The following is a 68,609-nucleotide window of genomic DNA, read 5'->3' on the forward strand; positions in this document are numbered from 1 at the left end:
TTGTTTTTATAATTGCATCGTGTATAAGGTGACGTCATTATTGCAACCAAATAGCAATTACACCAAAACGTTTTTTATATATTTAATGTTCCTCAAATGTTTCAGAACGAAAAAGCGTGTAGTGTATAAATCTTAGGGCAAGGAAACCGAATCAACAAAAAAACTGCATTTTGGTCGTTGCTGCTCCTACGTCAACAATGCAACCAGAGACAGTATAGGTTTTAATAGATCGTTGGATTCAGAAAGCTTCCAGTTAACTGTTGCCCTTAACATTCCTTTGTCGGGTTCATTTCTATAAAAAAAAAGACACAAATGTATCTCGTTTATGAGCAAAACATTAACCTTAATTGTACTGCCCTCTCGTCATGGTACATTGTGCCAAGTGGCTCTGGCTAGTGTACATCTACATTTAGCAGATCATTTCACGTTGAGTTAATCCAGCTTCTAGGAAAGGTGAATCTTCTCGCGAAAAGTGTTCACTGAACGATGATTCCATTTCAATGGTTAGGCTTCCTGCTGTTGGCTTCAAGTGTGAAATGGTCTCTTTGCGTGAGGAACGAATCCAAGTCTGCTATAATCCCTCCGTTATTTCGGTACGACAATTACAACAAATGCGGGTCAACGTTCTGCAGTGTTGCAATACATTTGACAGCAAAGGGTGATGAACTAACGGTATGTTTGGCGTTTACATCAAACGGGTTAATTGTTAATTCCGATTCTAGCAGGAATCAAACAGGATGATAGCCGGCTATCGCCGAAATAACCTGGCATGGGGTGTTTGCATTGCAGATTGCGAGGCTGAACTGGCTACTGCAAGCCTAGCGGACCAGCAACAATTGATTCAACCTAAGTTCAATATTGGAGATTCGGTGAGTAATATAAACGAATTCGTTCATCTACCCAGCTTTATTTTTTACCATCATCCTAAGGATATTCTCACTTGAATTGTTTTTGCCATTTCGAAATTTCTGGTAATATCGAGGAATAATATTTAACGTCCAATCCATTCAAATCATTGCTTATTTTACCTTGTGTTTTAACCACCAGTGCACTCTGTAAACCATGTAATTTTGTTTTTATGCTCGTCAAATTATATTAGTACATGTTGCAAGTTTGGAACGATCAATCGAATAAGTTCAATATGAAATATGCCACGTTATTGAATGCCTGTGTCAACAATCGTTTGAAGCGTGCTTACAACCTGACTCAGCGTGGCTTCCCGAACATCCAGTACTGCGTAACGAATGATCCTGCCGAGCATCAGTTGGAAAGAGGTATTGCGGCTTTTATGCCAGATGAGCTTCTCCTGTGATATGATTATATTTATTTCAGACTTTTGGACGATTGCATTTATTGTTTTAGTACTAGTTTTAACTTGTACTATTCTAATTACTAACGGAATTGAACTTTTTGTATCAAACGCTGTTTTGAAAGGTAATTCTTTTTCCTCTATAAAAATTATTATCATTAAAGCTAATGTATTCTATCCATATAGATAACCTGATCGTAAACTGTTTCGCAATCCGCCGAAATTGGGCTCGTCTTTTGGAGCAGCCAAACTCTGAGCTATATCGGGATTTCGGCTACATTGATGGATTACGAATTTTCATTAACATATTCACTCTGATGATTCACTCTCTAGTGGTGAGTGCGGTTCTTCCTCAAAACAATCCTGAACAAGTAGAGAAAGTACGTAAGGATCGTTTACAAGTAAAAAAGAGTAATTTCTTAAAATTCCATCTGATTCCAGAATATTCATAATCCAGTTATAATGACCTTTGTCGCTTTAACTCCCATAAGTGTTCAAAGTTTCTTAGTCATAACTGGCATGCTGCAGATGATAAACTTTTTAAAGAACATTCAGACAAACACCAAATTCGATGCTAGCTATTTCCGATCAAAAATCATAAATCGGATGATTCGACTACTTCCAGTCTATTACTTCTTTCTGCTGTTTACAATCGTCTGTGACAACCTTCCCGGAGTAAACTTAAGTATTGCTGGATATCTAACCATGACTACCGAACGGCTGGTTTGTCGGCAGCACGGTTGGAAGAATCTTCTTTTTATAAACAACTTTCCCGATGTGAAAAATGAATCTTGTTTTCTTCACGGTTGGTATCTGGCTGCCGATCAGCAACTGTTTCTTTGTTCATTAGCTTTATTAGCGCTGATTTGGAAGTTCCCTAGAAAAACCAAAACCGTACTCTGGATAGTAGGCGTGGCTTCGATAATCGTTCCCACGAGCATCGTTCACTATATGGGATTACATTCTTTGCCTCCATTGAATCTCCAGTAAGTTCATCGGAAATAATCATTTGAATCTGATTGAATCGCTGTTAATTTTTTTTTAGGGAAACACGTTTTCTGTTATACTATCAGCCTTGGTTCAACTATATCTATCAACCAGGTTATTCCAACATGAACGCAACAGTGGCTGGATTAGTGGTTGGATATTTGTACCATCAAACGAAAACCGGAAAAAGCAAACCAGGGGTGAGATTCTAATGTACCCATTCTCTGTTCAGTATTATAAATAGATCACTTTCAGTTTTCCAAGCAGATGATACCAGTAATGTTGCTGATTGTTGGAACCGTATTTGGAACAATTCCTCTGCTATACATATACGCTTTACCATTTCCTTCAATACTTAACACACTTCACTTTGTACTATATCGAAACTTCGGAATATTTGGTGCCTGTGTCTGCTTCATATACTGCTTCCTAAATCCTCCAGGTGAGTATGTTTTTATGTGGTAAAAAGTTCTTTCATTATTATACTCTTCCTTTATGATTGCAGGCATAATTCGACGTATTTTGAGCACTCGCTTATTTACCAGTCTAGGAAAGTTGTCATACAGCGTCTATGTTCTTCACATTCCCTTGCTGCGGATAGCTTTCAATTACGTTCCGGTACCGGTTGAAGTTTCCCATTCGAATACAGCTGTATTATGCACTGCATTAGTCGTAGCATCTTACGCACTAGGTTTAGTGACGTATCTTGCGATAGAACAGCCCAGCAGTCTTCTACTCAAACATTGGTTCTTTGTTAGCAGAAAGACAAAGAAAACCTAGAACTTTGTTTGAAGTGAAACACCCAAGGCTGAACAATTTTTGCCTTTATATACGATTATTCGACAGTTTGAACTTGGCATCCGGTTATACGGTGAGCTTAACGAAACAATACTTTTCAAGCACAATAAATATTGTTTCTTCAACGGATTGACTCTAAAACTTGTTATTTAGGGTTATATAATAATTCCGACCCGTATTGTTTCAAATTTAACGTCCATGCTTCATGGCCGTAGAGGGGCACGGGAAGGATTAGTGTTTTGTAGAGTGCAAGTTTAGTACGGGTTTGCAGCAACATCCGTCGGAGCCCTATTCTCACAGCTTCCCTCCTGAGAGATCCGAGGGTAATTCTTCATCGGACCACACTCTCCGCATGATCCTGTGTAAAGCACGATACAGCTGTTCACTCCCGACTTCAAAGAGTTCGGCTGGAATGCCGTCCTTACCAGCTGCTCCTTTATCAGTTCTTCAGCTCTTTCACTGCTTTCTTCACCTCGTCCAGGGATGGTGGGTCCACAGCTTTGTCATCATCCTCAATCACCATCCTGCTCCTTTCGACTGCGCTGTTCTCTTCACCATTCAACAGCACACTAATGTGTTCTTTCCAACGCCTGGCCACCTCCGTTCTATCGTTAATCAGGTTCCCCTCCCTATCGTTGCACATGACAGCACTTGCACTTGCACTGACACGTTTCGGTTCATGATTCTATTAATTTTCTTGTAGAAGCTTCTCGCATTGTGCCCGGAGAAGCAACCTTCCGCCTCCGCAAGAATCCCCTCCCAATGCTGACGTTTCTTCCAGCGATGGAGTCTTTTTTCAACAGCGCTAGCTTTCCGGTATCTTCCTACGCTCTGACGAGTCACAACCGTGGCTAACATGTGAATTCTGGCGCGGTTCTTTCCATCCGTCGCTCGCTGGTACTCAGCGTCAAACCACTCACTGAATGTGCTTGTCTCAGATGTACCCAACACTTCTCCCGCTGTGGTGGTGATTGTACTGTGGATATGCCTCCACTGTTCATTTAGGCTACCTCCAACTAGACCTCGATCCACTCATCAACCTTCTGCTGGTACTCTGTAGCCACTTTTCCAGTTGATAGCCGCAGGATGTTTAACTGTGTCCTCCTTGTCGTCAAGAATTTTAACACGTTGGACAACCGGGCGCGAATGTTGGATAGCACGAGATAATGATCCGAGTCAACGTTTGGTCCTCTGAACGACCACACGTCTATAACGTCTGAAAAGAGCCGTAGACTGTTAGTTTCAGTAAATTCGTAGCGTCCTGTACGTTGAACAATTGGTTGCGAAATCGGCGCAAAATAAGCAGAAGGTCAAGTTCCTTATCGAAATGTAGCACCAAGAAGGTTTTGCTTTAAACATCCATGGAAGGTAATTATATTAGCTTACTTGCAAAAAATATAGCGGCAGGCCCTAGTGCGTTAACCGGAACATTCATCATGGCGGACGAAAACATGCGTGTAAGCATTTTTCCGATTCTTTCTTCGCTTTATTTATCAATTCTCCCTCAGTTTTTGCGATAGAATTGTTGGAGTAGATCTTACGCTTTATGTTTGCCGTGAAACTGTAGATGGACGTAACTGGAGGATGTTGGGCGTTGGCTTCGAGTAATGGACCGATGCCAGATCCAGCCAGAAAACCGCGTCTTAGCTTTTATGGCATTCCTTGATGAACGACGCAACTTTCGGCAGGCATTTTGTACTATTAATTTTCTCTTCCCCGGCCAATCCGGGGCCGAAAGAAGAGCGGCTTCGACATCCCCTTCTCGCTGATTGTCAGCCACAGCAACACCTTCTTGAGGAACCTCATGTACGAAATGAAAGTCACCTCGGAGCTCAATTCCTTCGGGAGGCCCCTGCCCTGCCCTGCCTGTTCTTGCCACCCAGGGTGAGATAGGTCTCGTCGTCCATCACCACCGCCACGTAGCGATTTGCCACGAAAATAAACTTGACCATCTTATTCAGCCGCTGCTGCTGAATCATTGCCTGCAGCTCCGAAACCAGTTGACGGGACTGCCGCTTCCTGAACAGGTATGTCCATGTTCGCTAGGTACTTTTTCACTGTTTGGCCGTTTGCATCGACTTCTCGGACAAGCGCACGCAGCAATGTAGTCGCTTTTCCCTCGGTGTTCCTCTTCAGCATACTTTGTAGCTTCTTGTCGCTCAGGGTCGTCGGCCGTCCGGAACCGAGTTTTCTTGGGGTCGTTCCCAAGCCACGTGGTCATGTTTTGATCACTGTTCATACCATCCGTACTCCCCTCCCCCACCCCGTGGTCTTAAGTGGTCTTTTGGCCAACCTCCTCCTCCTCCTTGCGACTTCAACCGCGTGGTCTTTTCATTTGTCAAGTACCAAAAATCCATTAATTTTTGTACATTTTTATTATAAAACTTTCAGTACATTCTATATTTCTGGAATACAAAAGCTTCATTCTTGACTTAGTGGCAACAATAAATTATAATACAAGAAAAAAGACCACGTGGTTATTTCGTTAACCCCTCAACCCCGTGCTTGGTCTTCCGTGGTCTTTCGATATACCCCCCGTCCCTCTCTTTATGACCACATGGTTTAGGAACGGCCTCCATTTTATGCTCTGATTGTTGTCCAACAGTACCGAGATGTTGTAGATGCCGAAACAGGCGTATCCGGCGTCCACAGTGTCCGTTTTCAACGCGGTGGGGTACCACCTTTTGAACGCGCAACATCTGAACGAAGTAGCTTCATTGTTTTCGCCATCACGGTTGGACTGACTGGTAGTGTTGTCAATTTTTTTCTACTGACTCATGGGTTACTATAATTGATAGTGCATGGGTAGTTTCGTCAGTGTGCGTGAAGGTAAACCCATGGAAATTTATCCATTATCTATAGGAGATTAAAAATATTTTACAACTAAAAAGGTTTGTTTGACTGGCATAGTGTCTTTGATAAAGTTGTAGATAATAATTAAGGCCTTCCAAGAAAATAATATGCCCTGTGAAAAAATGATTAAAAATAAGTATTTTTCCAAAAAAAAACAATAACTTTTTTTCCTGATTTCTCCCTTATTGGACAGTCCTTAATGTTTAGGTAATCTTTTGTAGTTTTTATATAAAAATTAAATTTTTCAAAGATAAGCTTATTTAGAAAATTTTTTTTTATTTGACGTAGGACTACGTCTTTGTTTTCTATACTAGATTACATTTTATGAATTTGAAAATGAAACTTGCAAATGTTGCATCAGATTTCAAACGACTTAATGCATCTTAGTCATTTATATGTCGGTGGATAGATAAGATGTGTAACAATTGTTTGATATAATGTTTAACATTGTTGCTTTACTGCTTAATGGGGAAAAAAGGTGAAAAGTTCCAAGGTCAAGCTTTCCCATACATTTCCCTCGCTATTGGCTTGCTTCCTGAGCACGGATAACAATAACATGGGCGGAATAAATTCCACTGCCTACATATTTTGACTCAACAAAGTGTTTTGTTCCGTTTGTCTTTCTCGAAACTGCATGGCCACGCCCTAATGGCAAAAATCTACGTTGAACTCGATACAAAAGACTGCGTGTAGAAAATTCAGCTTCAGTCTAGTTTGTCACACAATATCGAGTGGAGTATAGCTGTTAGAGGTACGCGACATTGAGAAACGAGAGCTGCATACGAGTCAACTTCCAGGCACTGCGGAGCATGTTATCTTTATTTTGCATACGGCAGCAACAGTTACCATCGTACGCTGAAGGATATTTTGCTGTGACTACTACTGGAGGGCACAGCGGAGAGCAAATTTTATGCGCGGCCAAAAAAATATTCAATGCTACCGGTGGTGGTGCGATCATCAGCGTTCTGTAGCACACATTTCGAGCCGAAGATTATGAAATCAGTTCTTTTCAGAACTATAAATGTTTGAAGATAAGAGTTATGAGAATTTTCACCAAGGTTGCATATTTAATTTTAGGGTGCTTCTTCGCTGCGTACCGATAGCACGCTCCACAAGTGTAATTTTGGGAAACAATGTATGACAAACTTGTAGTCCCTAAGTAGTACTACAAGTTTGTTAAATAGTGCAATGCTCTAACTCTTATACCTGAAGTGTAAAAGCCCATATTCAGTACAATATTCAGCCAATATTCGCAGTGAATATTATGATATTCACCGCGAATATTGGCTGAACATCCCGCTGAATATGGGCTCCTACACTTTAGGTACAATAGTTAGAGCACTGTTTTCTTTGACAATGTTGTAGCATTACTTTAGGACTGAAAGTTTGTCGTACATCTTTTTTCAAAATTGTACTTGTGGGGCGAATTATCGGCACGCGACCAATTGAATGGAATTGACACCCCAACATTGAATATACAACCTTGATTTTCACAACTACTACTAGTATAAAATTTCCATGCATTCATGCATCGTTAGTTTTACAATAACGACCATCAAATATAAACGGTAGTGAGCAAGATCGCGCCAAATGACCTATGGTCGTATATCGTCCATTTTTGATTTGAATGAAACTTTGCACACGTATTTGGCTTAGCAAACTGAGCATTTTTCACAGGTGGAGAGATTTTTTACACCCATGAGTTACATTCTAAAAGGGCGTATGCCTTTTGGCATAGGTTTTATTGGAAGCATTGTAGCCCAGAAACCGTTGGTTGTATAGAAAAACTGTCTGAGAATGAGTTGTAGGGAATTAAAAATGCACCATAAAAAAATATACACTGTACATAAAAAATTTTATTTGACCAAAAAAATTAAAAATAAACATTAAATTTCAATTTTATAAAAAGAGTTGAATTTTTTTTTATTTTTTTTAAGAAACTTGACGTTAATACGCAACTTCAAAAAAAAAGTCCAGGATGGAGAAATGAAAAATAATTTTGAAGTAGAATACTTCTCTCAGGAAGTTCGGCTACATAGGGATGTGAAATGAAAATCTAAAACCGAAAAAAGTGACAAATATGTCCAATTTCAAATGCTAATAAATCGGTTAGTATTCGATGGATTTCCTTCGTTCTTGCAGCAATAGATTGGAAAATCTTCTAAGATTCTTCCCAAAATAAGATAATTGTAATTTTATTATTCACACTATTGTACTATTGAAAATAGTCAAGCCTTGTCAAAACGAAAAATTCGACCTCTGATTGGTCGTTATATGCTTGCTTCCCAAGCACGGTCGACAGGATCATATACCTTGCAATTGAAAACATGCTATTTGGCCTATATAAGAGCCTGTTTCAGCCGGAGCCGCTCATAATAGTTCTAGACAGCGACAACAGCAGTCGTCCTTCCTTAGCAGCAGCACTAGCCCTGTGGTTGGTCACCACGTCTCAGGAGCAGCGCGGTTTTTCTCAGCGTGTGTCGCCAGACAGCCATTATTCCCCCCGTGTTGGGGCAGCATGAAGATTGCCATCAGGAAATCCAATTTTGAAAATCAAAATGCCTTTTTGAAGGCAAATAAACAAGTCATTGAAAGTTAATAATTTTTGTCAACGCAAGCAAGCATTCTGTGTTGCATCCTAACAATTTAAATTTGTCGCACCCGTCTAATTTACTGAATGTGAAATAGCTTCCACAGTGCATGTTGTCCGTGTATCTTAATTCCCCCAATGTTAGGGCAGCTCAAAGGTTGTAATTAGCAACCAATTTTGAACCGCAACATGCTTTTTTCAAGGCAAATAAAAAAATAATTGAAGGTTAATTATTTTCTGGCATCAACACAAGCAGACATTCTGTGCGGGATGCAATCAAATTCTGTTGTAGTTGTCTAGTCTTGTAGTTGTAGTTGTTGTAGTTGTTGCAGCGCAAAGGCTGCGATCAGCATAATCGACATTGAATAATTAACTGCCCTGTTAGTACGCATTCACAAAAGCAGTTAGTTCGACTATGCAGAGCTAATATGAAGTCGATTCAATCAATCAGCATAAACAGAATTTCGTCGTTTCCCAGCTGCCAAGTTGCAACATGATGCAACACGCAACAGCGAGCAAACGAAATCGCTTGATGTTACAAACCGCAATAAGATACGGGTTAAAACCGTTGCGTGTGTGAGAGCACCATCGGTGTTTATTCGCTGGATACACTATCTACTGTCTACTGAACGCAGTAATCTGCTTACATGCGACATGGGGACGGGAACATTTTCTTCAACCAAGCTGCGCAACACGACACAAAACATGTTAATTTGTTGCTTCAATGAGAGTGCTATCGGTCCGGCTCGGCGGAGGTGGAGCTTATCAAATGATCGTTCTGAACCAGAATGAAGTCACACATATTTTTCAAGTTATATCATTCCACCACGGACGTAAAATAATTCATTCCTATTTTCATCCCTATATAAGAGCCTGTTTTAGTCGAAGCCGCTCATAGTAGTTCTGAACAGCGACGACAGCAGTCCTCCCTTAGCAGCAGCGGGAGCGAGCAGTGGGTACCATCGATAGCGAATAGCGGCCACAACTGTGGCATGGCTGCGAATAAGCGTAGCAGTTTCAGCGGATCTCCCCATCGATAGCAGCAGGGCCAGCAGATGCAGGTACAGCGGATACCAATGGCGGCCACAACTGTGGCATGGCTACGGATAGCGTTGCAGGTGCTCAGCAGTTGGGCCAGCGTATAGCGGCCACAACTGTGGCATGGCTATGCATAGCGTAGCTGTTGCAGCGGGTATATCAGCATCGATAGTAGCAGGGTCAGCTGATGCAACGACACTCCCTTCACTAAAATGCTGTTTCTGTGTGGTAGCGGGAAGCATCAGCAGCAGGCTTGCATGGAGTGAATACATCAGCCAGAAACTTTCTCTAAGGCCTCTGCCATAGTAGACGCGAATAGCGGCGCGAACCGATTCGCTCGGCCGTAGGTTGATGTACAGCTCTACTGATGGCTGTACATTAACCTACAGCTGAGCGAATCGGTTCGCGTCGCTTTTCGCGTCCATTATGGCAGAGGCCTAATGGGAAAGTTGTATCAGTTTGTTCAGAAGAATATTATTGTCGGTAATATTACAGAGATGCGATTGCGTAAATCCGATTTTGAATTGAACAATTGTTCTTTTGAGAACAAATAACACACTTATTTGAAGAGTTAATAGCTTTTGGTACCAATAGCAGTATAGTGACAGCCTCAGCGGTAGATGCAGCTGCAGCCGGTACTTCCCTGAGGCCGATGTAAAAGTAAATGGGAGCAGCACGGCGAAACAGTTCGGGTTATGCTTAGACGCGCGTCATTTTTCGTTGTTGATATTCCCCACATGAAACGACGCGCTTTCGTATTAGCGGTAGATGCATTTGCCAACACTTCCTCCAGTAAAGCCGTGTCTAGTTTTCAATGTGAAAACACCTTTCTCATTGTGTTGACCGTGCGCCTTAGTCCTCACTATCAAGGTAACACAGAGATATAAGATAAACACTACATCCTATGATAAATTGAACAATTGTCCTTATAAGGACAACAAATGAATTAATGAAGATTTAATTTTGAATTAGAATACTTCTCTCAGGAAGTTCGGTTACATAGGGATGTGAAATGAAAATCTAAAACTGAAAAAAGTGAGAAAAATTTCAAATGCTAATAAATCGGTTAGTTTTCGATGGATTTCCTTCGTTTTTGCAGCAATCGATTAGAAAATCTTCTAAAATTCCTACCAAATGCATTCAAATTGCAATTTTATCATTCGAACAATTGCACTATTGAAAACTCTTAAGACTTGTCAAAACACAAAATTCGACCTCTGATTGGTCGTTATACCGCGCTTTCCCAAGCACGGTCGGCAGAGCTATTGACCTAGTAAATTGGGAATGCATCATTTGGCCTATATAAGAGCTTCGTCAGATAATAAACAAACATTTCATCGGATATTAAATTGAACAACTGAAATTTGAAGAACACAAATGATTATTTGAAGAGTTAATATTTTCTCGTTTTGCGCTATAATCCAAAGTTAATTATCTTCATCTGCATGCATACTCTGACTATAATTACGTGTTTGCGTCGCTCAGTGTTTGGCTACGGTCATGCAGAACGCAAATAACGGCGCGATGCGATTCGGCAAAATGTATAGCTCTACTATAGCTTCTACTTTGATTTGTTCCGATTTCAGAAAATAAGATACAAACGAAGCTGTTTTCAAAAGATGACAAATCATTCACTTATGATGTATGTAAAATATAAGGTGAAACTAGTTTTGTAAAGTATCTATGTAATAAAAAAATATGTTCCTAAGATAATAGAACTCGAAAATAAATATTTGATTCTTATATATATTTATAGCACTTAGAACATTTAACTCTTTTCTTGAGAACCGTTCGCCCAATCGTTTTGTTGTCAAAGAATGAATTATATATTTTTGATCAAGCATTTCAATGAACGTATGGTTTTTGCTGGAGAATCATGGACAAATTATGAAAAACGTGTATTTTCCTAAATAATTATAATTTTTCGAGCTTAAATTATAAATAACTCGAAAACCAACGCCTTTAGAATGTTTACTACCAAAAGCTTTTTGATTTAAAATGACTCTCTGCATCTTTTGAAATCTTCAGAATACAAATATTTTGAAAAATGTTTGAATTAGAATTTTCATAAAAAAATTAATCGACCATACAAAAATTATTTTTCATTTCTCCATCCTGGACTTTTTTTTGAAGTTGCGTATTGACGTCAAGTTTAATTAAAAAAAAAAAATAAGAAAAAAATTCAACTCTTTTTAAATTGAAATTTCATGTTTATTTTTTATTTTAATTTTTTTGGTCAAAAAATTTTTTTTTGTGCAGTGTATATTTTTTATGATGCATTTTCGATTCGCTACAACTCATTCTCAGACAGTTTTTCTGTACAACCAACGGTTTCTGGGCTACAATACTTCAAATAACACCTAAGCCAAAAGGCCCTTTTAGCCCTTTTAGAATGTAACTCACGGGTGTAAAAAATCTCTCCACCTGTGAAAAATGCTCAGTTTGCTAAGCCAAATACGTGTGCAAAGTTTCATTCAAATCAAAAATGGTCGATTAAATTTTCGCGTATTTCCAGGCGATTTGAAATGATTTTGCTCTAGTGTTGCCTATGAACAGTTTATCGCAGCATATAATATATGCATTTAGCTCTACGTCGCCATTTCATACAACCCCTAGGGCTGTATACCTTGTAGTATTGTTATCTCTTTTTAAAAAAAAAGTTTGTTCCAGAGTTTTTTTTTTTTTTTTGCAAAGGCGAAATTATTATTTACAACTTTGCCGACGACGTCACACCGATTCGTTTTGACTTTAAAAATATTTGCAATCATCAATACCTTACTAAAACAAATAGCATCATCAATACCTTACTTCAAATAGCTTCAAAAATGAGTCGTGTTCCAAAAAATTATACCAATAGCACAAAATAGCATCTTTTGCCCATAAATAGAAACATCTATGCAAAGCGTCAGCCAAATCATGACGGTCGATTAAGTTGGTCACCCGTTTTATGTGAAATTGCACTCATGTAATAATCTTGTATATTTTGGCTATCTAACAGCATATTAATTATTAAAATCGATACAGTTGTTAATAACCCTCAATATTAGAATTAGAAAACTTCTATTCCGTCATGTTCATTTCACATATTATCAAACCATCGCAATAAAATTTCCAACAAATTGGTACCGGGTGAGATTGTGCCAGTGTGGGCGAGATTGTGCCATTCAACCCGTGACTTGTCAGCCGTTTCTTTAGAGTCAGAAGACTTGTCTTTCTTGGTGAGGTATGCAAGTAAACTTATTCAAGAGAGATTGGTGATCGTCATGAGATGGCTGACCAATAATAAGAAGGCATGGCACAATGTTACCCCGGCTTACGGTATTAGACTCAGTACAATCTTTGTACCAAAATGTTTTATATACAGTGGACAATCAAACCATCTCAAATAGTTTCTATCGAGGAACCTCGTTTATCATCGCAATTGAAAAATCAAACATTTTTTTGTTCGGCAAACTTTTTCTCTTAGCCCCAATCAATAATATTTGATGATAACCTTTGTTTCAGATTACTTCACGTTCTCTTCGCGGCATGGACTCAACAAGGCTTCGACGTGACAGCAATTGCGTATCACGGTGCCTGAATTTCGGCTCACAGTTCTTTCCTATTTTTCAACAATACAATGAACAATAAATTCTCAAATTCATTTGAACGACTGCTTAATAAAAAGAATACTTAATTCCATTGCTCAACGTTCTATGCTGACCCGATTTAACATCGGCTCATCATGTCAATTCTACTTTGCAATGGCATTTTTATCGAAAAAGGCATCAACTCACTGAAGATTCAGTACTCTGAAACACAGTGGAGTTCAAAAAGAATTGGTCAGCAGCGACCAGGAAGTGTACGAGTCTTCCTCTGCAGAACTGGAGCTATAATAAATCGGTCTGTTCCATAATTGGTTTTTAATGATTCCATTTTAATATGCGGTTTCAAAAGTTTACGAGTGCTTATCGATACATTCCTCAGATGGCTAACAGCTTGGCAAATGTGACATTGTTGATAACATTAATTAGTTTATATGACTCTCGTTACCTCTAATCTGTCACTTTTTCTTCCTTCTTCATATTCTTTGACGTCTCAGCAGGCTGTACTCATTGTACATTAATTGGTATGTCTTGACTACGTTGATTGATATGTCTTGTTCAACAATTCAGCAGTAAATTGAGCTTTTTTTAATTATTTAGTGATAAATTTAAGAGTCACATAAATAAAACTTTATACACATTTATTGTCACAAAAACTAAAGTTTCATAGTAAAGCAACTCCTAGACTGTTTACACCGATGAAGATAAGTATTAAACCCACATGAACATATCTCTAATGTGTGGTTGTTAAAACCTACCGACGCTGTACTTGTTACGTGTTAAGATTCAAATCAAGTCGAGTAATTACTTATCCTCTACGCAAGTCTTTCGTGCGGTATGATGCCGTACCTATAGTTGAATCCAGACGCAGCGAATGGGAAAATCTCACATGTATAAGATCTCTAACTAGTTGCACTGCAAACTTCTAAATTTATTCTGTCTTTTTTAGTTCATTTTTTTCTCTACTACACACAACTAGAAACAGATATCTAACAACAATTTGCCTACAACCCTGAAGGTGCAAATATCCCATGTTCGTCACATACAGAGATCATAATTTTTCAACCCTCAAAATGACCCGCTACGACATAAAAATACAACACGGCACAAAGTATATTGTGATCTGCTAATGTCAGTACGAAAGTTGCATGATTGACACATTCAATAGGTATCCCTATTAATTCAACTGGGACCAATCACAACACAAAATAATTGTTTTTTTCTCAATCTCATATTACTTATCTAATGACATTCTTAGTAAGCAAAGTTAACATCCTAGAAATGCAATTCATATGTGAACAATTTTTGTCTCGCAACTATGACGTCCCCCAACCCCCTTCAACCCTGCTGCCTGAGAAAAGTATTCTGTCGTCTAGAACAACTAATTAGTGGGTACACAATGGGTATAACACCTAGCTACGTTAACTGCCGCAGTCGGTTAGTGGAATCGTTCGAACGGTTCCAGTTAGATCCGAACCGGTCTGCGAGAAAGGTGACCAGATTGACAACACACCGCCATTCGAAATGGTTACGTTCCGACTGATAGTGTTTTTGCTGCTCACAGGATGTCTAAAATGGGCATTTGCTTCGTTCGACGCATCGGAATCTGCTCTGGTTCCACCGTTGTTCCGGTACGACAGCTACGAACATTGTCGGGCGTCTTTTTGTAGTGTAGAAATTCATTTGAAACCAAACGCAGCTGACGTAGTAGTAAGTGTTCGATCCCAAGCAGTTTTGGTTACGTTATGCAAAATTGTCTGTCAACCCAACTGGCAATTTTCAACAACGTAACTAAAGACGCATCCGCAAATTTTTTCGGGTTCTTAACGATTAATGCCGCATCCAAAATCAACAGACCAACAGCCGCATAGCGGCAGGTTTTCGTCGCAATCATCTGGAATGGGGTGTTTGCGTTGCAAACTGTGAGGCTGAGCTTGCTAGTGTCAGCAAACAAAGTCAGCAGCAGCTATACTATCCTGAATTTAGTATTGACTATCCGGTAAGTACACTAGTTTTTGTTGTGTTGTATACAAAACTATAAGAAAGAGATTAGGGGATGCTATATCACAATCGAGATTTTCTGAAGTAATCCAACAGTAAGGAATACTGACGATATAAGTGACTTGTTCTAATCAGAATGAAACATTGTTGAAGCTTCGTCGAACACAATGAATGAGTTTATTATAGAAAAAGTACACATACAGGTAGGGTAAGGAACGGCTTAAGCAGTGGCGCCCATTTTAATCAGTCGGAGAAAACAGGCCTCAAACTTCTGATTTTTGATCGATATCGATAATTTCAATGATGAGAACGGAAACGAGTTTGCGGTAAAACGTTTGCGGTAATTTTTTTTCAAAAACCACGTGTTTACAAGCATCGATAATACTTCAAAAGATGCATCAAAACGTAAAAATTCAAAGCTTGCTATGTTTTTTCCAACAAAGATCTGCTATTGATCAACGTGACATAAATGAACTTTTATTTTTCCTCTGTGTGGACTCATCACTGCGACCAGAGACATTTTGATCTATTGTGATATTGCCCAGGTGTTTTCTGTACTCCGCACTTCATATTATTGGCAGTATCACTATTGATGTGAATGATACGCTTTTTTTTATTTATATCCGTGCTTGTGTGTAAGAGTTTACCCTTTCATTTCAAGCTTACTGCTCTACTATACCTAGCCTCTTTTCTATCCTACCAATACCGGCAAATTACAATTCCCTGAACTGAGGCTACACCTAACGTTCCTCTCTGGCCAAGTTTATTCTAAAAGGGGCTTATTATGTCAAGAGGAAGGAGTCTTATCGAAACCTCGTTCCTCGTGCCAATATCGCCAATTACAATTCCCTGTAGAGGGTAATTATTTCTGAAATCAGTTTTATTATAAGAAAGACTTATTTTGTCAAGAGGAAGGAGTCTTATCGAACCTCGTTCCTCCTACCAACAACCGCGTCACAATCACAATTCCCTGAAGAGGCACTCAATGCTTCACCTCTGGTCAGGTTTATTATTAGTAGGACTTATATTTTTGTCAAGAGGAAGGAGTCTTATCGAAACCTCGTTCCTCCAGCCAAGACCGCGTCATTACTACAATTCCCTAAAGAGAACTATTATACGTTACTCAGAACAGTTTTATCATAAGAGGGCCTTTTTTGTCAGGATGAAAGTCAGCAAGGGTACTATAGAATTCAGCTTGAAGGAAGGGTATGTGGTGGAGAGCCTGAGAATGAACCCATGTTAAAGTCCTTTGACAACCAAATGGCCTGATTCTACTAAGATTCGAACCCACGACCACTCGCTTATCAAAGCGGACTCTGTAACCTTGCGGCTACGAAGCTCTCTACGAAATAAACTTACGTTGAAGTTGTTTTGTTCAATGATTTTATAAGTTTCTGCAAATTTCTGCAAGAAATTTTAACTGCCATGTGTGCAGAGCACATGGACAATTCAATTGGTGGTAATCTTGCCGTGGGATGTGTTGGGAAACGGCAGAAAATCAAAAACTACTTGTCAAAAGTTATTTTTTTGGCAGGAAAAATTGATGGAAACCTGATTATCATAAAAAAAGTCTGCTGTAACATATAAAAAATAAAGGTCTGATGTTGTTTCAAAAGTTCAGTGAGAATATCAGAGGTACACTGCCTGTGACCGCATAATTGTAACATTTGCAAAATTGGTTGTTCGAGCAAACGACGCTTTTATATTTTGGCTTTAACTGCATTGTTCTTAATATATGTAGTAAATGGATGGTCAAACTAAACTCAATATTGTTACGTAAGCACTGCTTTATGCTATGTATACATTATACATCCGTTTTGAAGTTAAATTTGATCATATTTTTGCAACGATACTTTTATGCCGTTACTTTCAAGATGGATTTGGAATATATTCGCATATCAGTCACACTGCCTTCTTTGATTGAAAATCTGCGTTTTTTGCATCGCAAATCTCACGTATTGTGATTTGTGCTGCAACCGAACTGTCAAGATGTCTCTTGCTCTCCTGTTAATAAAAACGGCTTATGAAAGTGATGAAAATTCCGAAGAATATTCAGATATCGACCAGAATAACTTCCGAGTTCCAGTGGATGCTGATGTGGATTCTGATGGCAGCTTTTTTGAGTCTCCCGCTAATCCTGTTACCAGAAAACGCAAGCGATCAGAAAAAAGAGCAACAACGTTTATTTAAGGCGAAGAAACGACGAATAATCCATGGTGTTAAGTTTGAGAGATGTGGATGCCGCATAGGCTGCTCAGAAGAGTTTACAAAAGATGAACGGATGCAGGAAAACCTGAAGTATTGGAATGACACCTCTGGGCAAGCAGCATTCGTACGCGAAAGAGTGTATCGTGTGGCAGTCAAACGGCGTCAAAGGAACCGCCATACCAATGGAAGGTTCAAAATGTTCCGGTATGAATTCAACATTATGATGAACAATGGCGAGTTCAAAAATGTTTGTCGAAAGTTTTTTTTTGAACAGAATCGGATTCAAGGACACGTGCGGGTATGTTTCTCCGCAGAATGTGATTTTTCTGTTCTTAATCCGTTTTCTTTGTATACCTATATAGAAACGTTCTATATCGCTGCCTTACCAACGAGGTAGATGGAATGCCCAGAGAATTCAAACGAGGCAAATACGTCCGTAGCACCTCGAAATACGACGCCGTTAGGAGCCATATCATGAGCTACAACCCTACTGTGTCCCATTATCGAAGGGATCATGCGCCAAACCGTCTATACTTGCCCTCAGACTTGTCTGAGAAAAACATGTATAACGAATACCAAAGATCCCACGTGATGAAGCTTCAAGTCAGCTACTCGTTTTACTGCAGGGTACTAAAGCGGCTCAACATATCCTTGGTCAAATTGGGCCATGAACAGTGCGAGAAGTGCGTCAGTGGAAAACAACATAAAAAGGATTTCAACCACAATGCTGATCCTTTTCCAGATGAAGTTGCTTGCAAAATATGTGAAGATATGGATGCACATGTTGAACTTGCAAAACATTCAAGAGCTGCATACCGCAAAGATGGTGAAGAGGTACAAGCTGGGTGCGTTGTGCTAGCGGTAGATCTGCATAAGGTATTCGTTTTATAAAAAATAAGAAAATGACTGCATCCTTAATAAGTTATTTATAAATAGGTTGTCCAGATTCCACGCCTTGAAGGACTTAAAACCGTTGTTTTTTCTCAAAGACTGCTAGTTTTTAACGAAACCTTCGCTCCTGTGGGAAACTATTCCAAAATATATCCTGTGCTTGCCTGCATTTGGGATGAGCCGACTGCAGGTAGATCATCAAATGATATTTTAAGTTGCTTTGGACGGATTGTACATCGGTTCAATGATAAACCCAAGATCATCATGTGGCTGGACAACTGCTCGGCTCGAAATAAAAATTGGAATCTTTTTTGTACTTGATACTATTGATAAATGCAGAAAATATTCAAGTACAGGAAATTGTTTTGAAATATTTTGAGTCAGGGCACACCTTTATGGCTGCTGATAGTTTCCATGCTGCTGTGGAAGCACGAATGAGACATGGTAAACCCGTTACAACCATGGATGATTTCGAAACCGCTGTTAAAAACGCGAAGAAACGAGTGGAGGTCATCAAAATGGAGCCTGGAGATTTTCTGTCCTTATCGATGATTGTATCACAATATACATTGAATAGTTGCAAACCTCGTCCATTTATCGACAATATTCGGGAAGTTATACTAAGAAAAGGATCGTTTTTATTCCAATATAGCGATAAAGTTGGAGACGGTGAAATTAAGAGCTGTTCCTTACTTTCAAAAAAGCAACATCGTATTGTTGAAGATGAAATGTTCAGATTGGAAAACACTGTCAAACGACAAGTCATGGCCCGAGGAGTAGAGTCCGAGAGAAAAACTAGTCTGCTATAGATTTTGTTACCTGTTCTTAGTGCTGAAGATAGGGAGTATTGGAAAAATATTCCTGAGATAAGAAAATAATGTCTTATTTATAGCTTGCTTTCGTTGTTCACTTAAATAAATAAAACACAAAATCCAGAAATTGTTTCATTATTAAAAGCAAAAGAAACGGAACAATTATAAGTTGTTAGTATTTTTTGTTTCAGCGACACATAGGTTCATATTGAGCATTAGCGTAGTGTGACAATTATGCGGTTATTTATGCTGTGTGACAAAACAACTTGGTATTTTTTACGAGTTTTTTCGAACAAACATAAGCATATTATTGCAGATGTAAAAAGTACATACCATTTTAAGCACTTCCCCATTAAAAACTCTAAAACCATGAAATGTCGAATGTTACAGTTATGCGATCACAGGCAGTACAGTGGTATAAAATATGAATTTTACCGGCAAAAATCTTTTCTTTAAAACATCATTGAACATAATCAGATAGCTCAGTAAGATAGCTACCTAGTGTCTTCAGCAAAATTTTTTGTTTTGTTATTTTGGAAAACTTTGCCGAATACGGCGATAAAAAATATTGATTTTTAGAGAAAATGTTCTTTTTATCTCACTTGTAGGGGGATTCATCACGAATCTGTTAATGTCCAAAGAAGGGTCTTTATTTACTCTAAAACTTTCCCGAAGACAGTATTGCTCTGAAATGTAACGTTTACGAGAAAATGACTTTTGACCACCTTTTTTCATTTCTGGACCAGTGCGGCGGTAGCTAAGGCATGTTAAATCTTTGTTGCGCCATCGGCAATTTAAGCAGCAGTTTTGCTCGAACGCGATGCTAATTGGTGAAACACATGGATTTGTTTAGTCTACTTTTTCGATGTCTGCATTAGGGAAATGAGCCCTGAAATCTAAACATATAAAAATGCAGCTCTGTCTGTCTGTCTGTCTGATTCATATAGGCTTGGAAACTACCGAACCGATCGGCGTGAAATTTTGTATATAGGGGTTTTAGGGACAGGGAAAGGTGACTAAGATAGTTCGAGACCCCTCCCTCTTCTGCAAGGGAGGGGTCCCATACAACTGAAACACAAATTTCTGCACATCTCGAAAACTAACCAAGCAAATGGAACCAAATTTGGCATGTGGATGTTTTTAGGAACAACAAATATGTCCATGTTGGTTCGACCCCCTTCCCTCTTCTGGAAGGGAGGGGTCCCATACAAATGAAACACAAATTTCTGCACATCTCGAGAACTAACCAAGTAAATGGAACCAAATTCGGCATGTGAATGTTTTTAGGAGTAACAAATATGTCTATGTTGATTCGACACCCTTCCCTCTTCTGGAAGGGAGGGGTCCCATACAAATAAAACACAAATTTCTGCACATCTCGAGAAATAACCAAGTAAATAGAACCCAATTTGGTAGGTAGATGTTTTTAGGGGTAACAAATATATCCATAATGGTTTGACACCCCTCCCTCATCTACAAAGGAGAAGTCCCATACAAATGAAATACGAATTTCGCACAGCTCGAGAACCAATCAACCAAATACAACCAAATTTGGTATGTGAATGTTTTTAGAGGTAACAAGTATGTCCATAGTGGTTTGACTCCCCTTCGTCTTCTGTGAGGGAGGGGTCCAATACAAATGAAACACAAATTTCTGCACATCTCGAGAACCAACCAAGTAAATAGAACAAAATTTGGTAGGTAGATGTTTTTGGGGTAACAAATATATACATAATGGTTTGACACCCCTCCCTCTTCTACAAGGGAGGGGTCCCATGCAAATGAAATACGAATTTCGCACAGCTCGAGAACCAATCAACCAAATACAACCAAATTTGGTATGTGAATGTTTTTAGAGGTAACAAGTATGTCCATAGTGGTTCAACTCCCCTCCCTCTTCTGTGAGGGAGGAGTTCATAACAAATGAAACACAAATTTTTGCTTATCTCGAAAACTAACCAACTAAATGGAACCAAATTTGGCAGGTGATTGTTTTTAGGGGTAACAAATATAATGGTTTTACACCCCTCTCTTTTCTATAAGGGAGGGGTCCCATACAAATGAAACTCAAATTACGCACAGCTCGAGAACCAATCAAGCAAATATAACAAAATTTAGCAGGTGAATGTTTTAGGTGTAACAAACATGTCCATAATGTTTCGACACCCTTCCTTCTTCTGGCATGTCTCCAAATACCATTTTGAAATCCAAGATGGCGACTTCCCGTTTCTGAAAAATAGCGGCAAATGACCTTATACCACCAAACATGGGTATTTCCGGAATTGTTATGGTGCACTGAAGCCACAAATCGACCTCAGACAACATTTCGAAATGTAAGATGGCGACTTCCGGTGCCTGGAAAACAGCCGAAAATGACCAAATAACACCAAATATAAGTGTTTCTTCAACCAGATTGACGCTAAGAGGCCAAAAATTGTCTCCTAATGCCAATGTGAAATCCAAGATGGCGACTTCTGGTTTCTGAAAATCAGTGGCAAATAACCAAATACCACCTAATATGGGTATTTCCGGAATTGTTATGACGCACTGAAGCCACAAATCGACCTCAAACAACAATTTGAATTGTAAGATGGCGACTTCCGGTGTCTGGAAAACAGCCGAAAATGACCAAATACCACCCAATATAAATGTTTCTTCAACTAGATTGACGCTCAGAGGCCAAAAATGGTCTCCTTATGCCATTCTGAAATCCAAGATGGCGACTTCCGGTTTCTGAAAATCAGCGGCAAATGACCAAATACCACCCAATATGGGTATTTCCGGGATTGTTATGATGCACTGGAGCCACAAATCGACCTCAGACAACATTTCTTATTGTAAGATGGTAACTTCCGCTGTCTGGAAAAGAGCCAAAAATGATCAAATACCACTCAATATGAGCGTTTCTTTAATCAGATTGACGCACGGAGGCCAGAAATTGTTCCCAAATGCCATTTTAAATCCAAGATGGCGACTTCCGGTTTCCGAAAAACAGCGACAAATGGCCATATACCACCTAATATGGGTATTTCCGGAATTGTTATGACGCACTGAAGCCACAAATCAACCTCAGACAACATTTTGAATTGTAAGATGGCGATTTACGGTGTCTGGAAAACAGCCGAAAATGACCAAATACCACCAAATATGGATATTTCCGGGATTTTTATGATGCACTGAAGCCACAATTCGACCTCAGACCAGAACCAGACCATTTCAACCAGAATGACGCTCAGAGGCCAAAAATTGTCTCCTAATGCCATTCTGATATCCAAGATGGCGACTTCCGGTTTCTGAAAAACAGCAGCAAATGACCAAATACCACCCAATAGGCGTCGTACACAAATTACGTAACGCATGAAGGGGAGGGGGAGGGGGGATAAGTCTGCGTTACTTATTGTTACATAGGGGGAGAGGGGGGGGGATAGTTGAGCCCGTTACGTAGCTGAGATGTTTGCTCAAAATTACAAATTTGGAGGGGGGGACAGGTTGTCCAGCGTTACGTAATCTCAGGGGGGGAGTCATATCTAACGTTACTTATCGTTACATAGGGGGGAGGGGGTCTAAAATTTAGGTTTTTAGCGTTAAGTAATTTGTGTAGGACGCCATATGGGTGTTTCCGGGATTGTTATGATACACTGAAGCCACAAATCGACCTCAGACAACATTTTGAATTGTAAGATGGCAACTTCCGGTGTCTGGAAAACAGCCGAAAATGATCAAATACCACTTAATATGAGCGTTTCTTTAATCAGATTGACGCATGGAGGCCAGAAATTGTTCCCAAATGCCATTTTGAAATTCAAGATGGCGACTTTCGGTTCTCGAAAAACAGCGGCAAATGACTAAATACCACCCAATATGGGTATTTCCGGGATTGCTATGATGCACTGAAGCCACAAATCGACCACTGAAGCCAAAAATCGACCTCAGATGGCGACTTCCGGTGTCTAGAAAACAGCTTAAAATGATCAAATACCACTCAATATGAGCGTTTCTTTAACCAGATTGACGCACGGAGGGCCGAAATTGTTTTGAAATCCAAGATGGCGACTTCCGGTGTCCGGTAAACAGCCTAAAGTGACCAAATACCACCCAATATGAGTATCTCTGGAACGAGAATTAAGCTGAAAATTGACCTCAGACACCATTATGAATTGTGAGATGGCAACTTCCGGTTTCTAAAAAACAACCAAAAATGGCCGATTTCCATACAAAATGAGTATCTTCGGAACCAGAATGATACACAGGAGCTAGAATCGACCACAGACACCATTTTGAATTCGAAGATGGTGACATCCGGTTTTGGAAAACAGCCGAAAATGACCAAATAACACCCAATATGGTGTTTCTCAAACCAGAATGACGCTCAGGGGCCAGAAATTGTCTCCAAATGCCATTTTTAAATCCAAGATGGTGACTTGCGGTTCCGGATCACCGGTTCCGGAATGTTGCAAGGAGCTATAAATTGACCTTAGACAACAGTTTGAATTGAAAAATGGCAACTTCTGGAAAACATCCGCAAATAACCGAATACTACTACATATGGATAAGTCCGTAATCGAAATGATGTAAAGAAGCCAAGCATTGACCCTGGACACCATTTTGAATTAGAAAACGACCACTTTTAGTTTCTGGAAAACAACGAAAATGACTGAAATGCACCCAATATATATCCGGAATAGAGGTCATGTACAAAAGCCAAAAGTTGAGGATGTTGCCATTCCGATAAAACCAATTATTTTTAAACGATATAATCCAATCGCAAGGAATCAATAAATTTGAAATGTTTAAAATTATTAAATTAAACACTAAAATAGGCGGGACGAAGTTTGCCGGGTCAGCTAAACGTATATAAGACCTTAGAACTTTTTAGAAATGTTTACCACGTAATAGGAAAAACATGTGATACTATGAAAATCTGATAAATTGTAACTACCCAGCGACAAATTATTTATTATATATTTATAAATATATTTCAAGTTTTACTTAATATACAGCAGCATAATAAAGGAAAACGTAGTCCTACGTCAAAAAAATGGAATGAAATCGTTGAAGTGCTCTTCAATGTTATCGTAATCTGTGAAACCAAATTTTTGTGAGACTGAATTGACAGTTTCGTCGGCTATTGCAGATCGATGTTCTGTTGTCCGAATATAGAGTTTGAAATATTTTTCTTGGGATAAGCGAATTTCAAATATTGTCCTTGAGAACGCTAATAATATTAAATTTTTGCTAATAACATGCATAAAACTTTGCCGCAACCTGTATATTTGGGATGTTTTATAAAAAAAAAAATATTACCACTCTTTCAACTTTTGGGTGTAGATTATACTGGATTTCTGCGCTTACTGCGCTTAGAAATTCATTTCTATACAAACTCTTGTAATTTTTAACATGAGTTTACTTTATTTCAAAATTTCAAATCGAATTCTTTCCCAACAAATAATTTCATTGATTGGCAAAAAAAATTTGAGTTGAGAGAAACTCATGAAAAAAATTATTTGATATTTTTTATAATGTGATGAATTAATTATTTACTAATATTTATTCAGAATTTATATTGTGTGTTCTGCTACAAACGGTGACATATCAACACTATTACATATATTTTAATTTTTATTTCATTAAAAAATAGTAATTGCTTCCGCAGTTAAGTGAATATAATTGTAGAAAAATTGTAAACCTACTTGTCGAAAAAAAAAAAAGAAAATAAATTTAAAATTAAACCTTAGCCTAATCTTACACCTATCTTACTGACTATAAAGTGAGCTAATCGTTGTAATTGAGGGTTGCAACGATTTTTGTCAGAACTTATTGAAAATTTGGTTTGACATATTTTCTAATGTTTCCACTAAGCCTGTGTAGGTCATTCGTGCTAAACTAGCGAAGACGCTTCAATATCATTTTCAGAAGTTTATACTGAATCCTTTAAAGCATCTTCTTTCTGGTTGTACAACAACTTGTCCAGATGGGGACTGCGTATAACAATGCTGGTCTAAATATTTGTAAATTAACAGTTTATTCTTGAGACAAAGTCTAGAATTTCTGTTGATTAGAGGATACAAACATTTTATATATTTATTGCACTTTGTTTGAATATTATCAATGTGCTCCTTGAAAGTAAGATTTTTATCATAAATTAGCCCTAAATATTTAGCTTGGTCAAACCAATTTAAGATTGCACCGTTCATCTTAACAACATGATTATTGGTGGGTTTGAGAAAAGAAACTCTTGGTTTATGAGGAAAAATAATTAATTGTGTTTTGATGCATTAGGGGAAATCTTCCATTTCTGCAAATATGGAGAAGATATATCTAGACTTTTTTGCAGCCTACTGCATATGACACGAAGGCTTTTTCCCTTCACGGAAATGCTTGTATCGTCACAAAACAGAGATTTCTCACATCATGGTGATAAATCGGGAAGATCAGAAGTAAAAATATTATATAAGACTGGCCCCAAGATACTTCCTTGAGGTACACTAGCTCTAACAGCCAATCTATCAGATTTACCATTTAAATAGTTAACCTGAAGAGTGCGGTCAGTCAAGTAACTTTTTATCATATTTGTGATGTAAAGAGGAAAACGGAAATTGGACATTTTAGCTATCAAACTTTTATGCCAAACACTGTCAATTGCTTTTTCTATGTCTGAAAGAGCAGCTCCAGTTGTATAACCTTTAGATTTATTAGTACAAATCATATTAGTTATTCTAAGTAACTGATGAGTAGTCGAATGCCCATGGCGAAATCCAAACTGCTCATTTGCAAAAATTGAATTTTCATTGATATGTGATCATTCTATTAAGAATCATTCTTTCAAGAAGATTGCTTAGGAGAGAGTAAACTAATTGGACGATAACTTGATGCTTCAGCTGGATTTTTTTTTCAGGTTTTAAAATTGGAGTGACCTTGACATTTTTCCATTTTGAGGGAAAATATGCTAATTCAAAGCATCTGTTAAAAATTCTTACCAAGAAATTTAAAGAGCTTTCGGGAAGTCTTTTGAGAAGGATATAAAAAATCCCATCATCTCCTGGTGCTTTCATGTTTTTGAAGTTCTTGATAATAGTTCGTATTTCATTCAAGTTTGTTTCCGATACCTCCTCAGGAAGAAATGCTTGAGTGGTGATCTGATCATACTTTTGTGATACTTCATTTTCAATAGGACTCATTACGTTCAAATTGAAATTATGAACAATCTCGAACTGCTGAGCAAGTTTTTGAGCTTTTTGTTCATTCGTAAGAAATATCTTTGAGGACTGGAATAGGCTTTGAAGGTTTCTTAAGAACCTTCAAAAGCTTCCAGAAAGGTTTGGAATTTGGTATTAGTTGTTCAACTTCTCTTTTGAAATTTTCATTTCGTAAGAAAATGAATCTTCAAACGTATAAGAAGTTGAAGTTCACTGTCAATAATTGGTGCATTAAATTTCACTCGAGCCATAGGAACTGATAAATTCCAGGCATTGAGAATTAAGCTGATAAAATTATCTAATGCTCTGTCAATGTCAGCACTATTTTGTAAAACAATATCACAATTTAAGCTTTCTTCGATCGTGGTACGATATCGATCCCAATTAGCCTCGTGATAATTAAACACAGACCTAGTGGAATTTAGAACAGTTTCACTGGTAGATCCGTTCTCAAGAAACATGGTAGATGGGAGTCCGGTTTCTTCTCGTTTTTCGTTTGCAAATTTTCAAAACCGCTTTGGATTTCGTTCGAGATCTGATTGCGTTTTCATCACATATTGTAGAGAAAGTGGATGTAATTTCTACATATAGTTGCTACTGACGCAATTGAGTTCGCGGTTAGTCACTGCGTTTCGATGATTAGTATAGTGCCTAAGCGCAGCAGCTCTAAGACGTTTAAGTGTTCGATGTCGCCGGTTCGACCAATGTTAAAAAATATCTACAGTTTGTAATTTTGTGAACTTTTGAAAGACGAACACATTTTTAGCAATCTAATACATTTTGACATCACGAGTTGAATTACGATTTACGAGTTGAATTACACCTGGTTGAAGTTTAAGCTTTCATGTTCTGAGTACTTAACATTGTCTCCCAATCTAAGTTCTAATGATGAATTCCATTTTTTTAGTTCTATCATTTAATAGTTTTGAACTCATTTGATTTTTTCCCATGTTTATGATTGAGTTATCTAGAAAAAATTGAGCAAGATAAAAATTAAAAATTCAAATCAGAAATCATTTTTTTCTTAAAAAATTCAATTCAATTTTCCTATTCACTGAACATCATACCAAGTATCCTAGAATCAAAGCATTGTCGAAAAAGTCGATGACGTATACATACTTTTGTCATATCCAGTCATATATTGGTGTCTGTACCATACAAACACTAAACAACAACTACTTACACTAATAGCTTTAGAACACAAACTATTTATTCCCCCAGAATATTTATCTACAGCATTCTTGAAAGTTAGACAACATTCTGCTATCCTATTTTGTCTTCTATATTCCATATCGAATAGCACAACTATCCGGCTCACTACTGGAAAGACAGAGTCGAGCAGCTCAACTCAAAGTACGCTACGCTAATGAACGTCTGCGTCAACAATCGATTACAGCGTGATTACAACCTGACTCAGCGTGGGTACTCTAGCATCCAGTACTGCCTGAGCAGTGATTTATCGGAGCAACCAGTTGGTAGAGGTACTGTGGCCTAGAGCATGCAGTTACTTGTTGTTGAATATGTGTTGAATACTTTTGTCTTTTCCAGACTGGTGGACGATTGCATTTCTAGCTATAGTTTTCATACTAATTGTCTCCGTGTTTGCTGCTAGTGCACTTGACCTGTTCACGAAAGATGCTCAACTTAAGGGTAATCTTTAACTTCTGCTTGTGCCATTCTAATTCAATTGATTAATCATATTGCCATTCCACACCAATGCAGATAGTGTGTTCGTCTCCTCATTCGCCGTTCGGCAGAACTGGGTTCGTCTCTTTGAACAGCCAAAAAATGAAATCTATCGAGATTTTAGCTACATCGATGGGTTGCGCTTTCTCATCAACATCTACACGTTGATTATCCATTGTCTGTTGGTGAGCGCAATTCTGCCCCAAAGAAATCCTGAGCAATTCGAAAAGGTAACGACGGTGTTTTTTTATAAAATTTAAATTTTTCAACTAACGTTTATTTTAGATGTCGCAAAATCCGCTGATACGAATCTTCATATCGCTAACACCGGTCTCTGTTCAGAATTTCCTCGTGATCACAGGTATGCTGCAGATGGCAAACTTTCTCAAGGATCACCAGAAGAATCAGCCCTTCGACACTAGCTACTTTCGATCGAAAATCATCAATCGACTCATTCGGCTACTTCCAGTATATTACTTTTACCTGTTACTTACCATTACTAGCGATAGTCTTCCTGGTGTAGTTGTGAGTCCGGTGGGATATTCAATACTAACCGGTGAACGATATATTTGCCGACGCCATGGATGGAAAAATCTCCTTTTTGTGAACAATTTACCCGAAACGGATACAGAATCGTGTTTTCTTCAGGGTTGGTACCTGGCTGCCGATCAGCAGTTGTTCCTTGGTTCACTGGTTTTACTGGCAGCGATATGGAAGTTTCCGAAGAAAATCAATTTTTTACTGTCGATGATGGCCGTAGTTTCAATTATTATACCCGCACTTATCGTGCACAACTTAAAGCTGGCAGCCATGATCCCAATAAGATTATCGTAAGGCTGTCGATATTTTTCTAGTGATTTAAACCTCATTTGAAAGCGTATCTTTGGCAGAGATTTTCGAACGATGCAGTACTATCAGCCCTGGTTCAATCACATTTATCAACCTGGATACACCAACATGAATGGAGCAATTGCCGGGATTATTGTTGGCTATCTGTATCATCAATCTAAAACTAAACAACTCAACCTCAGAGAATCAAGGGTGAGAATCGCTGGCTTGTTATGTTGACTATAATATATTTTATATGTTGATTATAGGTTTACTATCTAATAAGGCAAAGTACTATACTCATAGTGATATTTATACTTGGCACATCGAACCATTTTTATCAACATGATTTGCCTCGTTCATCGCTTCGTAACACGTTTTACTTTATGCTGTACAACAATCACGGTACTCTTGGTGGTAGCCTTTGCTTCATCTCTTGCTTTTTAAATCCTCCAGGTGAGTATCTGTTATAATGTGATAGTTAGTTTGTCTACTTCGTCTTGTATGTATTTTAGGTATCTTTAGACGTATTCTAAGCTCTCAGCTACTGATAACGTTGGGGAAGCTATCGTATTGTGTTTACGTACTTCACGTTCCCTTACTTCGACTCATGATCAACTATCTCCCAACGCCAGTGACAGTTACCTATCCTAAAATTGCTATATTATGTACGGGACTTGCGGTTATATCTTACATATTCGGACTGATTACTTACCTTGTGATAGAACAGCCCATTCGACTTATCTTGAAGTATTGGTGCTTTGACAGAAAAAATATTATGAAACAAGATTGAAATTCTGGCTCTCAATCGATGCCTTAAATTCCTTGGTATTGATTATAGAAAAAATAATTTTAAATCTTAAGGAGGAGGGCTCTTGAAAAATACCAAAGAACGTTATGAGTCGTTATTATTATAGCTATGAAGGGCCGGAACCTTTAAAATGAAAAAAAAAACCAAAAACAAAAATAAAAATGGGAAATAAATCTGTGAACAGTAAATACCGTCAATAAAGTGTCATATCATTAATAAAGTTTTTTTCTGTGTGGACTCATCACTGCGACCAGAGATTAGATCTATTGTGATATTGCCAGGTGTTTTCTGTACTTCGCACTTCATATTATTGGCAGTATCACTACTGAAGTAAGTGATACGCTTATCATTCATATCCGTGCTTGTGTGTAGGTGTCACCTTTCCGTTTTAAGCTTACTGCTCTACTAAATCACCAAGCGTCTGTCCGGCCTAACAATATCGGCTATATACAATTTCCTGGAGAGAACAGTTATACGTTTCTCAAACCAGTTTTATTATAATAGGGACTTATTTTTATTAGAAGGAGAGTCATCAGGGGTACTGTAGAGTTCAGATTGAAGGAAGGGTAAGTGTAAGTGGAGGGAAGCCTGAAAATAAACCCATGTTAAAGTCCTTTGACAACCAAATGGCCTGATTCTACTAAGATTCGAACCCATGACCGCTAGGGTGGGACAAAAAATAAATGTTAGCTCCCATGCACTTTTCGTGTTCTTTATGGGTGCTATGAAAGGCTGTGTAACTTTTCGGATCGATCGATGGAACTATATTTTTGCGCCCTATTTATAAAGCTTCCATACGATTTTATATGGAAAAATCCACTTTTTCAAAACGAATTCTCTAGAGATGTCCAGGTGGTCCCTAAATATATATCGATACATGATATTTGTAGGAAATTTTTCTGGGAAAAACTCTTCTGAAGACTATAAGGCGCTACGATGCATGTAGAAAAAGTTATTCACCCCAAACTGATTGAATGTCTGACGAACGGCTCACCATTGAAATTTTCCAGCATCACTGCTACAGCATGCTGTTATTGCAATCTTGTTTAAGGATGGGTAATAATTACGCGTGGAATTAAGCTTGGAAGTGTGATTTTTGCTCATAGTATTTTTGGAGAAGCCTCTAAGATAAATTTTACGCGATATAATTTCTTATCACATGGTTAAATTTGCAGCAGTGTTGCTAGAAAAATTCAATGGTGAGCTGTTTGTCAGATATCCAACCAGTTCAAGGTGAACAACTTTTTCTACATGCATCGTAGCGCCTTACGGTTTTCAGAAGAGTTTTTCCTTGAAAAATTTCCTACAAATATCATGTATCAATATATTTTTAGAAGTCAACTGGACATCTCTAGAGAATAAGTTTTGAAAAAGTGGGTTTTCCTATATAAAATCGTATGGAAACTTTAAAAATCCGGCGCAAAAATATAGTTTCACCGATCGGTCTGAAAATTTACACAGTTGTTGTAGGACCCATTAAAAACATTAAAAGTGCATAGGAGCGAAAAAATAACACCATCCCTTTTTTCTTATATAACCGTGTCCCAGTCTAATGACCACCCCGCTTACCAAAGCGGACTCTGTAACCATGCGGGTACGGAGCTCCCCTAATTCAGTGTTAATTGTTTTTCATATTTTTGCTGTATTTTTTCATTGTCCTACGTCAATAATGTTGTCGTGCCTCAGAAACAACATCATAAACTTGACAATTATCGTTGAAAATATTAAAATTAAAAAAAAATCCTTAAGAAAAAAACCATATTGCATATTTCCATCCTGGTCTTTCCATCAAACCTAAAAAAAATCAGTGTATTTTTCAAATTTTTTTTTGCTCTCTCTTTTTTTCCGCTGTGCATACATTTTTGTAAAACAATATTATTTCCCTACAACTCCTTCTTAGCCAGTTTTTTATGCAGCCAAAGGATTTTAAGACTGTTTTAAATTTGGTCTTTGTTGCGGCATTAGATTTAAGTCAATCATTGTACAAAATTTGAACACATTGCCCTATTTTCCTACCAATATCCTACAATCAAAAAACGCTAAATCTAAGCTAGGCTGGACAGGAAACATTGCCCGTTATCACTCTCGTTAGGAGTCTCTTCTAACAAGATCAATAGAGCTCTCTTTTTGCACACCGTTAGCAGCTAGGGAGTAAGAAGGAAGTTGGCAATAGAGTATAGAGTCAGTTCCAATCAGTTCGCTATCGGAGTAAATACAAATTCATAAGCACCACAGAATCGTCATTATCCTTTACATCGTGGTTATACTGAATAATAAATTTCAGTTTCAAATAGGCCAACTCGTGGTTTATTATATATTGCTGTTTGAAGAAAGGACCTTTGGACAAATCAGCACAAATTCCGGAACATAAATTTGCTGCCGAAACCCGAGAATTGTTCGTTTGCTGATTCATCGCTGGTGTAACATTTTGGAGGTTAGCGGCATGGTCAACTCGGCCAATCATCACTACAGGATGATTTCGGATCAGTCGCAGGAACCAATTACCTCGCCACACGCGGAACGCATTGGATAATGTTGGAGGATTTTGGACGTAAAACCGAGCGTAGTAGGACACGTGGTAACAGGTTAGCCAAGTGAGCACAGGTAAACTGCCAACAACAATTCAGGTGAGTGCCTATATTTATATCACTGAATAAAGAAGAGTGAATGTTGGCTAAAGTACCAGCCGGCGTAGTTAAAACTCGTAAAGGTTGCCGTACTATGAAAGGGGATACAAAGAAGGTTAAGCGGCTTTTGGTGCGCCGCAATAACATCATTGGTTCGGCTAAATTGATAAAGGAGTATGACGCTAATTTCGTGTTCGAGCGAGACTTTCCGCAAATCAAATTTCGCATTGAAAAGCTTGATTCACTTTGGGACGAATTTAATGAAATCCAAGCTGAAATCGAATGTGAACACGAGATCAGCGACGAGCTCGCTGATGAGCTTGTTGAGTTTGAAACAATATATTTCGAGTTAAAAGGATCCCTGTCGAATAAGCTAGCATCAGTTACAGATGTATCCTCCCCCCTACCAACCTCGCCTACTGCTCCACCTACTCAAACGTTCGGTGTCCGATTGCCGGAGATCAAAATCCCAGAATTCAAGGGCGACTTTGATGAATAGATGAATTTCCATGACTTGTTCAATACTCTCATACACAGTAACACTCAGTTGTCGCCAATACAAAAATTTCAATACTTGAAGGCTGTTTTGAAGGGAGATGCTCTTCGTTTGGTACAGTTACTGGCTGTGAGCTCAGCCAATTATATGATTGCATGGGATTTGCTCAGAAAACGATTCGATAACAAACATTATCTGATCAAACAACATCTATCTGCACTTCTCTCCTCTCCATCTCTCAAAAGAGAGTCTTCGTCTGCGCTTTCGGATTTGGCGGACACGTTCGAAAAACATCTTAGCATGTTAAACAAATTAGAAGACCCACAGATCATTGGAACTCCTTTTTGGTTGAGCTATTGAGCAGTCGGCTCGATGCTGTGTCGCAAAAGGAGTGGGAAAATCATTTGGATGATGATTCTCGACCAACCTATAATGATTTGATCAAATTTATACACAAACGCTCTCGAATTCTCCAATCACTAACGCTCTCCCAGTCGTCAAATGCTAGCGGTAAGCCAGAACCAAAGTATCATCGAATAAATGTAACATCTCATCCTGTCATAGCAAATGAAGGTATGTGTAATGTCCACGGTCCATACTAAAGAAAAAAGAATTTATATGAGCAGTTGTCCCCGGGGGGGTTTAAAAATCGTCAAAAATCTGTCCACGTGGTATGTGGATGGCCCCCAATTGATTTTTTACGTATTTTCAAATTATCATGACAAAAAGTGTTTTGCTGACAAAAAGTTCGCAAGTTTTAACCTTGATAAAACCCCATGATTCAACTAGCTATTAAACGTCGTATCCTAAATCAACCCACCAGACGGGAAGCTACAGCTGATTGTGTGCAAGTTCAGTGCACTTGTAAAAACAAATTTCTAAACACATTCACTAGTATAAACATTACTCTTCAATTGTTCTACTCACTCCACCTCCGTTACAGAACTGTGACAACACAAACAGCTCGCACTGTTAAGACCGCGTGTCGGGCAAACAAATGGTAAACCTCCACTTCAACTCGGGCCAATACCAAGGTGCAAACGTACGTTCGTAAAGATCGTATAGTAGATTGGCACGTGAACAGCCGCGTCTGGTTTAAGCATACACAGCCATTCAGTTGGTCGAATTAATCCGGTTAACGAAATTAATAAATTTTAAACTAGGGGTGGGCTGCGTTTTTTTTGCGCCATTCATGCAGTTCTAGCGCTGAGGCATAAGCACCTGCCAATTGGATGGAAGTGAAAGTTAAATGGAGCACTTTTAGTGCAGTTGTTTTGCAAAATGATGAGTCGCAAGTAGAACGCGCTTCCAGCTCACGATGAGCGGGGGTAGTACTTAAACAAGGTGCACTTTTTTAACACAGTTTTGTTGTTTAGTTCCGTTGAAATGGAGAGTTGAACGTTTGTTCGAAGAAAAGTATATACTATTACCGATCACTCTAGCAGTACACTCGAATCGCAACCGTGTGAAACTATGAAATAATCTCGATGAGTATTTCTACTTATCTTAATATTAGCAACTGCTTTAAGTCTCCCTGTGCTCGTCAATTGTACAGCACGTTCGAACTTAGAGCAGCGCTTGTTAGAACAACTTCCAACTATGGCGGGTAATCTGCGTATGCTGCTTTCCTACTTGCTGCTGTTGAATGGATGTTCAGTGTTGGGGTCGCTTGCTGGACCCGATAAGTATGGTTACATTGCACCGCTCTTCGAGTATGATAATTACAGTGCTTGTCGCCGTCAACAACCGGCGCTTTACTGCATTGCCAAGGTAGTCATCGAGCCGGTTCCAGAGGTGTATGTGAGTTATTTGAAGTTGGGAGTTTTTTTTGCAGTGCGAATGTGTAACGTTTTGATATCTTTTAAGAATTCGAGTCGTATCATCGCTAGTCCTAGAAAAAATGTGTTGGAAAGAGGCGTTTGTGTTAACCAGTGTGTATCGGAGGTAGCCGCACTGAATGAATCGGAACAGCAAAGACTGTTTCAACCGAAAGTGAATGTTTCGTATATGGTGAGTGAAATTATCGATAAAATCTTACTGAAAATATGCAATAGATGAAACGAATTGAATGGTGATTGTGTTGCTAGCACGCAAAAGTGTATCTAGGTACTAAATAATGCGGCGTCAATTTCTCATGAGCATGTCGTGTGTGAATTTAAATGAATAATTGACAGAAGTACAGTTATATTCATACCGATAATCCGATAGACCGATAAGTAATTATCATGCCAACTCAGGTATAAGTTTGAACTAATGCTTATTTAAGCCTGTGCGAACGTTAATTCGATAAAAATACCATCAGTAACACTGAGAAAAGGTCAATGAATCTAGTGTCTTAGTGTCTTAATCTGCCAGAAGGTCCTGAGGTACGATGCTGTCCTAATAAGCCAGTCGTCGTAGGTTCGAGTCGCGGCTCAGGATAGACTGTTAGTGTCAGTAGGATAGTAGCGCTAGCGCAATTGTCATGTACACTAATCAGTTGGCTGTGAAGACTGTGTATAATAAACAGAAGGTCGAGTTACGAATCGGAACGTAGCACCATGGCTTTGCTTTGCTTTTATCTAGTGTTTTACTTTATATAATATCTTACAAACTAAGAGCAAATTGCCGATTACGAGCTAAAATTAAACCTTAAACTACCTCTAATATGGTCAGCGTTTGACCAGACCGAACCAAGCGCCATTTTTTTAGGTGAGTTTTTAGGGTAAATGACCCAGTAGTGGAGGAGCTAAGCACGAGTTATGCATGTTTAGCCATGTTTTGGCTAAGAAAAACGAATCTAGCTGGTCCGTTTCACTATTTTCTGTTGAAATGGGTTCTGTTTGGTAATTTTGCACCTTAAAATTGACTTTGAACCCGCTTTGAGGGTTTAAATTAACTAAAATAAGTTGCACGCTTTTGTTCCAATAGTTGCGGTAGAGTTCCTATAGTTGTGAATGGGTGTTCCTGTAGTTGCGGTATATAGAACATTAGTGTTTGCTTGGTTAAATGAAGGTATTTGCCTCGCTTGAAGTGGTTTTTGATTGTTTTACTATTTATCATATTGTTTTTAATAGGTTGACAAGTCGGTTTGCAAGTAAATACAAAAATGCACGAAGTTAACTAAGAGACGGATTTTGCGCCAATTTGGTCAGATGTTGGCAAAATTCAGTGAAAGTATGTAGGTTTTATTAAAATAAAACAAATTTTGCATACTTTTTATAAAATGTTTTTAGACTAACATTTGAAAAGGGCTGAAACTGGCTGAAGAGAAAGACCGATGGCGCTCATTTTGAAATATTCAGAAGAATTTTTTTTCACAAATGCTGACTTCTTAACACTGGAAGTTAGAGTCTATTACCTCTGCTTCGTACCATTTTTGCGCTTATATTTTTGACGTTAGTGTTTACTAAAAGAGCGACTGAAGCTGTGAAAGGCTCGTTAAAAGAATTACAAGACCAAAAGCAGTGGGTAAGCATCGATTAAGAGGTCATTAACGCATAATACAGCATTTTAGGGGTGAGAGCGATAGCTTTTGTGCCCGATCATGTTTGAAGTATCGGTAAATTCACGGTGGCAGGGGAAGGTGGGGTTCAAAATTTGAATAGTAATAAGTTACATCATTTAGGTATGCCCCCTAGTACCTGCTTGTCCCTAATATACACAAGTAGTCCCACATACATATGTTCTGATAAACGTAAATCAGAATTGCGAAACATACCGCAACTATAAGAGCATAGTGTATCCTGTGATCCAATAGTGGAGGAAGTAATTTATAAATATTATGATCATCTATTAACGAACTTCACCTGTGCAACAGTTTCCATAGTGTACTGTTATCTGGGAAAATAATTATATGAGTTATAATCGTAATAAAACCACACACATATCTTAAAACAATCGTGGACAAAATAAGAAAATGGGTAGTGAGTGGTGCCTTCCGGGTAAGTTTCTGAAAAATACAGTATTCTTCAGTAATTTGGATATTTCCAGTATATATTGTTATAGTAACATATGTACTTATGTTTAATCTATTATTTCTTCAACATGTAGCATAAGCAATTCGGTTCTAATTAGTTTAACCAATGAATTCAAAAACGATGCCGCAACTATTGGTGCTACCACAACTATTGGATCATCTACCCTAACATCAGTGGATGTGAAAATTAATAATCTATCTTCCATGAAAAAAAAAACAAAATAATTTGAACATTTCATAATGATATTATAACAAAATTTATCTCGCTTACAAAAAATATACGGGGTGGTTAAACTTTGAACACCAATTACTCGAAATGATGTTTTTGGCGCTTGGTTCAGTATGGTCTTACTCCGACCATATGTGATTTAAAGTCAATGATTTGTTGTTGGAGCGGCTTGCTGTTCTTCATGCAGCCATAAATAATGTAAATATGTTCTACTGAACCAGGACGCTTTCTTATTGCTTGGTATCGAGCAGTAAAAAGAAACCCACACTACGGTAATCCGAAACAATTTTTGAAATCGATAAGGTATACTGAATAGAAGCTAATTCTGCGAGGTAAACAGAAGTAGAATTATCGAAATTATACAAGACAGTTAAATGTTCATTGAAGATACCAAAGCCAGTGGACCCATCGAAGTCGAATCGAGAAGTACCTATATTCAAAAATTCGTCGAGTGTATGAAAATAAAATTCATAATTAATCGATTGATTACAGACGGATATAAAAAACTCACAGTTAATAGCATCCTCTAAGAATTGTATGGAATTTTTTTGGCTATAAATACTACGTCTTATTACAAAACATGACAATTTTTTTCAAAATAATTTCGAACAACCTTGATCCTTCTAACACAAAGATTGTTTTGTGTGTTGCGTTAAAAAAATAATTCTGAGAAGAAAAGATTCGCAAAAATGTAATAGCATAAAAACAAAGGCTATTTCAGGATAGCCTATTTTACGCTTTTGATTACATTTGAAGCCATTTAATTATTTTAGTCGGACACTTAGATTGTAAGTCATGTGATTCGAACTAAATCTAAACAAATCTGTCTGTCTGTCTGATCCATATAGACTTGGCAACTTTGGAATGACCGAATACCAGCCAATATGGGTATTTCCTAAATCGAGGTGATGCACAGAAGCCAGAAGGTGTGGATGTTCTCATTCCGATAAAACCAATCATTTCAAACGATTTGCCTTTTGAGTTTGATCGTATCCAATATCCGATTCAACATGACTAGTCACCCAGTCTGCAAGACTAGAAACAACTCGCAAGGAATCAATCAATTTGGAATATTTGAAATTATTTAAATACAGAAAGAAATCGACGGGACAAGGTTTGCTGGATCAATTAGTCGCTTATAAAAAAGGGTACAAAGTCCGCCGTCTACTTACTTAGATTCGTTAATAAAGTTACTAGAGATTTCAAGGACCCGCACACACTAAAATCTGTACCTATATGTGGGCCTTGTGCGATTTGCTCTGCAATTTGCTTTGGTAACCAGGTACCTCTGCTTGAAGGTGAGGTCTGTTTGGAGGTGCCACAAGGTCGATACCTCACATCGAACCTATGCCACAATGGAGCACTTAGAACATCAAATCTGATCAAAATTATTTTGAAGGATTTTTGCACTAGAATATACAGGGTGTTAGGAAGCTCACTTGAAATTTTGGTGATAGAGAGACCCTATTAGATGAAAAAAATCCTTCTACGCATATGGTCAAAATTCATCTACTGCAGAGTTATTCACTTTTTCAGTTTTCGGGTATGTTTGCCTTTAACGCGGTCTAGCACAAGAAGTGTGATAGCTAGCTCAATTCTGTAGGTTTCGTTGGAAAACTGAGAAAATTTCGTAATCAATAGTGTCTTAAAAACGTTCAACTAGAGGAAGTAAGCAGCACTTATAAAGGAACCAATGTGAAATCAAATGTTTTTTGAGAACTAAACTGCAATTTTCTGTCTGAAATGTGTGATAAACATGAGTTTTGTAGTTAACTAAATTATACATTGAAGTCTACTCTACAAGTTGTTCTTTAACTCCAAGCATCCAAATAAATGCTTCAATCATTAAATTTTAAACTCATCGGAGAGAATTTGTACACTCGTGCCAATTTGCACTGCCTATCACCGACATTAAACTCGTGCCAATTTTAAAATATTTAGTTGTTAATCAGTGAGTCCTTACTTTCGATTAGCGATTTTTTTCAGTGTTTTGAACTGAATATATTCCTAATAATTAAAGCGCGGGCTTGAGTAGCGATAATGAAGCGATTGAACGACGTGAGTAGGGCAAAAAATACAATCAAATTTTAAGTTCTACAGTGCTGCCAAACTCAAGAATGAATTTTATGAAATTAAATTTATTGACATCTTCATCACATTCTATTACGAGAGCCCTGAAAATGTTTGCATTTTTTTTCTCTCAACACCCAGATCTTAACTATTGTTTTTACCCATTATGGAACAAGTGTACGTTTTATCGATCAATACTTTAAATTTCTTGACATAGAATTACGTCTTACGGCGACATATATAGCAGGGTGGAGCAAAGTGATAGATTTTCCAGATGCCAGTTTTATTGGTTCCATTTGGGGCCTTGAATAATCCCCGAAGTTATCGGAAGTCGATTGGTTTTGTCTCCACTTGGTGCATTGCATTTCAAATTTGTAAGAAATTTCAAATAGGAAAACACATTTTTTACATTTCTCTTTCTAGAAAGCTTAGTATACTTCATTAATGCACTACATTACGTTAAAGTGTAGTATTTGAAATGCTCAACCAATTTTTCCGAAGACATTTAAGAGCTAGGAGGCACCTAAAGAACTATTTGGCTATTGAGTATGTCAAACTAATGCTGAAAATTTTTTTTTTCTACCAGCACTACCAGTGTACCGGTGTCATGTGATTTTCATCAGATGAAACCTATTGTATCGAGCATATACATCAATACTCTAGAATATAAAAAGATCCCTAAAAGATAACAGTCAGTCGATTTTCATATTAGAAGCTTGAAAATTTATTGGTTTTTTTTTTAAACTCTCTTGAAAACATCATCAGATTGGTAGTTTATCAAAATATTAAATATTCCATGAACGCAATCATTGAATGAAATAATAAAATAATGCAAACTTTTGAATCGTGCTCCAAATTTGTTAAAACAATTTTATTCAAAACTAACTGAGTGCTCGATCTTGCTCGGTATTCAATATTAGCTCCTGTTGTTATGGTGGTAGCTTAAAATTTATTGAGGACTGCTTGAACTCCAAAATTGATATTGATGTGGAGAATCATAGAGGTGAAAGAATTTCACCTTCAGCAAATAATTACACAAAAAATCCTGTTTCATCTTTCTGTTAGTTTCTCTTTCATTCCCGAAATAAATCATGTAATCATTTCCATATCAACGTTTACGCATTTTTATTTCTGCCTTTGGATGTAACTTCTCTTCCTTCTTATCTCTCTCCCTCTTTCTTGTTCTTTCTCTTCTACTTGTTCGCTCAGCCCTAACCCATTATTTCAATCATTTCTTCTACCATTCTCCATCACAACCCTACGATCCACCAACTATTTATTCAAAGCCATTTCTATTCCAAATCAGCCATCGACTCTACTTCCTACCTCCTTCATTCCCTCCCCATCACTTACTTTTCGTAACACTTTTTCACCTCACCTTATATATAAATAGATCTCCCAGCTGGTCCTAAAGTAGAATCGTAGCGCTAGCCCGCAATTGTCCTACACACACTAAACAGTTGGCTGCGAAGTCTGTGTATAATAAACAAAAGGTCAAGTTTCGAATCGGAATGTAGCACCAAGGCTTTGCTTTTTTATGTGTAAATAGATTTCAGAATCTCTTAGGGAACATTCAAAATTGCGTAACGCAAAAAAAAAACACAATTTATTTACCCCCATATGTAATAAAACGTAACGCCACCACCCATCCTCTCATATAAATTACGTAACGCAATAGAAGAATTCGCTTAATAAAAATGCTCGTGGTTTGGCGTAAAATTATACACTTTTCAGCTTTTTTGGTTACTTAACGCTGTATGCATGCCGCCTTATCTTGTTCGATCGATGTTCTTGATCAAATTTTTGTTCAGTAATAATTCAACTTCAACAACTTTTTTCAAACGTTATTTTCATCCAGAATACTAGGCTCGACTCTATGTTATCAAATTATGCGGAAAATATGTCATGGAACGTGTTCATAAGTAGTAGCAGTTTTTGGAGAGCATTCTACATTTTCATTAGCTTTTAACAGCTTGTTAGATAGAGAGTATACGCCATCTTGTATTCGAAAATGACATCAGACATCTATTAAAAGTTTCTGGGTGTAGCATCAGTATTGTTCAACACAGCCTAGGGAGTTGAATTTAAAAACGGCGTAAGAAATCAATTTTCTGTTTTTAGGCGTCATGTCAGTCCGGAAATATCAATATCGCGGAGTATTCCAGGATTATCCTCAAATTTATCCAGCTTTCATGAAATCGGAAAGCACCATTTGGAGTTAGAAATGGCGTTGGATATCGATACTTGGTTTTCGAACGTCACTTTGATTCCGAAAATATGCAACACTGCTTGACGGATATCATGTTTCGGTGTTCGCAAATCACCTTCTGGCCACCAGACATGACCAAAAATAAGTCTATGACCACTTATTTTGTAAAAGAAACTCGTATCAGGCATTTAAGCGTTGTGCTAAAACTTACATACAAAACTTGTTTTCAATATGAATAGATTGAAGGTTCCATTATTCTGAATTTCAAGTCACAGTTTTTGTATATAGTTTTTTGCCGATTCTTTACAAATTTACCAGATCAGCGATGAGCGTTTTGTAGGCCAATACATTAGTGACGCTTACAGTTCGTTGAACAGCTCAAAAATAGTGGAACCGCTAACTGAAAATTAGCGAATTAGCGTAACGGTGCTCACCACTAGGTACTAGTATTTATTTTTAAAGGGAAAAATGTTGAGAAGCAAAATATATAGGCTGACCAGTCGTACCGTTTTGAAGGTTACAGTACAGTTTTTGGACCTGTTTCAATCGTCCAATATTTTACAGTCTTGTACCGTTTTAAACTCCTTTAAAAAATTTCAAGAAGAAGCTTTGCAATATGTTTTTTGCAAGTATAAGTTCTAAGCTGCCAAGAATTTGCCAGTACTATAAAGTAAATTTTAATCCTTCCTGGCAATACCGCGCCACAGGAAAGGACCTCATCTAACGGTTTGTGGCCGCGAACGGTATTTGGCCTGCAAAATTTCGATCTTCCATGTTACAAATTTCACGACCTTATTACCAAAAATCACTCTTTACTACGTAAAATTTCATCAAGCGCCAAGAATGAGGCCATCAAAGCAATGGTTGACTGTTTGTATGCTTTGGCTTATAAAAATTTTCAGATATTAATATTCCATTGTGTCCCGTTTTCGAACCCATTTGTCCCGTTTTCTCCCCGAGAAAATCTGGTCAGCCTAAAAATATAGTAAGTGGAAGATGTGTACACAATCTCGAAACTGCAGCAAGACTTATTTTTGGCCTGATCCTGGATTTTGTCTAAACTAACTTCAATGAGTTTTTCCTTGCTTCAATTTACTGACAACAACTTATCCAACTGATTTTTTCTTCCACCTAGTACACGATGTCCATATTTTGGCAAGCAGAAGTCGAACACCACATTCATCAGTACGGAAATATCGTAAACATTTGCATCAACAATCGACTGGAGCAAAAACACAACATAGTGGCATACTCCGAACTGGAGTACTGCATCGATGACAAGGCAGCTGCAAATGCAGACTTAGGTAGTACTTGACATTACTGTGCGAACTTCATATTTACCACCAACAGATTTTAACTGTTTCAGACTGGGCTAAGATTGCATTTGCCACAGTGCTGCTGGCGTTGCTCGTAACGTTTCTGATCACTAATGTCATGGATCTACTAGGAAATGACCAGCTGAGAAGTAAGTTCAACTTTCCAAGAACTTTTTAACTTTATCTCGAATGCTTTCAGATCAAAACATCGTGTCAAGTTTTTCCATCCGACGGAATCTGGTCCAATTTTTACGAGAGCCAAAGACGGAGATTGCTCGCGATTTTGCCTATATAGACGGTCTTCGGGTGCTGATCTGTTCCTGCGTTCTACTATCCCATTGTCTACTTTCGGCGAAATTCACACCAATTTCGAATCCTGAAACTTTCGTGCAATTATACTATAATCCCATAACATTGATCATCGTAACACCACTAGCTATGCTCGTGAAAATATTCTTCACTATTTCGGGTCTCCTGTTAACGGTTAATGTTTTGAAGGACTACAAAACGAAACCTCAAACAATTGGGTGGTATTATTTCTGTACTAAATTTGTGCATCGTTTGATTCGATTATTGCCGGTGTACTACTTCTTCTTGCTGCATACCACAGTCTACGACTGGTTTCCTGGAGTTGACGTAGGAATCATAGGCTACAAAACGCTAACGATGGAGCGGCTGTTGTGTCGGCAGTATTGGTGGAGCAATGCTTTGTTTCTTAACAATTTACCGATTATGGTAGGACAGTGCTTCGGACACACGTGGTACATAGGTACGGACGTGCAACTGTTTGCCGGGGGGCTTTTGATTTTAGCTTTGTGCATCAAATGGCCTGCCGCAGCGAAGCCACTGTTGAGCGCGATGTTGGTCATTTCTGCACTGTTCGTGTCGAGTATGGTGAACTATGGTGGAATTGAACCAGTTTTCGTGGATAGATTCAGGTGAGTTTCGCAAAAATATTGCACCCTTGATGGCAGCCGTTCCGTTTGCTTTCAGCGATGCCCAGTTTATGTACATGAAAACGCGCTATTTCCGAGAGATGTACCAACCAAGTTATACGAACATGGGCTGTACGGTTGCTGGCATAATGATCGGTTTTCTTTACCACAACATCAAAAACAACGGACTTGATTTGAAAAGTTCACAGGTGAACAGAATACAATAAATTTGAAAATAAATATTTAACAGATTAACATTTGCATTCAGGTATACAAAATAATCAAGTGGATTTCCGTTCCAATATCAATTGCTACGGTAGTGATTGCTCCAATTTTCTACGAATATGAAGTGAATCTAGATTCACCGTGGGTACCGTTTTACTCCATCTTTTATGTTTATTTTTCCGTAATTTTGACCAGCGTATGGATAGTTGACGGATTTCAGGAACCTCAAAGTAAAATATTATCAACGAATTTGTGACCATCAATGACATTTGTCTAAACTTACAGGCAGCGTACGTCGGTTTCTCGGTTCCCGATCGATGGCAGCCGTGGGTAAACTGTCGTATTGTGCATACCTGTTGCACCCAACGCTAATGCGGATCTTTAGTCTGTCACCTCTCATGCCAGATTTGCCGGTGGAATTCACCGTAGGATCACTGTTCGGCACCTGGTTGGGCGTTACCATCGGTTCCTATCTGGTCGGAGCAGTATTCTACTTCTGCTTAGAGCAACCGATGAGTTTGCTGCTGCGAACTTTGTATGTTCAGTACTGCAGCCAGAAAAAGAAACTGTGAGGAGAGAAAAATATTTTACAATTTTGAACCAGCTGCCTTTACATGTAAGTTTTTAAAATTATACTGTGATTGAATTGAGATAATTTGTACTAATTTTAAATTGAATAAAAATACAATCATTTGAAAACAAAAATTCGTATACGTTTATAACATCTTTTCGAGCTTATTCTGGATTCACGTGGAGTAAACCGTCATAGCCTAGTTCGTGTTCAATTCTGGTCCTAAAAGTCAATTTCTGAGCGCATCACAGCCATTCTAGCTTGTATTTTTTTAAGTTTTAATGGAAAAACCCGGTTTAGATTATACATTAAATAAGCGTCCGTGAAAAAAAATTACAAAAAAAAATTAACTTCATGATCTCAAATAAAATTTTCCGGACAATTACGGGATTCTCATTAGTGCTGGGACTTTTAACCGGATATATTCGAGATCCGGTTATCCGAATACTATTCGGATGTCCGGATACGAATAATCGAATAGTTGGATATCCGAATATACTATCCGGATATCCTGATTTATTTCTTTTTTTTAGGCCCGTTCGAATGAAATGTAACGCGAAAATGGCTTTTTCCACAATCCTCCATCCCCTCGTAAGTAATTATTTACATAATTCTCATTAAACTGTGTTCGGATACAATATCCGGATATCTGGATACCCGACTATCCGAAAATCTGAATATCCAGTTGGATAATATCCGGATATCCGGTTGATCCGGATTTTTGCTATTTGTCGGATATCCGAGGTCGGATATCCGGATATTTTAATCTGGATAGTCCCAGCACTAATTCTCATTCGCGGACTATTTCCCATAATAAAAGTAAATCAATAAAAACTTAGCAAGATTTTTTCGAAACTTTCATTGATGCAATATACAAAAAATCTTGGGGGGCCCGGGGCAGATATTTCTATGGGGCCCTCTTTTCCTGAAATATTTAGAGGTGAAAAAATTTAAATTGTGAAAAGATTTTGGAAGGTGAAGAGCAAAAATAGGATCTTCACTCTGAACGTGTGCCCCAGGACTAGGGAGGCCCCTCGAGTAGGAAAGTCCGGGACATTTTCCCAAAATTGAGCAAAATAATTATTCAATTTCTTCTAAAATAGAGGAATTGCTCCATTATTCATCTCATTAGGCCGATATTCATGAAGAATGCACGGAATCAACACCAAATTTTCACGAAATCATTGAACAAATAAACTAAATATGCTTACGTGCTCTCATGGAATCGTTTAGCATTGTATGTTTAGTAAAATTAGCTAGATTTATCCTGAATTTTGTAAAACAAACAATTTTTCACAACGCTTCCATATCCATCTCAAAACTTGAATCACTGCTCAATTAGTCATCTCACGACGCCCCCATATTCATCACACTGTTAATCATGAATGAATCACATTATCATGAATGAACATAGCCGTAGCCCGTCGTAGTAGGTTACCTAGATATCCGCTGTAGTTGTTTACGTGCAAAATTGGTAACCTAGGTAACCACTACAGTGCTGTAGATTCATGTCAATTATGTCGGAATAATTCAACATTTTCAGTATGATTTTTTTGTATTAACTGAAACTGATTTGGCAACATTTGATTTTCTTCAACGCAATGAAAACAGATAAAAATACATACAGTTGAAATTTAGGAATAGTAGAAATTCATCCCACATATTTCTGCTAATTCAAGCATGTTTTAGGAATTTGGAGTTGAACATTTCAGAGAATAAAGTATTCTTAGTGTAGTAGGTGATTTTGTTTAATGATTGAAAAAAACTTTGATTGGGTGCTAAACGAGTCCCGTTGTAGCCGTATAGAACAATGCGCAGATTATGTTTTTTGAGGTAGGTGATTGAATTAAATGAGTTTTCGAGTGCAGATGCCCGACTATAATATCAAATTTAGTGCTTTTAAGCGAGTTTTTGAGGATTATACTTTATAAGGAAACTAAAGTGAACTAAGAAGAATCCATTCCATGGATTATCAGATTGGTATAAGAAAAAAATATGCGTTTTTTCTGTTTTCAATTGTGTTTTCATGTTGTATGAGATGAATATATGGGCTGAGATGAATAATGGAGCAGTTCCCCTATTGCTTCGATGAATCTGTGCATAAACAAAAATTAGCTTATGGTGAAACTTTGCACAGTAGAGAGTGTTTTCTGCAAATATGGTCGTGAAATTTGGAGATGGAAGTTTGGCCTAACAATTATCATTGCTCTCATGGTCTCAATTTGCAGCCTATTTAGTCCACATACTGTTTACAATAGAGACTGTCCTTTCCAGTTGGCGTGGTTCTACCAGGAAAGCCAAAAGGTACTTAGTAACTTTAACACGTTCCTGGCAGTTTAGAAACTGATCTTTAAATTTGTCAACTATTGGAACCCTATCAGTTTGTAACTGTTATTTGTCTGTGTTCGTAGGTTTTCCAAGGTGTATACGAGAAAAATTCAAATCGGCAAAAACAGAAACCGGACGGTTAAAAATTGTCCAAAAACAGTACTTCTGATCAGTTTACTAAAAGATGATGGCAGTTTAAAACGTAACAACCGACATAGACTGACTAGAATTGATAAATAACCCTATGAGTACGGATTTAGAATCGTCCCACAAATCGGGCTCTAAACCCGTACGGCATGCACTATAGACCATTTTACGAGACGTTTCTGCACTCAATTCATGAATGAAATTTTGACAGAAAGCTCGGAACCGCTGACATAACGCACATAAAAGCAGCAACAATATCAGCAGGATCCGTGACACCTGTCAGTTCGTAAAATGGTCTATGATGAATATATAGGGGAGAGGAGGGCAGTTTCGGACACTTTTTCTATCTTGATTTTTAATATTTTTTGTTAACTTAAAAAAAACTGAATTCATCCTGGCTGTTACTTGAACATCGGAGTATCATATAAGCGTGGTAGTAGTGTCCGTTGATGCGATTTCGATTGATTTATTTGAATTTTTCAAAATTGCTTGTTTGTCCGAATGTGCCCCGTGTGTGGGGTAGTTTCGGACAGTCCTGGGGCACATTCGGACAGTGTTGAAAAACTTTTCTAGGTTGATGAAAATTTTGTGTTTTCCAACTCTTTCTTCCATATAAGCAAGCTGAGCTCAGATGCTTCACCAATCCCGAAACTCATCCTTTTATTTCAAATTTAATTCATAAAATGAAAACCGAGCAAACTGGCTATGAGAAGGAAAGGATACAAGAACTATGCCATATTCTTTGCAATATTTGATTGGTTCAAAGTGCAATGGCATTCGTGATTGTCAAACAACAGCAAATTGGTTCACTTACGCTGCTTTGGAACCTTATTCAAGTGTTCCAGAACACTGTGAAACAATTTTCCAATCGCCTTGATATCCGGTACGTCCTTTCATAATTCATATGGGAACTTCCGATCAAATATTTCTCTAGAAATGTTTCTTCCACGTTCGTAAAAACTTGTTGATCTGAGTTTTCAGACGAAAAGCTCTCTGATTTTTCCGTTTTTTAGTTTCTTTGATTTTTCAGACGACAGACCAAGGTACTTTTTTTAATTCCGCAGGTATCAGAAGCGTTACTCAAAGACATTGTTCCGTTAGAAACTCTTTCCAGCTCATCTTTGTTGATGCTTGCTCTATCGATTTTTCTTCTGTAGTTCCGAACCATTTTTAGGACTGAGAATCAGTCTAGATCGATTTTTGTTAATAAACAACAATCAAATACAAATTTTGTAAGTGTCCGAATGTGCCCCATGAACGATGTCCGAATGTGCCCCACCACCATCCGAAGACAAATTTTAATTTTATCTAATAAATAGGATATTTGTTTCCCCGTTGTTATCACGTCTTTTCATTACATATTAGTTACGAACTAAGCTGGTGTACTTAAATTTCTAAATCTCTCACAAAGAAATTAGAGAAATCCTTACAACTTCAAGCTCAAACGGTTGAAAACATGAATGAAAAATGGCACTGTGTTGTTTTCGTAAGTAATAAACAACCAAGAGCTGTCAAACTATATGGTAGCTGTTGGTAGAAGGGCTGCCAACTCACTTCTATTTTTTGTTTGGTTGAAAATTACACCATTTGTTTTTTTTTTTTTTTGAGCTCTGTCCGAAACTGCCCCCTTTTCCCTACCATTTATATGTTATATACCTCATGATCAGCACGTAGAACACTAAATGCTTGCCTCTCAGATCGATTTGCAACTATTAAATCATTGAAATCACAGTGAATGCACTTCAAAATTAATTTTTCTTCGGAACGGATTTCATAGCGAATTGCTAACACGAAACAGAAACAACACGTTTGAAGAGCACTCAGATTTTTATGTTTAATATTTTTGTTGGAGCCTATTGATTTAGTTTCAACGCAGATATCATGGCAATGTTAAGTTTATTATGACTCAGTGATTATTGTTTGTATATCAACTTTTCTGTTATGAGAAATTGCATTAAATCTACAGGGTGTACGGATTTCGGTGCTGTACGGATTTCGGTCCCGCACGGTAATCGGCTTTCAAAGTTTAATAATCTTGTTTGTTTGCTGTAAGCTGATACAGAGATTTTGTTTGCTATAATATCATAATGAACCTTTCAAATGATTTCGTTTTTCATGAAAGATAGGTTATTATTTTAAACATCCACTGGTGTTGATAATTTGTGTTGAGAATTGTTTTTTTTTTTTTTTTTGGCAACTTGCTGTTCAAGATTTATAGCACTAAATTTTATCAACTTCTCCTATGCTTTTACTTAACTATATGATCCTATTCTGACGCCTATCTAATGTGTTAGAAACGTTAAAAAATGTGAAGAGAAAAGCAAAAGTAAAGTGATTGGTTCAAAAACTCATCCGTTTTTGGGTTCCAAAATAAAAAAAAAAATGGAATTACATTACATAGCAGTTGTCCAAGGGTCTCCAAGTGCTAAGAAAACTTAAAACAATTGCTACGTAGCTGCAAATATCAGTCCAGCATGAATTTATCCAAATAAAAAACCTAAATTAATCCACCTAGCGGTCAGACCCAGCTTTTCTTTATCAAACTTAATATTTGTAAAAATAGATTTACTAGAAGCTAAGAAGATAGATTTAATAGATTTAGAAGCGTTCATTTCAATTCAATAAATGTATATTTACTATTTAGGTCCTAAAGAAATTATGTTGTAATCTATACATATAAACCTAAATTAATCCACCTAGTTGTGAAACCCAGCCTTTTTCATTCGAACTTATTATTTGTTCAAATAGAATTACACAACACTCCCATTTGAAAAAAACTAAATTAATCCACCTAGCGGTCAGACCCAGCCTTTCTCATTCAAACTTTTATTTGTAGAAATAGATTTACATGAACGCTTCAATCCAATGAATGTATGTCACTTATTAGGTTCTAAAATATTGATGTTGTAATCTATACATATAAAATGTAGTCCGGTCTGTCTGCCTGTTTGATCCATATAGGCTCGAAAACTACCGAACCGATCGACGTGAAAATTTGTATGTAGTGGTTTTTGGTCCCGATAGAGGTTCCTATGATAGTTTGAGACCCCTCCCTCTTCTGGAAGGGAGGGGTCCAAGACAAATGAAACATACATTTCTGCACAACTCAAGAACAAACCAAGCAAATGAAACCGAATTTGGCATGTGATGTTTATTTACCCATTAGGTAATAAATATGTCCATAATGGTTCGGCGCCCCTCCCTCTTTTGGAAGCACATGTTTCTGCACATCTCGCGAACTAATCAATTAAATGGAACCATATTTGACAGGTGAATGTTTTTAGTGGTAACAAATATGTTCCATAATCGACCTCAGGCAACATTTTGGATATTGTTTTTGGCACATTTTGCATGTGTAGGATAAGTACAACGATACACCGTGCCCCAGTGCTGAGTCGAGAAAATTTCCAGCTCAAAAAGATCCTTGACATCGCTAACCACAGAGCCACGGGGACCGCAAGAAAGATACACAGGAGCTTAATTCGACCACAGATACCATTTTGAATTCTAATATGGCGACTTCCGGCTACGGAAAAGCAGCGGCAAACGAACATATACCACCCAATATGGGTATTTTCGGAATCGTAATGATGCACTGTAGCCACAAATCGACTTCAGACACCATTATGAATTGTAGGATGGCAACTTGTGGTTTCTGGAAAACAGCCAAAAATGGCCGATTTCCGACTAACATGAGTATCTCCGGATCTAGAATGAAACACAGCAGCTGAAATCGAAAATGATCAAATTACACCCAATCTGGGTGTTTTTTCAACCAGAATGACGCTCAGAGGCCAGAAATTATATTAAATACCATTTTGAAATCCAAGATGGCGACTTCCGGTATGTGAAGAACAGTTTAAAATAACCAAATACCATCCAATATGAGTATCTCTGGAACCAGAATGATGCAATGAGCTAACAATTGACCTCAGGCACCATTTTAAATCGCTAAATGACAACTTATAGGAAACATGAGCGGGGGCCTAGTGTGGTTGGTAACGTCTCCGCCAACCACGCTCGACGCCTGGGTTCGAATCCCACCGCCGACATAGGTGTCGATGGTTGTGAGGTGGCGTGATCCACTCACAACCAACCCTAGATCTAGTCTAGATTCAATCCTAGCCGACACCGGGAGATTTTCTGAGGCGAAAAATCTCTGGGATCACGCCTTCCATCGCATGAGGAAGTAAAGCCGTTGGCGCTGGTCCGTTAATAAACGGGTCGTGAGTTAGGGTCCTGGGTGTGGAGTTGTCTCCCTGGGCGTCGGTGATTGGCCACAACAGTGGCGGAACTAGACCGACGGAAAATAAGCGAGAATAAAAAAAAAAAAAACTTATAGGAAACAGTCGAAAATGACCAAAAAATACTCAACATGGATATTTCCGTAATCGAGATGATGCATAGAAACCAAACATTGACCCTTGACATCATTTTTAATTTAAAGACGACCACTTTTAGTTTCTGGAAAACAACCAAAATAACTAAATACCTCCCAATATGGGTATTTCCGGTGTTAGATTGATGCCAGAAAATTTGCTGAAAATGACCGAATACCACCCAATATGAATATATTCAGAATAAGGGCGATGTACAGAAGCCAAAAGTCGAGGATGTTGTCATTTCGATAAAACCAATAAAACCGATAAACCAAACGATTTGTCTTTTGACTTTGAACATATCCTATGGCCGATTCGTCGTGCATTTGCAGACTTTGAACACATCGCAAGGAATCAATGACTTTGGAACGTTCAAATAGTACAAAACCACATTTAAATTATGTTGAGGCCACATAAATATATCAATCAAAGCAGGTATAGTTTTAAATAGTCTTTGAATTTCTTTTCTTTCCATAACTTTTGAGCCACATATCAAATTGTTATGAAGTTTGTTATTTGTAAGTTTGAGAGATGACTCGTTCGTATGACACTAGTTATGTTCAAATAAGTAATGTAATCTTTGAGATAATAGACTCTCGTTGTTTTATTAACAATTTTATACATAACGATGGCTGAAGTTCAATTATAATCAAATGAAATGGGAACGTATAGGGCAGCCAAACTTTGAAACCACGTGTTCAATCATAATTCATCAGTTAGCCCTTAAATAGCCCGCTCATCTGATAATAATATTGATCAAATCGGTTGTGTAGTTTTTGAGATAATGAAGTTTCGTGATTTTCACATTTTGGAACTTTACAGACGATGCCACAGTCCGATTACAGTAAAATTCAATAGGGTGTTACGAGGCAGCTAGACTTGTTAATTGACAGTAATTTCGTGGAAATCGGGTCAGCCATCTCTGAGAAAAGTGAGTGAGTTCAAGTAGTCTTTGGAATATGTTCCTTTTCATAGCTGGATTTCACATTTTTAAACATAACAGGCAAAGTAATAGTCCGATTGCAAAACAAATCAATAGGGTCTTATGGGGCAACTAGACCTTCCATTTGACACTGATTTTATGAAAATCGGTTCAGCCATCTCTGAGAAACATGAGTGAGATTAAGTAGTCTTCAAAACACGTTTCTTGTCATAACTTTTGAACCACATGTTCAATCTTTATGAAATTCAAAAGTTAAGAGTTTTTCAGGTAGCCCGTTCATTTGAAATCAACTGTTCAAATCGGTTGTGTAGTTTTTGAGATAATGATGTTTCATGATTTTTACATTTTGAAACATAACCTCTTAACTAAAAATCCGATTACAATGAAATTTAATAGTGTTTTATGGGACAAAGAGACCTTTCATTTGCAATTAATTTCATGAAAATCGGTCCAGCCATCTCTGAGAAAAGTGAGTGAGAATAAAAATCTGCACATACATACACACACACACACGCCATTCGGCCCTTTGGAGCACTTTATACTTTCGGTTTTGCAAGTGATTGCTATACCGTTCTAGGAGAAAGGCAAAAACACACCTTGAACATTTCTGCTGGATTTATTTTCCACTTTAAATAACGAATTTCTGGTAGCCAACAGCAGAACAATAACGAACATTCAAAACCTAACATTCACACACATATGAGCATACATTAACACTCACACATGCAAATACCATGAAATAACTGATAACTCTTATAGACCTGTGTGATCGAGACCAAAGCCAGTCTGAGTTATGCCTGCAAGTGCAACACAACAACGGAAGGTGGCTAATTTTTTTCGAATTAATTTCTATCTTTAACAACGGCTTTTACCCGTTAACATTCAAGTTCATTAAAGGCAGACAGTGTGTGCAGCCGAGGAAGCGAAAAATAAGCGAACTGAAAATATGATACAGATTTGGAAAAACATATCGCATCCAGACGGGACTTGAACCCGTAGTCTCCCTGACTACTTCACTGGTTGCCGGAATACTTCCTAAAATGGCCAAATTTTGCCTAATCTGGTTATAGTACAACATCAAATTTGAAAAATGTTGAGGCCACATATTTTGATCGTTGCTATAGTTTTAAACAGTCTCCGAGCCACTTTTCTTTCCATAACTTTTAAGCCACATGCTCAAACATTATGATGGTTTCAAAGACAAGTTTATTTGGTTCATTGAATCCAACTATGTTCAGATCGGTTGTGTAGTTTCTGTAATACCTTATTAAGTTTTGTGATTTTTACAATTTCATACATAACGGACGAAGTTAAAGTCCGATAACATTGCGCAACTAGATCTTTTATTTGAGACTAATTTAGTGAAAATCGGTCCAACCATTCTGAAAAAATTGAGTGAGCTTTAGCAGTCTTTGGAATATGTTTCTTTTCAAAACGTGATTTCCTTCTTTTATACATTTATTTTATACATAATTTTGAACCACATGTTTAATCATTAGTTAAGGATTTTCAAGACAGGCCGTTCATTTGGCACCAGTTTTGTTTAAATTGGTTGTTAGTTTCTGAGATGATGAAATTTCGTGATTTCCACATTTTGATACACGGTGCCTAAACTAAAAATCCGATTACAATGAAGTTCAATAGGGTGTTATGAGGCCACTAGACCTTTCATTTTCAACTAATTTCGTGAAAACCGGTCTAACCATTTTTGAGAAAATTAAGTGACTTTAAGCAGTCTTTGGTATATACTTTGCTTTTATAACGTGATTTGACATTTTTATAAATAACGGACAAAGTTACAAACCGATTACAATGAAATTCAATAGCAACCTATGGGACAACTAGGCCTTTCATTCGAGACTAATTTTGTGAAAATCGGTTCAGCCATCTCTGAGAAAAGTGAGTGAGTTTAAACAGCCTCTGGAAAACATTTCTTTACATAACTTCTGAACCATATGTTTAATCTTTATAAAATTTATAAGTTAAGAATTCTGAAGATAGCCCGCTCATTTGACATCAGTTTTGTTAAAATCGATTGTGTAGTTTCTGAGATATTGATATTTCGTGATTTTTACATTTTGATACATAACCTCTAAACCAAAAATCCGATTACAATGAAATTCAATAGCAACCTATGGGGTAACTACACCTTTCATTTGCAATTAATTTCACGGAAATCGTCGAGCCGTCTCTGAGAAAAGTGAGTGAGGGAAAAAAGTTGCACATACACACACACATACACACATACATACAGAAAATGCTCAGCTCGTCGAACTAAGTCGAATGATATACGACATTCGGCCCTCTGGAGCACTTTAATACCTTTAGTTTTTTCAGCGATTGCTATACCTTTCTAGGAGAAAGGCAATTTCTAAGAGAAAGGCAAAACGTAGACGACGACAGTCTCCGATAGTTCGAAAAACAAATTCAAGTCGTCTGCATACGCCAGTTTGCAACCATCACCCAGCCGAAGTGTGGCGTCATTAAAAAACAGCGCAAATAGTAAGGATCCCAAGTTGCTTCTTTGGGGAACTCCTGACTTGTTAGTGAATTGCGATGAAATACTTGAACCAAGTTATACTTGAACGCGTAGAACTCTTCCACGTAGAAATGAACTCAGCTATACAACGAACTAGTGGAAAGGCACCTAGGTGCGAGATTTTACAAAAGAGTTTTGTATGGTCCAAGCTTGAACTTTCTGTTCCTTTTGTAAAATACACGACGAGGTGAATTTCAAAAAGTTCGAACAACAAAAAAAGCGGCCCGGCATAAACTCGTGGTAGAGATATAGTGATTAGTACGAGTAACAGGCCCAATAGAAAAACACAAACACTAATGGTCGGTGTGCAGCCAAACCGAACCAAGTGCCAAAACATTATTCCGAGTAAACGGCTTTTAAAGTTTAACAATCTTGTATGATTGCTGCAAGCTGCTTCAAATTTTTTTTGTCATAATATCCTAATAAACTTCTCAAATGATTTTGTTTTTCATAAAAGATAGGTTGTTATTTTTAACATCCACTGGTGTTGATAATTTGTGTTGAGAATTGTTTTTTTTGTCAACTTGATGTTCGAGATTTATTGCACTAAATTTTATTAACTTCTCCTATGCTTTTTCTTAACTATATGATCCTATTCTGATGCTTATCTAAAGCGTTAGAAACGTTAATAGATGTGAAGAGAAAAGCAAAAGTAACGTGATTGATCCAAAAACTCATCCGTTTTTGGGTTCTAGAATAATAAAAAAAATGGAAATACATTACATAGCAGTTGTCCAAGGGTCTCAAAGTGCTAAGAAAACTTGAAACAATTGCTACGTAGCTGCGAATATCAGTCCAGCATGAATTTATCCAAAAAAAACGTGGTACAGTAAAAACCAGTTCATGCAACTTTTTCCCATAAATTTTACTTATTATACTATGTTGCTGAATTGTTGTGAACATTTGTAGTGATATTGGCCAAGTCATCTTGACTGGGTGGTTTGCCTAAAAAATGAACTTGTATTACAAAAACGGAAGTAAATAAATAATTGTAAGTTTACTCTGCAATGGTCCCACGAGCTGTTTCTGGAAGGCGGAAAAAGGTAACTCCAACAGTAAACATAAACATATCGCCATCAGATATGAAAGCACAACTGATGCACCCGTAGAAGTGAGCTACAATGAAGTATTATTGTAGAAAGATCCAAATCACAAGCTATGTAACCTGCTTCCACTCACCAGTGCCATGGGACTGAAATAATACGGAGATCGATTGGGAAGAAAAACTACCCGCATCACAAAAACGTGGCACAGGTAAGCAGCGTAGCTAATTCTTCCCAGCGGTTCAAATATCCTGTGGTCCAAAATTCGACTCAGTGGAGGCGCGATTCCGTGCATGAAACCGAGAAAAACAATGCCAACGAACAATCCCCACGAATGTTTCATCAGCGGAAAATAGATAGCCATCCAGATCGAGGGTTTTTCGAAATCGTATACGTAGAACATGTAGTGTATCATTAGACTGAATAATGCAACTGGATATGTCAGATACCATAGAATACAGAACCACTGCAACAATGATAATCGTGTTACGTTAATTTGCAGGAGAAAATCAAAGGATAGTAGGTTTACCATCTTCTTGGCGACGTTTATGTTTTTCTCTTGTAAATACAAAAATAATAAACCTGCTATTATCCCAGCTAAGTAATTACCAATGTTGACGTGAAAGGGGATGTACGCCTTTAGGTACAAATCATCGAACCAAAAAACGAATCGCTGGGCTCTGAAAATAGGATTACATTGATGTATCATTGGAGGAGTACCCTAAAATGCAAGAACCTACTCAAGCGTTACTAGAAACACTCCTTCCAGCTTTTGATAGTAGACAAATAACGCTGGTATCACATAGGATCCCATGACTGCTGTTACAAGGATGGAAACGGTAAATTTACGAAATCTGTTGATTATAATCATTAAAAGAACACCAACAGCAAAAAGTTGAAAATCACATCCGAGGTACCAGCCTTGCTGAACGCACTGGAATGAATAAATGAGATTTGTTGCATTGTCGTGTCAAACATCTTAAACTTACGGGTTGATTGGCATTAACATAATTGTTTACGTATAGTAAATTCGTCCACCAGTTGCTTCGGCAGAAACTCCGCTCAGTGTCTGTTCCGTGCTTCCAAAGTGGTCCATCGTTAAATTTTGCCAGCCATGTGGAATGCAGCAATATTATAAAGGCATAGACCGGTGTTAGTCGAATGTACCGTAAGAAAATGGCTCTCAGAAAGTACAGAAAACCCAGTTTCTCCTTGCGTTGACCTGCATGTAACATAATGTGTACCGCCAGCAAAAATCCGCTCATAACAAAAAAGGTCTGGGTAAACTGTACGCCACCAGTGGAAAGCATGGTGAAAATGTTATGGTACGCCTACGGATGGTAAGAAATAGTTAATTAGTGCATACACCAGATATGTAGTATGTACCATCTCCGCTTCGGCGGTATTTTGGGTGGAGAAAACGTTATACAAAAGTGCTGCGTGACCCAAGATAACGAGATTCATGGTGATAAAACGAATCGGTTGAAAAAATCTCAGCTGTTTGCTCAGCGTATCCTGTGAGCGGGACGTCAATCGATACCAATTTCGAAGGATGGAGAAGGACACGCCAATCATTTTCTCTAGAACGAAGGTTTTTTTTCATGAAACGATAATTCTTGATTTGCAATAAAAACGTGAAAATGTTAAAAATGTTAACGAAATTGAGTGAATGAGTGAAAGTTTTCGGTCGTTGTAGGTTTCTCACAATCCAAAAAAATTGACTTACTTCTAGAATCTAGGTTCGTTTTGTAATGCGCATCATTTTGCTTTGTATTGGTACTTGCGTCATACCAACTGGAGAATACCGTAAGACTGATAGCAGATAGTAAAACAACCAGAAACAGTATGTCCAACCAATCTGCAAGAGAAAGCGATTTTAACAATCATTTACCGTTTTTCCAATTAGAATATTACCATATTCGGTTATTTCGTTGTTGTTACTGCAAACTTCTATTTCAGTGTACGCTTTCAGTTGATGTGTCTGGTTTAGTTTGTAATTCAAGCAAACATCAAGAAGATCTCCGTAACGTTCCCTATTAAGCTGCGTATCCTTGAAAACTGCCGTATCAAATGTGTACTGCAAATCAAAATCTCTACTTATTACACATGTTAAAATGTAAAAACAAGGGCGACCGTTAACTTACTGCAAAATCAATGTCAAACTTTTTTACACGCAAGGCTTCTTTGGTGCTGTTAGAAAATCCTTTCACTAATTGCTTACAATGATCTACGCAAACTCCCCGGGCGAGATGTCGATGATCGTAGTGCCGTTTTCGATCGCTCGAAAAGTCCTGTTGGTGGAAAAATCAACGGCGATTAGTTAAACACGCTATTTAGTGCAGTCAATGCATCTTAAACCTCAATTATTCGCCAGACATCGGAGCGGTTGTCGGGTTTGATGACCAAACGAACCATACAATAGGTGGCTATCCGGTCGGTTGGCATTTCCTGCAAGCATTGGTCGTAATTATCCAGCTCGGAGAGTTTTGGCATTCGGTGGTACTGCTGCACTAGAGTGGGAAGATTTTTTTGTCAATCGTTAAGCACTACTTCAGTTTACATATAGCAATAAAATGCTTTAAGGTGAAACCTCATTGAATCCAAAAATGGCCGACTTCGACTCACCACTTCGAATTTTCAAAAGCACAAGACTCGGAAATACTCATTGCGTTTCTTATGAAAATTTTATTTTATGTTTGCTTCACCACAGCAATCATAAAATAGCATTTTCACAGGGAACGCATCAACCATTTCCGAGTCTTGTGCTTTCGAAAATTCAAAGTGGTGACTCGAAATCGGCCATTTTTGGATTCAATAAGGTTTCACCTTAACTACGCGACACGCTTACTTTTCTGTACTTTTTTTCATACATAAAAACAGTTCACTAAAAAACTTAACGCGGGAGGATGACTCTAAGTTTATTCCAAGGCACAAGTGTGATATATTTATTAGACTTAGTTTTTTACATTACATTGAGTGAACTATGAAAACTATTCGCAATTGGTATACAATATTCAAGTAATTCACGAATAAGTGAATAATTATTGCACACAATGTGTTACAATGTGGTGCTTTTAAGTTAAACTTAATTTCAACCTACAACGAATATTGTTATCTGAAAAATTGATTAGATAGAATTAAGGTTTTTCCTTCATTGTATGTTGGTTACAAATATGTCAATTTCCTCCAGATGAGAGGCGCTACCAACAATATGTTCTATGAAAGTCCGACACTTGAATTATTTTCAACACAGGAATTTCAATCAAAATTAATGGATCGTGATAAAATTCCAACATTACGTTCAATGAAATCTCCACTGGCAGCAACAGTCACCAGTAGCCCTAACACGAAGGAACACAATATCACCCAGCCAGCCATGTCCACAAATCAACATCCAAAGACTACGAGACACAAAACTAGACTACGCATCAGTAAGTTACTCGCGTTTCTTAATGGGTTTTCTTAATACTAAATGAATCTGTTCTAATGATGCTTTCGAGTCACTACCTTGCAGAGTCGGCGCTAGTAGGCTGGTAAATTCTACAACGGCATCCGAGTAATCACGAGTATTTTAATATTGTTTTCCTTGATTCGGTCCCTGAAGAGTTAATACAGTCATAATTTTTAAACGATGCTGTAAATACTCCGCTTAGCTCAGTGTTTAACGTAACAGAAGTGGTGACCCTGCCACGCGATGTCACATCATTTATTTTACCGTCGTATGAAAGTATAACAATCACTTCGGGAAAAAAATGCTAAGGAAACGTCATAAGGAAAAAAATGTTAACCAAGTTCGATTAAATGACGAGTAAATCTTACAGTCATTACCAGTGAAGTATGCTCATTTAAGTAATCTTTTAATTATCCTATACTTACACTGAGAATTTTATTGATACCTACTGCTGGGTATTTATTGCTCATGTTCATCCATTCAACTGCGTTTTTTGCAAACGCAAGAATAATTGCTCCGTTATGGTAACACCAGACATTAGAACGTAATATTATTTAGTCCTGGAAATGGAAAACCTTCGCATTTTTGACATGCACGTAAAACAGTTCATTTTTCCCTTTTCTTTGGCTCTTGTTTATAAACAACAGAATGCAGCTAACTGAATACACGGCAAACGAAAGTTATGAAGATGACAGCAAGTTTTAGGTGTGCTATTACTTTCTCTGACGGTCTTAAAATATCACTAGGTTTTGTAGCTTTCACTAGCTTCTATTCTTTTTTGAATGCCCGTGCGCACCATTTGATACTGTAAGTACAAATTCAGAAATTCGTCATGTATCATCTAAAGATAAGTTATGACAACGTATTTTCGCTATACTTCGAGGGTTTTTCCTGTAACCAGAACAATAATCTTTTATTACAAGGTGTCACCGTAAAAGTGATACGAGCTTTTGAGTGGCTCTATTCTCATCGAGAGGCCTACCCTGTTAATCAACTGTGTTTGTTTCGATTGTGACACTTGTTTATAGATCACTTGTGAGTGATAAGGACTTTTTTTGTGGAAAAATGCAATGAATTTAGGTAGAGAACCAACCGATTCGAAGAAACTGGCACGGTTGTCCCCAAGCAGAAATCCAGCCCAGTCGGGAAGATAAATGACTCGTGAAATGGACTATGCAAAAACCAATCACGGATTCACGGATTATCTCGCAGTAATATTGCCGGCAGAGTTGAAAGATCTCGATTGCCACAGCAGATGCGCATACAATTTTTTCCAGATGAAATATTGTTCACCTCGGAGGCTGTTTTGAACAAGCATAATGATCGTGCGTATATAGCATGTCTTCGTGTTATTCCAGCCGGTGAGAGAGGAGTGGAACAATTCCAGAACGCTTCAGCTGTGATGGTTTAGGGAGCAATATCCAACAGAGGAAAGTTGCCACTGCTATTCATCGACAGGCACTGGCGTAGCATGGGAGGGGGGGGGGTCCACCACGGTTGTCACCCTCCAGGGGTGACACCCATGAGGAAAATTTTTCCTACGTTGAAAAAGGTGACATCCGTGACATTAATTATTAATTAGGTGGAAGTCACGGTGAAACTCTCGAAAATTATATAAATTTGCATCTAAGAGTATAATCTCAACGAATTTTTCAAAAATGAATAGATTTAGTTCAAATGAAAACTAACGTGCTAATGTGACGTCACACCCCGCGAAGATTACCCAATGTTCCGTCACGATGTATCAGAATTCAGGCTAAAAACCATAGTTTGCTGCCGAGCTTACTCAATACTGTAGAGAATCAAAACAATTTCAACATAAACTAGAACATTAGCTTGCAGAAGTGTTTACTTTACTCGCAAAAAACCAAGTTACAATAACATAGCATTCTAGAGCATCCTTATTATGAATTGTTGGCTGAACAGAACGACATCAAGGCATTTTTGTATTATAAACTCAACCGAACAGAACAAAACATCCTTATTATGATACCTTCAGAACAGTAACCAAACTTCCTAGTTATGAGTCGCCAACTGACCGGTGGCTTACGAAATGTTAATATCCTAACGAGCATGCCACACAATGTTTACCTTTTCAATTTAACTATAAGCAAAACAGAAGCCGGAGGCACAGCGTCACTCACGGTTACCCATAGGCGCTCACGGTTGCGCACGGTACTAGTCAGCCTATACACCAGAGAGACGCCGAGACACTCACCGTTAAGGCAACTGTCAACATCAAATCGCAAAACGGCCATGCAAAATTATACAGCTCGCCCGTTTTGATGTTGACAGTTGCCTTAACGGTGAGTGTCTCGGCGTCTCTCTGGTGTATAGGCTGACTACACGGTACCGAGAGCTTGCGCGCTCTCGGATACTCACAATTAGCGCGCGAACAAATACCGTACGCTCTCGCACGTGCTTCGATGCCCGCGCTCTATAACGTCGGCGGTATAATAATATGTACTAAAATTCAACTCGAAAACGAAACAGAGTAATAAATACTATAGGTTAGAATAGAACCGCTAGATAGGCGATAACTCAGGTCGGAGGAGAAGAGTCTCTCCGCTCTGAGTTACACAGGTTAATATTTAAGCAAAATTATAACTTATAATAGACGCGCTTAGCCACACAAGCACTGTTGTCTCTTATGTGATTGCATGCGGTCCTCCAATCGGCTATTTCTATGTTGCTGGGTTCATCTGTGCACATACGCCAGTCGACGTTCTGACACAATTCTGCGAAGTCATCGCTGAAGTACTCTTGTGCAAATGGATCTTTTATAACTTGTTTTGGGTATATTCTATCCCAGCTTCCAGTATGTCTTATACTCAAAATATTTCGGTGTCTGCGGTCGCACGAGTGATCGGACCGTCCGTTCATTGATCCGCTCTGACCATAATAATTGTGCTGCCTGTTTCTGGCATAGTTCTCCTGATTACGCCAATTCCTATGAGCGTCGTGCTTGTTATAACTGGGCCGATTCCCGCTATATCTTTCATAATTTCTAGTTCTGCGACTGATATGCCTATCTCTTTTGAACCCCTTTTTTCTATAACTCGTACCCGTGTGGTTGATTGAGAGAATATTTCTGCTTCTGATACAATGCTTGAGCGCGGCGTGCTGTTTTTCAAGCAATTCAAAGCCACGCAACCGGTTCTCAATATCGGTGATATGTTTGATCTCCTGTTCATAATTTTCTAAGTAATCAAGCAGCTTTTCTAATTTCAGCGCTTCTCTACCTCCGGCGGCTTCTTTCAATAAGCTGTCGTGCAGTCCTGCTATACAATGTAACCGGAGACTCACTATCATACAAGACTTCTCACATTTGTTTTCATAGAAGTCGATTTGTCTCTTAATTTTAAGTACTCTTCTTTTGTATTCAGGGAAGGTCTCATACACTCCCTGCCTCAACGTTTCTACCTGAATAATTACCGCTCCTATAGATATATTTTCTCCAAATTCCTTGTAAAGATTCTGCTTGACCTGTTGCCAAGTATCTGCTCTTACTTTGTGTATCGCGGCAGCTGCTTTGCCTTTCAATTTCAATAAAATTATATAAATCAGAGAAGTGTGTGGCACTCCTTCAGGTATTTTTGGGGCAAAATGTTCAATATGGTAAATGAACGCTTCTAGTTCGACTACCGATCCGTCATATTCTGGGATGCACTGCATGGCATCTCTTTCTGGAAACGTGTACTCCATTTTACAATAAATATTACTCTTCCTGATAAAAAAGATTCTAAAGTTTTTTTTAAATAATTGTAAATTATTTCAAGCTCTTTCTAAATAATTACGATTCTATATCGCTGATATTGTATCATAAAAAATTAATAGCACTGTAAAATTATCTGTCTGCAAAGACGACTGTAAAGGCTCATGTGGCCTTCTTTCTCTTTTTCCTAGGTATCACTAACGATTCTGTTGACCAGATGTGATAACGTAGCGTGACCGACTCTAATTTCTTCGTCGCGCCATCAAAAAATCTGAACACCAAGGTTCGAACCCTTTGGTGTTAAAGCTTCAATGTTTATTTCTGTTAATCAATCAAACAATTATTTTAATAATATTTTTACCCCAACATATCTGAGATAAAATAGTCATTTTTTATAGTGTAATTGAACCAATTTTACAACTAATCTAAAATTGTAAATGTTCAAATTAGATGGCGTTAAGAGCTGTTTCATAAGAATATTGCAACATCTGTCTCCTTACGACAACATTCATCATAACATATTTTTGCAGTCTGTTAACATTTCCCCCAATAAAATTTCAACTCAATAAAATCAATCATCTTTATCTATCATCCAAAAGAGGTGATTCCGCGAATGGAATGCTCGCGTACAGGACTTCGTGTGTTTCATTTCTAAGTGATCACAGGTCCTGGTAGAGCTCTAGTTAGCCCTACACTAACACTCACAATTTTTGATAACAAAATAATTTCACTGCAATCTGGTGGTGGTGACACCCAAATTTTCCGCCCCGGATGTCACCCGTTCACCTTACGCCACTATCGACAGGGGTGTGAAAACTTAAAAAAGAGTCGAGTATTGAGAGGCAAAAGTACACACGAGGCTAAAGTACACATTGGCCTTTTTGAAACATAAGAGTAAAACAAATAGGTAACATTGTATGAATTTACAGCTTTAAAACGTCAGTTTATCACACATGTAAACGCATAAGATTCCGTTTAAATGGTGGGAAGTTGTGTTCTGAGCAGCGAAGGAAAAAAATCACCTCTAGCGATTAATGAATCGAAATAAAACAAGCCTAGGATGCGTTGACATCGTCATCAGTATGCGAAAAACAAAGTATCGGTGCTGGTGCACTCTTTTTGCTTTCCTCTTTACGATATATTTCTATTCATTAGTGCACACCACAACACGTGGTTCTCAATGTGCACAACTCGGTATATGAAGTTATTCGTCTCTGTTACACAGAGCGATCAGAACTTGTTATATCCTTATTCTTTTGACTCATGAATATGATTTTTTGTCAGAAAAAGAAACAAAATGACAGTGTATGCTCTCCTACTCTCGCTTAAACTCAACCGCTGCCGAAGTAGTTTCTTCCCCCACACATTCCCTAACACCGCACCACACCACTGCTGCTGTTCAGGCGACATGATTTTCTCCTGTTGCTATCCTTTCTTCCCGTAACTACCGGCCTATGGAGAGACAAACGCAACGATCGAATCGCTTCTCAGAGCTGATGTAGTCTAGTCATGTGTTTGTTTTCTCCACGGGGGATCTATCTGTCAAAAATCGTGTAACCAACATATTCGGCAACATGGTGTTTGTTTTGGTTTTTATTCCTTTTGGTCATGAAATTGATCGATGTGAAATATTATAGAATTGGAATGTTTTTCATCGAAACTCGAGAAACCGCGGAAAACTTTCATGAATGTTGTTTAGCTATTCACATTTTTCCCCCATTATTGTTCATAGTTACAAACATCATGGACCAACAAACGTCATGGACCAACAAACGTCATGGACCAGAGTTGATCTGCGATAACACACACATATATGAAATTTGACAGCAGTGAATCCCCTCTGGTTTTCTCCCAGAAACCTATGCACCCTATCATCATTTCATTATGGGTTGAGAGGATTCGAGTTTAGTCCCGGCCTGTACACATCGTGAAGTGAACATATGATGAATAAACGACGATTGCATCATATTCGTTTCATTTCCATCACTGGTTTTGAGCTGTTTCGATCTAATTTTCTTAGTTTTGGGAATTACGATTCTTTTATTCGGAAACTACAGAAACTCGAAAACAACAGAACACAAAAAACTCTTGTATAACTGTGGTTTGTTGTTATTTTTGTGTTTGCCATAAAAATCAAACTAGTTGAAAAACTTAATGTGGGGTGAAAGTACGCACTTTGAATTCCAAGATGGCGACTTTTGGTTTCTAGAAAACAACCTAAGATGGTCGAATACCTTCCAATGTGCGTATTTCCATAATCGACATGATGCCTACATTCCCAAAAGGCGAGTTCCGTTTTCTAGAAAACAATATATGGCCAAATACCAGGCAATATGAGTATTTCCGTAACCATAATGATGCCCTGAGACTATAAAATTACCCTAGACAACTTTTTTGGACTCCAAGATGGCGGGTTCCGGTTTCTAAAAAACAACTTAAAATGACCGAGCACCAATATGTGTGTTTCTGGAATTATAATGATGCCTTGAGACCGGAAATCAACTCCAGGTGCCATTTTCAAATTTATGATGGTGACTTCCGATTCGTCTGGAGTCATTTTCATATCTCTTAGCATTATCCCGATTCCGAAAGTATTTGATCTTGTTTTTTATAATTGATTCTATGGCCTTTAGAAGCTCCAGTGGAATCTATTCCAAAATGTCCATTTTCAGGGCATATCACCAAAACACCCAAAACCATAGAAACGGCCTGTGGAAGTAATTTCAAAAAGTTGCTCCTTAAATTGCGTACTTTTGCCCCGCATACGGGGTGAAAACTCGCATTTGAGTATTTTTTTCAAAAAGGGCAATTCTCATGCTGGACACATAATTCGAAAAACTCGTTAAAAACGAAAATAACGTCCCAGTCCCATCCACTAGTCTCGGAGCTGCAGGTAATGACGCAGCGGCAGCGCCTGAATAAGATAATCAAGTCGATTTTCCCGGCAAATCACGACGTGGCGGTGGTGATGGACAACGAGACCTGTCTCACCTTGAAGGGCAACGACTGGCGGGGCACTTCTTATTTTATCACCACCACGAAGGAAGTGAGCACCGAGGTGAAGTTCACTTCACACACCAAGTTTCCCAAGAAGGTGCTGCTGTGGCTGACAATCAGTGAGAAAGGGATGTCAAAGTTACTCTCTTTTCACTCCGGACTGGCCGTGAACGGGGAAATTTATAGTACGAAGTACCTACCGGAAGTTGCGTCGTTCATCAAGAGATACCAAAAGGCCAAAGACGCGATGTTTCGGCCGGATCTGACGTCGGCCCACCACTCGAAGCGATCGTTGGAGGAGATGGAGAGGCTGAATAACGATGTGGTATCCAAGTTTCGGAGCCCGCCCATCGAGGATTTCTGGCCAAGCCTGAGCCGTAAGAACCAACAATTTTGTCGCGAAAACTGATCACCACCAGAAAAAAATCCAATTTTTTTAACGCATACGTTATGTTTTAAAGACAAATGGTTAATGTACCGGTTGAAAACAAAACCGAATTTTATGTTAGTTTCTTGCAATAGTTCTGTTGCAAAAACAATTAAGTTTGTACTTTTGCCCCTCACTACTCTAAGAACTGAAACAATAAAAGCGAAGAGTTTGAAATGCTGCTGTGAAGTCAAATCAACTGTCTTTATTAAGACGTTCAAATGAATAGTTTAAAGGTATCTCTCAAGCTAAGGCAATAATCCTTATACTTTTCCTATGCCTAGAATGTGCGAATGTTTGTCTGACTAGAAAATACTAACATGCAAATATTCGTATTTTCTTTGACAATTAGGTGGCGTTTAGGGCACTTGGTGCTTATAAATTTACATCCCAGATTGACTGGGAATTCATTTTTTCATTGCAACACTTATGTCAAACGAACTCAGCTAATTTATACTCATGGAGGCCACTCAATTTCAATATTCGCTTTCCCAGTTTTTCCCGGTTTTAGTACAGTTGAGAATAAAATTAAAAGAAACTTCAAATTCTCTTGAAGAAAAAAATCTGGCATAGGGTTACCTAGCTATGACTTAACTTAAATTGACTTACAATGACAGTGGGTTTGCAAAAAATAGGTGCAATTCGCAATTAAAATTGATGAGAAGCGTATACAACGAACAGTTTATGGATTGTAGGTCCAGTTTAACAAATATAAATAAACGTAACTCATTCAACAAGGCTTTATTATAAGCTGGATTTGGTTTCTTTTGGATGGGTATGTGATTCTGTGTCGGTTGGCCGATTCTAGTATTCGGTAATGTCATCAAGTTCCCACGTTTCATGGCAGGCGTTTGCGGAAACGGAACTGCAAAAGCTTTTATAGTTTTGTACCTGCTCCGCCCGCAAAATGTAAAATTACTATAATTATGAGTCACTTCGTTCATTGCACTGAGTAGAACTATTATTTTTTGTGACATTTGCCAATTTAAATCTTTTCAGTTGTAAAAACAAGGTTACGACTGAGTTGAAAAAAATGCCATGGATAGTGAAAATTGCTTAGTTTTGTGAGAATAGACATATTTTCGTAAAAGTGACCCTTGATTGTAGCTGACTCATAATTGTGGAGGGACTGTATATGATGATAATTTATTTAATGAATTTTCTAAAATTGATTTAATTTTCTGATTTTATCTTTGTTTTGCATTTCGGTAATTGATAACTTACTAAGCTAACCTAGGAAATTTTTACTTTATAATAGAAAATGTATCTATTTATGTGAATTTGTCTACGACTGAATGTTCAGCAAGGTCAGTGCTCCCACAGACGCCATCCGATGAAATGACGAGTAGAGCCTACAGTCATTATCAATGAAGAATGCTCATTTAAGTAACCTTTTAATTATCCTGTACTTATGCTAGGTACTTACGATACCTACTGCTAGGTATCGTAGGCTCATTTTCATTCATTCAATAGCGTTTTTTGCAGACGCAAAGAAAATTGCTCCGTTATCATAACGCAAAACATTAGAACGTTGCTTTAATCCAACAAGTGGAGTGTTTTTGTTTAATAATTTATTATGCTTCCAGTAGTTGGAACAACCGTAACGAGACTTCATTCGCGTGACGTCAGCAGAAAGCTTCAATCAATTAGCTTTCCATACAGCTTGTCTGGGCAAGCTCTTCAGCGCGTAAGCCAAGTTGAAGATCTTGATGTAATTATGGATAACCAGCTTACATCCCGGACGAAGATGTCATTTCAAAAGCCAACAAGCAGCTGAGATTTGAGCAGCTGAGTCGCCTGCCGCCTTCTACTGCGCACTTGACTGTCTTCCGTGTAGACGCATCGTACCTTCCACACAGCTTTTCTCTTCCAACAAACATAAATAAACAAAAATTGCGAGCCATGACGACAAGAGGGTGTGCACACGGTGGAGCTCAAGACGGCGCGAATGCATTCTCCTTGTAGATGAATGGAAGGTGGTAGATGCTAAAAAGCATATTGGAAGGTTTCAAAAAGGTACCTGCTGACAATTTTCGTCAGAAAGGCGCTGTCACGTCGTGTGCGTATTTGGGCCCGGTTACACACACAGCGTAATGACGAGTCCATACAAAATAGAAGGCGTAATGACGTCATCGCCATCACGCCTTCTATTTTGCACGGAGAAGGCGTCATTACGCCGTGTGTTACGTCAGAGACGAAACGCCCCTAGAAGTCACAACACCTCTGGAGCCGCTGTCTACATTATCGACGGCTTATCGGACGTGGCCTGTCATCGGATGGGATCAAGGGAACTTGCGTGTAATCTTAGCAACTGATCTTAGCCAGTGTCATCTTGGTGAGTTAGGAGGATCCAGCAAGTTTGTGCACAACTTTAAATTATTTGCAATTTTTTCTACTTAATAAAATAAAAAT

General features: G+C 38.1%; 4 protein-coding genes across 8 annotated transcripts; 3 read left to right on the forward strand and 1 right to left on the reverse strand.

Annotated features, from left to right (window-relative positions):
• Positions 1 to 395: 395 nt before the first annotated feature.
• Positions 396 to 3,216, forward strand: LOC129723150 (nose resistant to fluoxetine protein 6-like). 2 transcript variants are annotated; one of them, XM_055677157.1, is made up of 9 exons: positions 396 to 672; positions 723 to 869; positions 1,100 to 1,274; positions 1,333 to 1,434; positions 1,496 to 1,689; positions 1,751 to 2,295; positions 2,355 to 2,496; positions 2,552 to 2,738; positions 2,802 to 3,216. In XM_055677157.1, the coding sequence occupies exons 1-9, from the start codon at positions 487 to 489 to the stop codon at positions 3,074 to 3,076; spliced, it is 1,953 nt and encodes a 650-aa protein (XP_055533132.1). In that variant the 5' UTR covers positions 396 to 486; the 3' UTR covers positions 3,077 to 3,216. The 2 variants fall into 2 exon arrangements, with proteins under 2 accessions (XP_055533132.1, XP_055533133.1); XM_055677158.1 differs by having other exon boundaries at positions 726 to 869.
• Positions 3,217 to 14,608: 11,392 nt separating this feature from the next.
• LOC129723149 (regulator of hypoxia-inducible factor 1-like) lies at positions 14,609 to 29,812 on the forward strand. The gene is made up of 9 exons (XM_055677156.1): positions 14,609 to 14,869; positions 15,015 to 15,158; positions 27,568 to 27,748; positions 27,816 to 27,917; positions 27,990 to 28,183; positions 28,239 to 28,783; positions 28,844 to 28,994; positions 29,051 to 29,237; positions 29,297 to 29,812. Exons 1-9 carry the CDS (start codon positions 14,684 to 14,686, stop codon positions 29,572 to 29,574), a joined length of 1,968 nt encoding a protein of 655 aa, XP_055533131.1. The 5' UTR covers positions 14,609 to 14,683; the 3' UTR covers positions 29,575 to 29,812.
• Positions 29,813 to 33,917: 4,105 nt separating this feature from the next.
• Positions 33,918 to 44,362, forward strand: LOC129723148 (nose resistant to fluoxetine protein 6-like). Its single transcript, XM_055677155.1, has 8 exons — positions 33,918 to 34,515; positions 34,582 to 34,725; positions 42,317 to 42,485; positions 42,548 to 42,646; positions 42,697 to 43,435; positions 43,491 to 43,641; positions 43,701 to 43,887; positions 43,943 to 44,362. Exons 1-8 carry the CDS (start codon positions 34,315 to 34,317, stop codon positions 44,227 to 44,229), a joined length of 1,977 nt encoding a protein of 658 aa, XP_055533130.1. The 5' UTR covers positions 33,918 to 34,314; the 3' UTR covers positions 44,230 to 44,362.
• Positions 44,363 to 53,494: 9,132 nt separating this feature from the next.
• LOC129723144 (nose resistant to fluoxetine protein 6-like) lies at positions 53,495 to 59,043 on the reverse strand. Of its 4 annotated transcripts, XM_055677149.1 has the most exons (13): positions 58,777 to 58,891; positions 58,456 to 58,722; positions 57,966 to 58,117; positions 57,752 to 57,898; positions 57,522 to 57,684; positions 57,334 to 57,465; positions 56,994 to 57,187; positions 56,597 to 56,938; positions 56,348 to 56,541; positions 56,137 to 56,287; positions 55,744 to 56,073; positions 55,566 to 55,680; positions 53,495 to 55,509 (listed from the first exon to the last, which is right to left on the reverse strand). In XM_055677149.1, coding segments are annotated over exons 2-13 (1,989 nt in total). In that variant the 5' UTR covers positions 58,457 to 58,722; positions 58,777 to 58,891; the 3' UTR covers positions 53,495 to 55,441. The 4 variants fall into 4 exon arrangements, 3 of the variants coding, with proteins under 3 accessions (XP_055533124.1, XP_055533125.1, XP_055533123.1); XM_055677150.1 differs by lacking the exon at positions 58,777 to 58,891 and having other exon boundaries at positions 58,456 to 58,762; XM_055677148.1 differs by lacking the exons at positions 58,456 to 58,722; positions 58,777 to 58,891 and adding an exon at positions 58,907 to 59,043 and having other exon boundaries at positions 53,496 to 55,509.
• Between the last annotated feature and the right edge of the window lie 9,566 nt (positions 59,044 to 68,609).

Source organism: Wyeomyia smithii, chromosome 2 (assembly GCF_029784165.1).
Source record: "Wyeomyia smithii strain HCP4-BCI-WySm-NY-G18 chromosome 2, ASM2978416v1, whole genome shotgun sequence".
Lineage (NCBI taxonomy): Eukaryota > Metazoa > Arthropoda > Insecta > Diptera > Culicidae > Wyeomyia > Wyeomyia smithii.

Bases quoted from the DNA above. Each gene is read 5' to 3' on its own strand.
- LOC129723149 (XM_055677156.1), top strand. From the start codon at position 14,684: ATGGTTACGTTCCGACTGATAGTGTTTTTGCTGCTCACAGGATGTCTA. The intron at 14,870-15,014 runs GTAAGTGTTCGA...CAAAATCAACAG, and splicing joins CAAACGCAGCTGACGTAGTA to ACCAACAGCCGCATAGCGGC. The intron at 28,995-29,050 runs GTGAGAATCGCT...TGTTGATTATAG, and splicing joins TCAACCTCAGAGAATCAAGG to GTTTACTATCTAATAAGGCA.
- LOC129723150 (XM_055677157.1), top strand. From the start codon at position 487: ATGATTCCATTTCAATGGTTAGGCTTCCTGCTGTTGGCTTCAAGTGTG. The intron at 1,690-1,750 runs GTACGTAAGGAT...ATCTGATTCCAG, and splicing joins ATCCTGAACAAGTAGAGAAA to AATATTCATAATCCAGTTAT. The intron at 2,497-2,551 runs GTGAGATTCTAA...GATCACTTTCAG, and splicing joins CCGGAAAAAGCAAACCAGGG to TTTTCCAAGCAGATGATACC.
- LOC129723148 (XM_055677155.1), top strand. From the start codon at position 34,315: ATGGCGGGTAATCTGCGTATGCTGCTTTCCTACTTGCTGCTGTTGAAT. The intron at 34,516-34,581 runs GTGAGTTATTTG...ATATCTTTTAAG, and splicing joins AGCCGGTTCCAGAGGTGTAT to AATTCGAGTCGTATCATCGC. The intron at 43,436-43,490 runs GTGAGTTTCGCA...GTTTGCTTTCAG, and splicing joins GTTTTCGTGGATAGATTCAG to CGATGCCCAGTTTATGTACA.
- LOC129723144 (XM_055677148.1), bottom strand. From the start codon at position 58,985: ATGGCTGGCTGGGTGATATTGTGTTCCTTCGTGTTAGGGCTACTGGTG. The intron at 58,118-58,906 runs GTAATGTTGGAA...TTCCCACTCTAG, and splicing joins CAGTGGAGATTTCATTGAAC to TGCAGCAGTACCACCGAATG. The intron at 56,939-56,993 runs GTACATACTACA...TACCATCCGTAG, and splicing joins ATACCGCCGAAGCGGAGATG to GCGTACCATAACATTTTCAC.